The sequence below is a fragment of the Lepidochelys olivacea genome (genome assembly GCF_965140295.1).
Source record: "Lepidochelys olivacea isolate rLepOli2 genome assembly, chromosome: 8".
Lineage (NCBI taxonomy): Eukaryota > Metazoa > Chordata > Testudines > Cheloniidae > Lepidochelys > Lepidochelys olivacea.
In genome coordinates, this window is record NC_140418.1 from 100833928 (window position 1) to 100906016 (window position 72089).

General features: G+C 41.3%; 1 protein-coding gene across 4 annotated transcripts; it reads left to right on the top strand.

The window, feature by feature from the left end:
- Positions 1–2707: 2707 nt before the first annotated feature.
- On the top strand, positions 2708–57522 carry SPATA6 (spermatogenesis associated 6; the record flags this gene model as incomplete). Of its 4 annotated transcripts, XM_084638071.1 has the most annotated exons (14): positions 2795–2914; positions 4042–4238; positions 7625–7762; positions 9540–9588; positions 11074–11115; positions 12390–12514; positions 16863–16943; positions 22025–22303; positions 24200–24287; positions 27190–27230; positions 30001–30182; positions 45368–45467; positions 52614–52702; positions 56707–57521. In XM_084638071.1, the coding sequence occupies 13 exons, from the start codon at positions 4236–4238 to the stop codon at positions 56984–56986; spliced, it is 1497 nt and encodes a 498-aa protein (XP_084494197.1). In that variant the 3' UTR covers positions 56987–57521. The 4 variants fall into 4 exon arrangements, with proteins under 4 accessions (XP_084494194.1, XP_084494195.1, XP_084494197.1 ...); XM_084638068.1 differs by lacking the exon at positions 4042–4238 and having other exon boundaries at positions 2708–2914; positions 56707–57522; XM_084638069.1 differs by lacking the exon at positions 4042–4238 and having other exon boundaries at positions 2708–2914; positions 56739–57519.
- Between the last annotated feature and the right edge of the window lie 14567 nt (positions 57523–72089).

The following is a 72089-nucleotide window of genomic DNA, read 5'->3' on the forward strand; positions in this document are numbered from 1 at the left end:
GACCAGGTTGCCTTTTAATTTTCATATTACCTTGTATTCTTGCCCTCTATACAATGAGAGTCCTAAACTTTTGTTTCTTTTCATAGGGAAATCTTTCCATACCTAGCAATTTTTTTGTTGCCCTCCTTCAGGACTGCACATAGGGGAGACATTGTCATTGAACTTTACACAATTATTGTTAGGACAATTACTCTCAGTGATGAACTCTCAAGAGAAAAAAGAGGCCTAATTCTTAGTTAAGGCTCTTTTGTGCTGCTCTGTCAATATAGAGGCTTTAAAGGTAGAGACAAATGAAATGGAAATAATTGGATCAAGGCACAATTGCTCTCTGATCTAAACTATCTACTCTGCCTCTCTCTAGTCCAGGGTACTTCCAAGACTTTGATCACCACAATATCATCTGCTGCTTTATGTATACGCAAAAAGAAAAGGAGTACCTGTGGCACCTTAGAGACTAACCAATTTATTTGAGCATGAGCTTTCGTGAGCTACAGCTCACTTCATCATGCTCAAATAAATTGGTTAGTCTCTAAGGTGCCACAGGTACTCCTTTTCTTTTTGCGAATGCAGACTAGCACAGCTGTTACTCTGAAACCTGCTTTATGTATGTGATTTCTTCCCTTCCCCACACTTCTGGATCCCTGACCCCCCCCCCCCTTACCCCCCCACACTCCATCAGCAGGACTAAGTGAATAGTCTAGAAAATGTCCTGCCACAACAGATCTAAAGCCTGATCCTGTTCCCACTGAAGAAAATAGGGTCATGATTCTCCTCATGTTTGTCTGGTACTGGTGTAACTCCAATTCTTTTAGTGGTTACTCCGATTCTCACTGGTAGAAGTGAAAGCAGAAGCAGAAGGAGGCATTCTTCCATTTACTTCCCTGTTACCAGGATTTTCACTTTCTCTGTACATTGCCCAAATAGGGGGAGCAGCAGCAGAAGGTGCTTTGGGTTCTTGATCATTTAGATGGAGTTGAGTGTGAAAAATTAATATTATGCAAGGCAGCCACCCAGACATCTTTATTCACCTCCATACAACTGAGTGGAAATAATGCTAAGAGAAGATTTATGTCTGCAGAAGCAAAGGAATTCAGAGTTGAAGGGGCACTTCCACACTAGGGGAAAGCTTATGTCCTTTTAAACCTTGAATCCTTGAAACTAGCATGTGTTTCTTGTACTTCTGGTCACCAGTGTGGCTAATCAGTAAATGTTTGTGCTGATATAGGGGTTTCCTTCCCTAAAAGCCCATCTATTAGAGCTGCTTGGGTCTATAGTACAGTCATTGGACCAGACCATGACTGAAAGATCCAAATGGCTCTCATCCCTCCAACTAAATGGGATGAGGACTCAGATCCCCGTAGGGTATGGCAGTGGGGACTTTACAGGCTGAGACAGGGTTGGAGCAGTGTGCGGGTGCAGGATGGGAATTGCAGCAGCGAGGTGCAGGGTGGTGAGGGGCTGTGTGTGGACTGGAGGTGGGAAGGGGTGTGTGTGGGTAGTGAAGTGCTGCAGGATGGGGATCACAGCTGTGGGGTGCAGGATTGGGAGGGGCGGTTGGTGGGCAGGGAGGTGCAGGCGGGTTGGGGCGCTGTGTGGGTACACGGCGGGGATTGCAGCAGTGAGGTGCAGGGCCGGGGTGAGGGGCTGTGCAGGACCGGAGGGGCAGAGTGCGAGGGGCTCGCAGCACTGGAGCGATGGGTGGGTGGAGGGAGCAGGGAGGGGATGTTAAGAATCAAAAAGCAAACGGGATGTTAGGAATCATTAAAAAAGGGATAGAGAATATCTTATTGCCCTTATATAAATCCGTGGTATGCTCACATCTTGAATACCGCTTACAGATATGGTCCCCTCATCTCAAAAAAGATATACTGGCATTAGAAAAGGTTCAGAAAAGGGCAACTAAAATGATTAGGGGTTTGGAACGGGTCCCATATGAGGAGAGATTAAAGAGGCTAGGGCTTTTCAGCTTGGAAAAGAGGAGACTAAGGGGGGATATGATGGAGGTCTATAAAATCATGAGTGGTGTGGAGAAAGTGAATAAGGAAAAGTTATTTACTTGTTCCCATAATATAAGAACTAGGGAGCCACCAAATGAAATTAATGGGCAGCAGGTTTAAAACAAATAAAAGGAAGTTTTTCTTCACTCAGCGCACAGTCAACCTGTGGAACTCCTTGCCGGAGGAGGTTGTGAAGGCTAGGACTATAACAAGGTTTAAAAGAGAACTGGATAAATTCGTGAAGGTTAAGTCCAATAATGGCTATTAGCCAGGATGGGTCAGGAACGGTGGCCCTCGCCTCTGTTTGGCAGAGGGTGGAGATGGATGGCAGGCGAGCCACCACTGATCACCACCTGTTACGTTCACTCCCTCCGGGGCACCTGGCACGGGCCACTGTCCGCGGCCAGGATACTGGGCTGGCAGGACCTTTGCTCTGACCCACTGTGGCCACTCGTATGTTCTTATCCCGCCAGCGGCACCTGCAGCCAGGGCTGGGTGCGGGACTGGGTGGCTGGTGCCGGGGGGATGCAGGGAGCGCAGCGTGGCCCCGCCCCCGCTCCACAGAGCTCCGCCCCCTCCTGCTCTGTTCTCTTTGCCCCTCCAGTGAGCGCAGCCGGACTCAGCCTTCCGCGCATGCACACAGCAGCCGAGGGCGTCGCTCGGGATAACCCGGCTCATGGCGCTAACGTCATTCCATTAGCCCCGCCCACATGGTAGCGTCCGGAAACGTTCCGGTTGCCACGACGACGGCGTTGTTCCCTGCGGGCGGGGCCGAGCGAGCGCCGCATCCTGTGCGGGCCCGGAGCTGCCCTTCCCCCTCCGGCCAGGGCCCCGGGCAGCCCCCCGCCCGGCCCGGCCCGGCCCCCCCGATGCCGCGGAAGGCGCTGGTCTGCGCCCTGGAGCTGGAGCTCCGCTCGGTGAGTGGCCGGGCCGGGCGCCCCCAGCGGGACCCCGCGCTGCCGCCGCCGCCTCCCCCCGGGCTGTGACAGGGCGTGGCGGGCTCCTGGCTTCTCTGTCCCGCTCCCGCCAGCGCTCGGGGAGGAGATCGCTGCCCGGCGGGGAAACTGAGGCACGGGAAGGCCGCGGCCGCACCCGCCGGGAGATGGAGTCCGGCGCCCGCAGCGCTCTGCCCCCCCCCCCGCCCTGCGGGCAGCCCCTGGGCCGCCGGGTTAAAAGGCCTCGGGTCCCTCTTCTGCCCCGCGGCCAGGGGCTGCGGGGCTGTTACTCTCGGCCTCCTCCGCTGGCCGCGCTCGCCTTGCCCGGCCCCTGCGGGCTGAGCGCAGGGCCCCGGGGTCAGAGCCTTCCTAGGGGGTGAAACCCGCGGGGACAGGGGGGCGGCTGGAGAGCTGGGCACGGGGGGGGTTTAATTAATTTAGTCTGCTGGTAGTTCTCGTGGCTACAGATGGCACGGGGGAGACCAGCGTTTCTCAAATTGCAGGTCCTGGCCCAAAAGGGCATTGCGGGGGGGGGGGGGATCACAAGGTTATTTTAGGGGCTCATGGGATTGCCACCCCTCCTTCTGCGCTGACTTCAAAGCTGGGTGGCTGGAGGTCGGCCTCTGAAGGCAGCGCCCTGCCAGCAGCAGCGGGGAAGTGAGGGGAGCAATACCACAACCGCCCCCCTACAAACACACCCTTCCCCCAACTCCTTTTTGGGTCAGGACCCCTACAGTTTCAACACCATGACAGTTCAGATTTAAATAGCTGAGGTCGTGACATTTATGATTTTTTTAAAAATCCTATGACTGTGAGTTTGGTAGTGCCTTCCTCATGGCAATCATGCAAGAGAAGCGATCAGTTCTTCCTGGCAGAAGTTCCTACCCTGCAGTTTCTCCTTGGGACTAAAATGTTTTAGGTAAAAGAGGAGGAGTGGAGACTGCTATATTTTACCCTAGACTTGCCTGGAGACAAATGTCGGTAGCAGTGTAAATGGTGATGTTTTCACTTTCATCAGCTGCAAATAGTGTCATCTGATTCAATTGTGTGCAGTGCAGGACATGCAAGGGCTGAATACGATTGGAATTGAAACCCATCTATTTTTCCAGGTGACTACTGTGAATTGAAATGTCATGGAAGAGTCACGTGACCTCACCTGTGACCGCTCAAAGTAGCATACCTATATTCTGATTTATTCAACATAACGGTCTCTTCCCACGATCCCCCACCATAATTTTTAGACCTTCGGAGACACCTTGCATGCCAGCTGGCAAAATGAGGTTGGGATTATGGTTGACTTTGCATGGTCAGTGCTCGCTTTGATCTATTGGTTATATTGGCCCACTGGTTCCTGAATGCACTTTGCACAAAGAAAAATCCTGGATGCCATCTAAAATATGAAAATGCATTGTCCTCACATTGCCAGCGAGAGGCTATGATGGAAATGGAGCTGGTGTTTTTGGTTTCTGATTTGTTCCTACTGCTGGTAATTGCACGTTTGCTCTAAAACAGCCACATGACCATGTATTTGTTATGAGATGAAGGATATGGAGGGTACCAGCTTTCCTACAGTTGTTCAGGGATGGCAGCTTGGTAGGTTTCCATATTAGCCTCTATCTATGGCTGTCTGATGAAATATGACCTTCTTCCCCTCTTCTCCCCAAAAAGCCCTTTTTGGCTGCTGGAAAGAAGAACTAGTATTTTCTCTTGGTTCCCCCTTGCACCCCAGGTTTTGGGTGCTGAATGGGGTGTGGGGACGGGTAGCCCCTACTCCCTTGCCTCTGGCTGCTGCAATTAGGGATATTTGCTACCCTTCCCACCCTCAAGATTCCAGGTTGCAATCAAAGGAGGCTTTTCAGTTATGTCCACCAGCGTCCGTTCTGAATGCGCCTTCCTAGAGAATAGCTCAAGTGCTTGTCTTTGATGCTGCCTGTACCTCTCACCTGCTTCTTCATTTCACTGCCAGCTAGAGACTTCTTACCTGCAGCAACATGCTGAATGACTAAAACTGTGTGTCTGCAGGCTAAGGAAGTTAGTGTTGCACCTGTTTACATTCCATTTACATTTGAAGGTTACCTTTGCAACCATATTGGCTAACGCCTTATTGTAAGTGAAAACTCTGTAGGAGTTAATGGGCATTGTTTGTCCTTGATACTGAGAGTGTCTTATTTGTTAGCAGAGAGTAGACAAGTGGATTTTTGAAGCTCCGTGTCTGGAGTTAGTTAAATACACACGCATCACAGGCCTAAAACTGCATGTAAAATCAGACCGTGGGACTCCCCTTGAAAGGAGATCATGGTTCATTATAATATGCTGTCCCCTTATGTGAAATGAGTTTGGTGGGTCTCATTCCTTATTGGATACTTATTACATCACAAGACCACGATGACCACACATTTTTGGGAAGCTTGGATCAGAAGACACAAATTGAATGAGTATGGATGCTGATCCAGTTTGTTACTGTATCTTTACTGTAAGTCCCTTCAGGTCTGTTCTGAGATCAGTTTGGGGATACCACTGTCGCTCCCCTAACTGTACTTGTCTTAGGGATAATATTAACATATTTTTACATAGCACGTAACAAAGCATAGAGCAAAACTGTCCATTGTACTTATCAAATAGGGGCTTCAGCTTAGTTGCCAAAGTCTGTGCAGCTCCATGTGACATTTATGGAAATTATTTAGTGAGTTAAAATTGTATATTTGTAATTCACTGGTATATACCCATAAATTGGCTTTAAAAATTGTAGATTTATGCTTTTGCAGCTCTGCTAAATGAAGCCCTCAGTTTGTCTACAGGGCAGCAGAAGTGCAAACTTCCAGCATACCTGAACCCTGATCTGGGAAGAAGTTCATTTTTCTGGCAAGGCAAAATGGGAAACTGGATGAAACTTGGGTCTGTCGGATTGGAGACTTGCCTTCAGTGACCTCCTTCAAGCTTTCATTTTTCTTATCTGTAAAATGGGGGAATGCTAGCTGCATCCTCTAAGGTAAAGATATGAGGCCTTGGTTATTAAGGGCTGTGAAGTGCACAGAAATATTAACAGCATTCAGTTGAAGAGCTGAGACAAACACATTGTCTCAGTTTGTAGCTCAAAGAATCTTCCCCTAGGTGACAAGGTGCTGCATGGGGAAGTCTCTCTCGCATTCATACTTATGTATGCATGAGTTTCATGCAAAGTGTAATACTTGGCAGGTGTGCTTCAATCTTTAGGACTGTTAACCTGGTGCCTTTCATCAGAGATAATAGCTCTTGGAGGGGGAAACCTTTTGCTTAGTTAATATATGTTTTAACAGACTTTCTTGTTTAGACCACAGGTCCCCATTAAATTCCACAAATCCAGTGCTTAATTTGTGCCAGGGCTGAGTCCTGGCACCTTTAGGGTTGGCCCTTCATAGCCCCAGCACATCTGAGCTTGCTGCATCAGTTATGAATGTAAAATTTTCTTTTTTTTTTTGCTTGAGCCCCGGCACCTTTTTCATTACAAATTGAGCACTGCGCAAATCCATCGGATTTAGGCTCCATAACTTCTTTCATTCAAGGATTATTTTTCTGTGATATATGAAGAATCTTTAGGTCCAGCAGGTATTCCTCATGTTCATCTGAGAGAAGAACTGTAGCAAACGTACCTCACTTAATTCCTGTCACTCTGCTCCCTTTCTCCTCTAGCTGGCAATTGAAAATCTGAGCACTGCTTCTCCTGCAACCTTGTGTTGCAAGAGGCAACCTCACATTTATAATACTGTGATAATATGAGAGCAGCATAAACTGAAGTGAAAGGTGACTGGGAATTCTCTAGCTGGATCACACAGCAGAACCATCAGAATGGGAGAAAATAACATGTAGTTGTGGGGAAGAGATTTGTGTGTGTTCTTAATGTGAGAGAATAGCTGAGAATTGTGTGATGTACATCACAGCTTGAAAAAATGTATGAGATGCTCACTAGCCAGAGGACTAAACCTATGAGTTAGAAATAGATGTGAAAGACAATGCAGTGGCCACCCACCAGCAGTGTCCAGAGTATCACTGTAGTAAAAAAAAGTCCAGTCTCCCTTTGGTACTCCTCTGCAGTACCCAAACTTTGCAACATCAGGAATTGCATTGGCAACTTTCTGGGAACCCAAGAGCTACACCTGATTCCCACATACATTTACATAAACTTTAAAAAAAAAATCCAACCCTAAAACAAATCTACCTTTCTTAGGCAGATTGAATTTGTTCACAAGCAATAAAACCTACCAGTGCATCAGCTGAATCCTCATTGCCGGGAGGCTACGTTTCAGGACGTGGACAGCTTTTGGCTCTTGGGGCATGTTTTGGATATCTCATGAGTCATTGTTTGCTCTGTATAACCCTTAGTGATTAAATGATGTGGATCGTGAACACCAGCAGCTATTATAAAGTGTGACCTTAAGACTGGGGAGTCTGGCTGAAGTTAATGGAGCTGTGACTGCTTACACTAGGGGAGAACTTAGTCCTAAATATTTTAAAACTATAAGTATTTGCCTTACTGTAAGTAAGTATAGCTAGAATTACTTTAGAAAAGGAGGGTTTGCCACTGAGCTATGTTACCATATGGGTCCCCAGCAAACAACTATTTTCATCTTAGTTAATTCTGTTTTTTCTCCCAAATATAACCAATAATTCTAATGCTGAAGCTCAGTTTGTATAATAAATATGTTGTTCTTCCAGATAACTTGCCCTGGAGTGTTGCTGAAAGACAAAAGTGAGCTCTATCTCAGCGCCTGTGTATTTGGACAGTACAAAAGGACTCAATGTGTCCCTGCAGCATTTCCACTCTTCTTAGAAGAGAAACTAGTATTTGAAAAGGTACGATCATAACATCGGACATGAACATGTAAAAAACAAAGAACCAGAATCCCCAAACACAAATGATCACACCGAAAATGGTATTGTTTTACTACTAATTTCTGCAGCTCTTCAACACAAAAGACATTTGTTTTTTCATTATATAGTAATTCAAAAATAAATTTGTGAGCATATGACCAAAGTATATCATGAGGATTTTTAGGTTTTTGTTCTTTCTTCTTTTATGAAATGACCTTTTTTCCCAGTAGCTCCTCTTAGTTCCTGCCAAGTGTTATGCTCCTTAAATATAGGTCAAAATGGAAAATACAAGTAGGGAATAGGGAGAAGAATGAAAATGAAAAATCACAAAGTAAGATTATAAAAACAGTCTGTAGCAAAAAGGTGGAATATGAGCTTGGGCTTTCTGGTGACAGCTCTCTGCTCTTTCCTGGTTTGATGTCGCAAGAGCCCCCTTGATGGCACTATAGCCTTGTATTTTACCGTTGCCTATCACCTCTTCCGTGTCCCTACTAGTTTCATTGTGAGTGCCATAGGAATAATGAAATTCTGTACCTTACAAACATGATTCTGTTTTTTGACTACTCATGAATAACAATACTTTGCACGTCTCTAATGCTTTTCATCCAAGTATCCCAAAGCACTTTCAAAGACTGACTAATTAAGCCTCAACAACACCTTTGTGAGATAGGTAAGACATGAAGAGGGATAATTTCACCCACCACTGAAAGGCAGGGTGGAAATGGAACATAGCAGCTATTTAACAGGGCACAACCAGACTACAAAGCAACTTAGGACCGGAAGTGCTGATTACTGTATTCAACTGAAACTGAGGGAGAAATCTAGGTGCATTTATAGAGTGCAATTTCTTAAGTCGGAATTTAGTCAGAGCACTGGGAAGAACATCCATGCTCTTACAAAGTGTCATTTAATAGCTTGAGGTGTTCAGGCTCTCTACTTTTACATCCTCAAAAGTTTGGTACCTCCAGCAACAGGATGCCTCGCAACATCATGCTGAGGCAGTGGCTCAGTATTGAATCAGAGAGAAGATTACTACACCACTGTCCCCTAGAAATTATAATAACAAACTAGTCAGTATTTCTTCAGGACTTGCAAAAATGTTGTAGAGAGCTGCCCTTTCTGGCTTTACAGCAGTCATTAGTGAATGAACGGTATTCCCAGGTGCTGACATGATCAGTAATAGTTATGCACAAACAAGAACATAATGGAAATGTGCCATGTTATTTTCAGGTCAGTCACAAGTGCCAGAAGAATTATCAACATTATACAAATGGAAATAAGAAAAAACAAAAGGGAGAATAATTCTATTTTCAAATATCTAAAAAGATTGTGGGATCGCTCAGTGTAGAAAACCCAATAATTAAAAAAGGTGCCGACATTGTCCCTTTAATCTTTTTCAGTTACAGATGAAAGATGAATTTTTCTAACAAGATCAGCTATTTGTCTTTTATATTGCTGAAATTTGCATGTTCATGTGATTGGCTCTTTATCTATGGTAGCTCACATAATTTAGATAGAGAGGAAGAATCTTGAAATGGTTAGAAATCAGATGACCAAAAGTGCTGTCTTTCTAAGAAATATATTCTGTCTCGGTGCCAGGTTATAATTTCAGTTTTCTGTTGTTCCCCCCTCACTCCCTCCTTGGGGAATAGTACTGTTTGCAATAATCGGAATCAAAGGGAAACTTTAGTTTTCTTTAAGCACATCTGTATTTCTGATCAAATGTGTCCATTACATTTTTTTAAATCTTTTGTTTTAGGTATTTACTGATGTAGTTGATCCTGGAGAACTTGTTGAGCTACTTGAATGTAGGTTTTGCTTTTTATATACATTATATTGTATGCACCTAGGTCTAGATCCTCAGAAAGAGAGCATAGGCTCAGCTTTGTAGTGCCTAATATGTAGGCATTCTGCTGCCCATGAATTTGGCGCTTAGACTCTGTATACAATGCAGTGGGGAGTTAAGTCCCTTCAAAATAGTCATGGGGCAAAAGAAAAAGAGAGAGACTCTGTCTCCTAGTGGTTAGTGCTCTTTCCTGGGAGACTCTGGTCCAGTACCTGCTTCAAGGAATATTTAAGTATTTCATACAAAGTAAAACAGCTTTAACAGAAGAGTTTAATTCCTGCGTGAGCTGGGTTCCGAGCTGCTCAGCGACTTAAACAGTTTTGCTCATGCCCACAGTCACGAATTTAGATGCTTTTCTTTACCAGTGAAAACTTAGGGGTCTGGGTAATTTAGGTTCCTATAGGATTATGTGGCCACTGAGCAGGGGTTTAGAGGCACTAAAGTTTGAAACCTAAGTGCCTAAAGTGGCGTTTAGCACCTGAATCCCTTTGTGGATTTAGCCCTTGGTGGCTAATATCATATTAATAATATGGAATCTAAAGATATTTTTGAGAGTTGAGGGGTTAGATTGGGAACAGGAAAACATTCTTACTATCTCTTTGAAACATTCGTGCCTGAAGAATGATCAGTATTCCATCTGCTAGAAATATGTGTGACCATTAAATGAAATAGTCATTGCTCAAAGAGCGATCCTTCAAATGTGAGCCTAGGAATGTTTTAGAGGATGTGATGGCTTCTTTTGATAGTAATAACTTACCAGGAATACAGATAAATAGGCACTTCCAGAAATCTCTAAATTATACATTTCTTCTAGTGTATTCAATAGAGTGAAATTTAAAACAGTTAAAAACATACCTTGTTCATATACAAAGACTTAATGAACTCAACAAACTGACCACATATAGCAAGCTATTTTCAAATACTTTGAACTTCAGTGAGGGTTTTACTTTGTCAAATGACTGTGATTTTTTTTTAAACAGAGTGACTCCACAATGAACAATGCTGCCATACATTGAGCATGATGAATCCTATTAAAATAGTATTGTGCCTGAACTAAAACTCCAAATTTAGGTCCCCTCAAACATTGTGAGAATTACAGTCCAAAACAGGATCCAAACTTCATGGCTTCTCTGTAGTCTCTTCAAAGGATTGACTCCATCTGCTGCCGAACTTGACAGTGTCCGTTACAAGCTTGAGCCAATAATTTATTATTTGTATTATGGTAGTGCCTGAGGACGCCATTGTGTTAGCCTAGATTTGTAGTATTCATATAAAGTGTTCATAATCTGCTCTTATTATTGGTACATCATAATTGAACTTATTACATTAGCGCATACATTGTTGAGAGGGTTAAATCAGGGAAGGGGTGCTCTTTTACTTTGCATATTAAAATTACTTCTGATCATAGTTTATTTTTTGACTTTTGAAAACTTTTTTTCCTTTCTAGTTGACACAGCAGTGCTTGAACTAATACAGCTTGTTCCTCCAGGTATTGTATCAATCTCTTCATAAATCAGGCAGTTTAATCGGTGAATTTCCATGAGGACACACAATCATTTTTCTCAACATACAAACCATGTAGAAAGCTCTTCAACAAATAGTCCCCTGAATATAAAATGTTAATAGATCAAGAGGATCTCATTTTTGAAAGAGAATAAAGCTAATATTGAAATGTTCTATTCTCAGGCTTACGAAAGTGATAATACTTTAAAAATTGAAAATAAACTGAACTCACACAATGCATACTTATTAAAGGCCTCAAAATTCACTTGTGGTCTGCCTGTGAGGTTTCAAAGTGTATAATCTTGTTCTCAAAATGACACTTTTCTTTTAATGGTGACCGCTGGGGAAAACCCTTATCCACGCTATAAATATTTCTGGTCTCTGGGGAGAGGTGAAGATAATAAATAACGATTTGTCATATTTCTGTTATAGGTTTGTGTGATTATAAAAAAATCTATCTTAATGAAATTCAAATATTCCCATGGATAATATAAATCTGCATTTTATTGGAAATAAAATAGAGTTTGAAGGAGGACTTGATTGAGAACTGTGGAATTAAAAGCATCCATATTTACAGGTCCTTAATAACACCACAGCAAGCAAGAAAATACCTGTTTCTCTCAGTGGCTTCCTGGGATATTTACACAAAGAAAGAAACTGAGTGTGGATTTTGTTGTTGTGGGAGTGTAGGAGATTTTAGAAGGAGAGAGAGCTTATAGTGGACGCTTGGCAAAGTGACTGTGGTAGAACAACTTGAAAGTTTTATATAATCGATCTTGGTTTTTTTCCTTAAAGAAAATAAAACAAGATTTGAGGATCTTGAAATACTCTTTTTGATTGTACCTAAATTCCTTTCTGACAGCTGACTAAATCTCTGATTAACAACCATAATTGTTCTGTAATACAGAATAACAGATGTGAACTTTGCTACTGTTAGAAAACCATTGGCTGTACATAGGAGAGGAAGAAGGGAAGAAATGTCGTAGGAAAACCTTTTACATGTCTCTTAGTGCAACAAAGGCAGTCTGCTTTACATAAATTTGATAGTTTTCAATAAAAGGTGCTTAAGGGCCCAATCCTGTGCATTCTTACTATCGGGCATAGTCCCACTTTAGTCAGTCGTCTTATGGTCTAGTGTAGTAAGAATTTACTCTTAATTTTTAAAGGTAAAACATTGTACTCATTTCGGCATAGTCTCGTGCATGTGTGTCTACACTGTACAACTGTTTCCCAATACATTAGTACATATTTCCTTTTTAGTGGGAGAAATTCTAGCCACTTATGAAGAAAATACAAGAGATTTCCTGTTCCCTGACCCTAAGCTTACTCGTGGACACCATGGTTCAGATCGCGAAGTTTTAATGAAGAGGTCTTCTAGTTTTACAGTAAGTGCATATCTGTGTATTGTACTTATGATACAGTATGTTTCACAGGAACAGCTTCGTGAACTATCTCAAGCCAAAAGTGATTACTTTTGACAGATAATTCAATACCTGAAATGGCAAGTACTAATCCAAGGCTGAACTTTGTGAAGATAGAATATGTCTGCTGGAAATGTTATTTTAACTTGATGTGCGAACTGTACTTGTATAATGTGAACAAGTTAGTATCTAGATTGATTTGATATATAGTACCATGGCCTTTATATCTTCTTTTCACCCATCCACTGGGTGTGAAGCTAGATTTACTGCCAACAGGAACCATCAAATTGTACAGCAGTTGAACTATGTAACAGGACAATCTTATTTTTGTAACACTCTCCCACACTTACTCTTTTGGTTGCATTTTGTCTCCAGTTACATCGGAAACCCTCTGGGTCAAGGTCTGTTGATCCATCTGTTTGTACCACACTGTGTGCAGTGCTTCTCCAGCACTCACTGGAGCTTGAGGGAATCTCACATAATAAGAATGAATAATCATCATCATCTGTATTTAAACTTGATTCAGACACCGATAGCTTTGATTTTCCCTTCTAGAACTTGTTTGTCAAACTCTCGTTAGCCTCTGTTCATACTGACTGGCCAAGCCATTTTAGAAACTAGCCACATTTAGGCTTTCAAAAAAGCCATAATTGCTGAGGAGTGATTGGAAAAATGAATAGAATGAATTAGCATTGGTCTTTTGTAGCTGCAGGCTCAAATGTACACTAAATGAAAATAAGTTTGATCTCAGCCTGCACCTTCGTAGGTGTTTAAAGCTGACAATTCTCAGATGGGAACGGGATAGTCCTGAAAGCAACTTTAAAGAAAAAAACACAGTTCCCAAAGGTATTTCCTTAATTTGATATAATTGTATCATTAAAGTGACAGTACACTGAGATTGGGATGATTTGGGACTCAATTACTACTAGATTCCTTAAATTGATGATTAAAGGTCAAAAATGGCTTGCAGCTGGTACACTGTGCCTCAGAAGGGCAACCTGAAAAATCACCCTGTCAGTTACAAGCAGAGGTGCTAATTTGATGGTTAGAGGTAGCATACTTCATTTGAATGACCTGAGTAGCAGAGATGGGCTTATGATGATATGTTTTATTTGAATGAACTTTGTTTAAATGAAAGCTTTGAGTGAGTTGGAATCCAAATACGTTGTGTTTAAGTGATTTCTCCTGTACCACAAAATTGTAACATCATGTGATGCAATTGGAAGCCTGCTTATAACCAATCCAGATCTGGACCAGGAGTGTTTTTATGTCAAAATTCAATACACAGGTGCACCTTCTTTTGGAAGATTCCACAATAACTGCTTTATACAAACCATTTTTTTAGCATCCTATCTGCATGTTATCAAATATATTTAGCCTGATGATAGATACAGTATGATTTATTTTTATGTTATATTAGGTTAACTTCTAATATTAGTAGGAAGGTTTTTCCCCAAATGAAAATGTAGTCCTATTACACATTACAGTTTGGGACTTAAGGTATATATTTGACAGTTGAGGAGTATTAAATATGAAGCTTATTATAATTTTTTTAAATTAAATTTAGAATTCTTTAAATCTGTTGAAAAACTAGTTCATGTCTCCCAAAGTTCTTTATGGTAAATCAAATACATTTGCATTTGAATTCATTCTGAAAGGCTGTCTACCTCTTTGAGATACAAGTGTCCAGATAGTTGGCTTTTTGCAATAATCACTGTAGTAAACCATGGTAGTTCAGCGGTGCTTTAGGGCCTTTCATTCTTGTTGAGGTGTTGAGCAGAGCCAGCTGGGGCATCGGCAAGTGCATAATGAAGCTGTAGCAGCCCTAAAATGACTGGAATGATGGAATGGAAAAAGGTACTCCAGTCTCTCTCATCCCCAGGAAAGTATGTGGAGCAGTTTAGATGGTGAAATCTGTTCCTGCAGAAGCATGTGTGTCTCCTCCCTCCCTCCCAGAAACATGGAATGGCTTAGAAGGGGTAGTGGGTAATGACAGTAGCCCCAGAATAATATAGACAATTTGTGGGGGAGAGAGGGATGTGGAATGGAGGATTTGCAACTCCTTTCTCTAGATCAGTGGTACTCCACGGTGGTCCGTGGATCTGTGCCGGTCCGCGAGCCATGTACATTTTATTGCAAATGGTAAAATGTTAATCATGATCTTGAGAACCAAAACCACTCATCTTATTTCAGCACTGGTCAGTTGAGTTCTTCCCACAAGAAAAGTTATAACAAGCTGCCATAATAAGTATATTTGACTGACAGCTGTGCTACAGTAGTGCTTTGATGCCCAGTAACTTTTTCTTGTGTTAAAACTAAAGGTAGCAAAAGCAAGGTTACTGTTCTGGACTTCAGCTAGGCAGTGACAAGCAGTGTCTGATTAGCACTGCTAATCTGCCAGTTGGAAAGAATTCCAAGATTAGAATATCAGAACTCCTCCAGAAAGCTGGCATTTGGCTGATAATGTCTCTGGCTAAATGTCTTACAAGGCTCACAACACACAATAAGAATATAAGGCATCCTGGAGTTCTCTCAGAACAATTTTATTTCTTTTTTCCTGCTCTGGTGTTGTCCTACTGATGCTTTTGCTGACTCTTCAACATTTCTGTGCAGATCTCACCTCTAAGAACATGATTAACCTGCTCTGATTGTGACAGCTTATATAATGTACTGTCTTCTCTCTCTGTGCAATATTTGCAGCATCACTTAAACAGACCTTTTTTCCCCTCCAGTATCTTTCATTAGAGTCCCAATTAGGGAGCTGTTCGTTTTTGTTTTTTTTTTTAAAACACAGACTCTCAAGAAACTGGTTTCAGAGTAACAGCCGTGTTAGTCTGTATTCGCAAAAAGAAAAGGAGTACTTGTGGCACCTTAGAGACTAACCAATTTTGAAATTGGTTAGTCTCTAAGGTGCCACAAGTACTCCTTTTCTTCTCAAGAAACTGTTTCTCTGTTGAACAAACTTCTAAAGTTTCTGTAATAATTCCTGGTCTCTTTAAGAACAGTAGGCACTCTACTGAGGCTTTTCATAGCAGATGTATTAATTCTAATTTTCTCCTTTTTAGACAGTTGATAATTCATGTAGATAATAAAAATGAGTGCTGATTAAAGAAGGTCAGCTTTAAGATGTGTTTATACCCTGTGGTTTGACTTTTTTACAAAAAATTAACCACTAGATTGAATTTGTCACCATCCGGGGCCCTGATGATTGTCAAGGCTAAAGGTAACGAAAATCATGGTTGGCATTTTTGTCTCTTACACTTCTGATTTTAGTATTCTAGCATGGGGCCAGATCATGCCACCTCATGGGGCGTGGGGAAATCAATGGTGTAGGCGTGGGGAAAGGAGGGGCAGAGAAGGGTCTCCCTCATGGAGTTCCCCCCAGGTGACGGAAGCAGGGTTCACAATGGAAGAAGGCTACCCTGAAATCTCTGATCTTGGAGATCTACTGGAGACATGAGAGCCACTAGTGCGGAGGTCCTTTGCCTCCACACTGAATCCAAAGCCCCTCTGTCTTCTCTACCACTTGTGACAGTGCCCAGGACCCCCAGGCTGTATCAACTGTCCTGCAGAATGTCCCAGCCCTCACCCCTCCTGTCTACCCCTATCCCCTTTTCCATGTTCAGATCCCTAGACCCTAGTGTCCTCTGTGGGTCTAGGGATCTGCACATGGATAGATGTGTGGTGCTTGGAGGGGGTGGGGGATGAGGTTCCCTAGGGATAGCCGACCCCTATCTCTCTTCTGCACATCTGAGAAAGATGCATGTGTAGATGGGTCCCTCTGTTCCTTGATCTGCAGAACATGGTAGGCCCTTAATGCTGTATACTTTTTTCCTAACATTCTACACAATCAGTGAATACCAAAAGTTTACATATAAGTAAATAGAAAAGCATTAGTTTAGCATAAGCTACAGAAACCACAAGCAATAAAGTGTTTATAAACAAGTTTGCAAAGTCAGTAGGAATGAAACTTGCAAAGCTTTACTTGAATTTTTATTGATGCTGTAACATGACTTGAAAAATCTTTAAAACTGCTTTTGACAAAGAAATGTATTGAAATAAAAGTCAGACCTTAATTGTTGTACAAAAGCAATGTAATCATCTGTAATTGAATTGTCAGAAATGCAAATGTTATCTTCTTGACATTTACCATTGCTGTTCTGTCTTTTCTAATTATCTTTATTAAAGGCTGAAATTAACAAAGGAAATGGTTTAAAATTAGGAATGGTTTGTTACGTTAGGTGACATTTATTTCTTTGATACCCTTTATCTTTAGTTGGAGCTTGATGTTCAATTATTGTCTCTCTTCTAGGGAATTGCACCAAAATTGAGATTTTCTACCAGCTCCCTTATTACAGAAAGCCTGTTAAGTTCAGGAAGGATTCATGTACAGGTTAGCATAATTTAACTGTTTGTGATTTAATTTCTAGATTTAAACTGACAGCTGTGCTGTCAAATGTTTGCATGTGCTACTCCCTACAAACTTTTTTCTTCCTTTTGTTTGGGTAAAGCAGTTGTCAGAGGTGCTTGACAACTTGATTAAATTTTTAATCAAGCAGGAGTAAAGAGAAGGCTAGGTGCTTGACAGTAGGTGCTGAGAGTTCCTCGAATACAAAACAATTAACAACTGCCATATCCTGTGATCAGCAGAGGTGCGTGTCCCTGGTGTGTGTGGAGTTGGGAAGATGCCTTCTCATCATTATCTAACAGTAGCTGGGTGAACCTGGAGATGACAAATTATTAAAACCAAACCAATACATAAAGTATAACTGTAATTATCTTGAGAAATTATTTTTGTAATGGATATGAAGACTTCATTTTAAAAGGCAACCATCAACTTGTCAATCAAATATCCACCTGGAAATTATGAAACAATGATTAGTAACACTTTAGATGAACTAACTGAAGGAAACTCTTTTTCTGCCATTTGTTTACTTTGTGTTTGACAGCATTTTGTGTATAGTCAGTTTTACCGTTTTGAGCCTCTGTTGGGCTTCCTGTCCTATACACTTATATGATGACATCACTTTTCCATATTGTTCAAAATGGTGTTTATTAGTAATAGCAACAGCAAAACTGAAAAGGAACAGGCGGCAGGCAGGAATGTGCACAGACAGAGACTGGGTAGCCTGTGAATGTTTGGGGGGTGGTGGTGATGTTGGGTCTATCCTTAAGCAGGGGAGCAAATAAAAAAAGCCTTATCAACATTTTTAAAGGAGGATTTTTTTGTAAAAAGGCACATTCTATTGGAAAACTGAATGTTTCTAAACTGATAAACATTAAAAAAAAAAAGTTGACATTGTCACTTTAAAGAGATGCAATCATATTGGTGTTTTTCTAAAGTGTACATAGCATGTACTTGAGATTTTTAATGTACTAAAAGGTACCTGAGTAACAGCCGTGTTAGTCTGTATTCGCAAAAAGAAAAGGAGGACTTGTGGCACCTTAGAGACTAACCAATTTATTAGAGCATAAGCTTTCGTGAGCTACAGCTCACTTCCTCAGATGCATATCGTGGAAACTGCAGCAGGCTTTATATATACACAGAGAATATGAAACAATACCTATTCCCACCCCACTGTCCTGCTGGTAATAGCTTATCTAAAGTGATTTCCAGCACAAATCCAAGTTTTCTCACCCTCCACCCCCCCACACAAATTCACTCTCCTGCTGGTGATAGCCCATCCAAAGTGACAACTCTTTACACAATGTGCATGACAATCAAGCTGGGCTATTTCCTGCATAAATCCAGGTTCTTACATCCTCCCCACCCCCATACACACACAAACTCACTCTCCTGCTGGTAATAGCTCATCCAAACTGACCACTCTTCAAGTTAAAATCCAAGTTAAACCAGAACATCTGGGGGGGGGGGGTAGGAAAAAACAAGAGGAAACAGGCTACCTTGCATAATGACTTAGCCACTCCAAGTCTCTATTTAAGCCTAAATTAATAGTATCCAATTTGCAAATGAATTCCAATTCAGCAGTTTCTCGCTGGAGTCTGGATTTGAAGTTTTTTTGTTTTAAGATAGCGACCTTCATGTCTGTGATCGCGTGACCAGAGAGATTGAAGTGTTCTCCGACTGGTTTATGAATGTTATAATTCTTGACATCTGATTTGTGTCCATTTATTCTTTTACGTAGAGACTGTCCAGTTTGACCAATGTACATGGCAGAGGGGCATTGCTGGCACATGATGGCATATATCACATTGGTGGATGTGCAGGTGAACGAGCCTCTGATAGTGTGGCTGATGTTATTAGGCCCTGTGATGGTGTCCCCTGAATAGATATGTGGGCACAGTTGGCAACGGGCTTTGTTGCAAGGATAAGTTCCTGGGTTAGTGGTTCTGTTGTGTGGTATGTGGTTGTTGGTGAGTATTTGCTTCAGGTTGCGGGGCTGTCTGTAGGCAAGGACTGGCCTGTCTCCCAAGATTTGTGAGAGTGTTGGGTCATCCTTTAGGATAGGTTGTAGATCCTTAATAATGCGTTGGAGGGGTTTTAGTTGGGGGCTGAAGGTGACGGCTAGTGGCGTTCTGTTATTTTCTTTGTTAGGCCTGTCCTGTAGTAGGTAACTTCTGGGAACTCTTCTGGCTCTATCAATCTGTTTCTTTACTTCTGCAGGTGGGTATTGTAGTTGTAAGAATGCTTGACAGAGATCTTGTAGGTGTTTGTCTCTGTCTGAGGGGTTGGAGCAAATGCGGTTGTATCGCATATTGATCCATCGTCTACAGCCAAGCTCTGCGATACAACCGCATTTGCTCCAACCCCTCAGACAGAGACAAACACCTACAAGATCTCTATCAAGCATTCTTACAACTACAGTACCCACCTGCGGAAGTGAAGAAACAGATTGATAGAGCCAGAAGAGTTCCCAGAAGTCACCTACTACAGGACAGGCCTAACAAAGAAAATAACAGAACGCCACTAGCCGTCACCTTCAGCCCCCAACTAAAACCCCTCCAACGCATTATTAAGGATCTACAACCTATCCTAAAGGATGACCCAACACTCTCACAAATCTTGGGAGACAGGCCAGTCCTTGCCTACAGACAGCCCCGCAACCTGAAGCAAATACTCACCAACAACCACATACCACACAACAGAACCACTAACCCAGGAACTTATCCTTGCAACAAAGCCCGTTGCCAACTGTGCCCACATATCTATTCAGGGGACACCATCACAGGGCCTAATAACATCAGCCACACTATCAGAGGCTCGTTCACCTGCACATCCACCAATGTGATATATGCCATCATGTGCCAGCAATGCCCCTCTGCCATGTACATTGGTCAAACTGGACAGTCTCTATGTAAAAGAATAAATGGACACAAATCAGATGTCAAGAATTATAACATTCATAAACCAGTCGGAGAACACTTCAATCTCTCTGGTCACGCGATCACAGACATAAAGGTCGCAATCTCAAAACAAAAAAACTTCAAATCCAGACTCCAGCGAGAAACTGCTGAATTGGAATTCATTTGCAAATTGGATACTATTAATTTAGGCTTAAATAGAGACTTGGAGTGGCTAAGTCATTATGCAAGGTAGCCTGTTTCCTCTTGTTTTTTCCTACCCCCCCCCCCCGATGTTCAAGTTAAAATCCAAGTTAAACCAGAAGAGTGGTCAGTTTGGATGAGCTATTACCAGCAGGAGAGTGAGTTTGTGTGTGTATGGGGGTGGGGAGGATGTAAGAACCTGGATTTATGCAGGAAATAGCCCAGCTTGATTGTCATGCACATTGTGTAAAGAGTTGTCACTTTGGATGGGCTATCACCAGCAGGAGAGTGAATTTGTGTGGGGGGGTGGAGGGTGAGAAAACTTGGATTTGTGCTGGAAATCACTTTAGATAAGCTATTACCAGCAGGACAGTGGGGTGGGAATAGGTATTGTTTCATATTCTCTGTGTGTATATATAAAGCCTGCTGCAGTTTCCACGATATGCATCTGAGGAAGTGAGCTGTAGCTCACGAAAGCTTATGCTCTAATAAATTGGTTAGTCTCTAAGGTGCCACAAGTCCTCCTTTTCTTTTTTTTAAAAGGTACCTGAGATTCTTAACATACCACTCTGAAACCAGTCTTAAACATGTAACTCACCGTGTGTGCAGATGGAAAGGCAAGCAATAAACAGTGAATACCGCTCAGTTAGTCTGTAGTCCATTTCTGTTTCAGTTCTCATGCACTGATGTAGTGCGGTTGCATTGTATATGCACCAGAATGATGTCTGTCATCTCTTTTTATTTTAAAAGGAAAAGTAATTCCCAAACGAAAGTCATAAAAAATATACAAAATTAAATACCAATAAAAATTAGGTTTAATAAAATGGGAATTTGGAACCAAACTTTACCTGAAATTCCAGTTCATTATACTGTGACATCAAAGCCAAAATGTTCAACTGAGAAAGCGTTCAAAGCATAGCCTTTTTTCTAGCGTGTCACCAACTATAAAGCTTGTAGAGGCAGCTGAAAGATGATTTTGTGCTGAAATTACAAAAGAGTGATAATGTATTTCAAATTAAACTTCAGTACTGAAAGTATTACTCTTGACAGTTGATTTTTAAACTAGTCAGTGAAGAAGTTAATAGTTAGGGCTGGCACTTTTCTTAATAACTGTTAGTTTGGTGTTGCTGGTTACAAAAGAATTGTGGTTTGTTAATATACCATGCGTGTGCACAATGTGGTATTTTTAAAGCTTGTGTCAACTCTGAGCTAGACCCCTATGCTGGCATTTTAAATGGTCTCCAAACTTTGCCTCCAAACCCTGTATTTGTGGATGCAAAAAATGCCATTTTTACAGGCAAATGTTTAGGTTTTGTATTTGCATTATATTATTGGCATAACTTAAGAGGAACATTGGAAAGTGGGTCCTTAAGGTTATATTATTATAGCTTTTTGGTAATAACCTTGTCTTTAAAAAAAATACCCCAGTAAATTTGGTCAGCTTCTAAAATGCACATAATTTAACCATAAACAAGAGTTCAGTCTGTTGCCATCCACTCTTTAAAATAATTTAACCTTACACTCGGAACAGTAAACACTTTAAAAGATTTTACAAAAAAAGATGTTAGCCAGTTGAGCAAATATTTTCAAATCTGTAAACTTTTAATCATATATGCTAGGCAGAGTTGTCATTAAATGAACTAAAGTGACATAATTCAACTTAATTTTATATAGTGTCTTTAGCACCAACTGTGTGAGCAAGCTAATTGGATAAGTATCAGGCACTTAACCTTAAAGTCTGACATTTAACAATGTGCATTTTATTCTCCTCCTGGTTTTAAACGCATTATTTTTTTCTAAATTGCTGCGTGATTATAGTTTTCTTAGGGTAACTTGCACTGACGTACGTCTATTTCTGTCGGAGGTATTGGTTCCCCTTTTGCAGATGATTTTTTTTTTTTTTTTATCATCACTAGCAATCTTTGCTCGGCATGCTGTCAAACCAGATAATTTCTCTTTTCGCTTTAGGATAATTTGGATTGGGTGCATCATTCAACAGCAAATGGAAGATTACAAACAAGGTCACCAAAGAAAAACACCCCTTCACCTGAGAAAAACAGGCACTGTTTAGCAACAAAGAACTATGAGCAGCCCACAATAGCTTCTAAATCACGATCTCCATCTCCATACACAAAAAGACGAATGTGTGAGCTATCAGAAGAAGCCAGACAACGGCTGGCCCATTTAAACCTGGGGCCTTTTGAATTCAGAAGAGAAACTGATAAACCTCCATTTGTAATTAGACGTGTATGTATTCTCTGCAAAGTGTTTCCAATTTAAGCTCAGCTCAAACATTATTCTTTTGCTAAATATTACTCCCCAAATCCTAGTTTAAATGAAAAACCTTTTTTTCTCCTGAACAGCCTGCTACATAGTGATTTAAATGTAAAATTAACAAGAATAAAAGTCCTTTTGTCAGCACTGGTAACTGACAAGGCTCAAACTCTTTCATGAATACCATATTTGAATTCTGAGTGTCCATTCTTTTTCTTCTAGCACACTGGACAGCATAACAGGTGCATAATTCAAGTTGGAAGTAATTGGTATCAGTATTAAAAGTGGCTGAATAGGATTTGAAAAGAGTGCAGTGACTTTATGAAGAGTCAGAATTCCTCCTTTGTACCTTTCTTTACATTATCACCTTGTCTTTGAAATTGTCCCTTTTCTAAAATATAAACTTAATCCTTCAAGTTCCTGAGCATTCTGACCCCAACCTAGCAAAGACTTATGCACATGCTTAACTTTAAGTATGTGAGTCATCCTGCTGAAGTCAACAGGACTACTCTTGCTTAAAGCTAAGCATGTTCTTAAGTACTTTGCTGGATTGGGGCCAGAGTGCTTTGCATCTTGGAGGATCATATTGTTCAATATGTACTTTAATGTTAGTTTTCTTTTTTCTTAATATTTCCCATGATCACTATAAACATCTACCTTCAGAATCCAACCTTGAAAGATTGCAGAGAGAAGGAGAAATGGGGCTCTTTTGTTTCTGTGCTATGATATCAGGCCTTGCGTGCAATTTCAGCGATCTTATCTGCCACGTTACCTGATTATCTTAGTTACTTCTCTGATTATTCCTTTTTTTAGCTGATTACTAATTAATTCATTAGCATATGTTATTAAACTCTGGAATTCACTAACAAGTTTTCTTTTACTCCTAGATACCCTTTAGAAATTCAGATGAGCCTTAAGCAACCATTAATCTTCATCCTACTGCTTATCGTACTCCCATGGATATTATTTTTTCTTTTAACTCAGATTAGTCAATTCTTCTGTTTCTGATCTATAGGTGATGTTCACAGTGTAATTACAGCACCTTTACATGACAATTGCTGACTGATTACTTTGACTACTTTTGTGCCTCTTCTACAAGAAGAAAATGTGTATCTGCTGTATTCTTTTAATGTACCATATCCAGTCTTTCATTGCCTTTCTGATCTTCAGGGTGTCTTTAACGCTGAGGTCTTCTTGGACTGGGAGTACTATGTGTTACATTAAGATCAAAATTTGAACTTGCTAAAACATTATCCTTTAATTAGGAAGAAGAGCAGTGCTTTAAATATCTTGGTGAGATCTGAACTATTTCTGGTAAATATTAGATAACTATTCCGTAGCTTTTCCTTTTTTCCTGTTATGTAACTGGTGCCGTAGTAGACTATGTATAACAAAGCTGTAAGCAGGGCTTTGGAGCTGGGCTCCGGCTCTGCTCTAGCTCCAGGCAAAAACCTGCAGCTCCACTGCTCCGCACTCCAGCTCCGGGCTCCACTCCAAAGCCCTGGCTGTAAGAAGGTTCTAGTGGATCTGCATTAATATATAAGACAATAAGTTACATCTTGTTCTGCTGCTTGTCACCCTCTCGCCTCCTTTCTGGTTTGATTTATAATTTCTAATCTAAGGGTTTTTGTAACTGTTCTTACATTATCGTCTGTGTATACGTAATAATACTATATTTACACAGACAAAATACTGAGAATAGCTTCCTTAACATTATCATCAAAAATCTTAGATTTATAAATTGAACCAGAAAGAAGCAGAGGTGGACTTACAGGAGAAGGAAAGGTAATTTAATTTATTTGTGTGTTTGTGGTCATATAAAAAGTTTATCTCCACACACTAAATGTTTTAACAATGTTTTGGCTCCAGGTTGAACATCCGAGCCCCACTGTTGATGTTCATACTTGGCGTCCCACCAGAGACAGTGGACGAGAAGCTTGGTCCAGGGTATCTTATGGTACGTATTGACTTGTGTATCTCGTTTTAGATACTCCCGTTCCATACAACTGGTTAGGCTTTTTAACCCCTTCGTGTAGAAAGACTGTCCTTTCTTCCGAGGATTTAGGCAGGATGCTGGGATGAATGAACCTACTGTTTTAAAAAAAAAAACAAACAGACAAAAAATGTTGCTTAGGATATTTAATTAGTCCAATGATTGGGTCCTTAGTTCTGTGTCATCTGAAAACAGAGTGTCTCCAAACACAGGTTGGTGCACTGGTAAAGTCAGCCTGTGCTGGCAAGGAGCCAGTGCAGAGACACCTGGTGAGAGAGACTGACTAACCGTGGCCTATTTGGACGAACAAAGATGACACTGGAGAGGGCACTCCAAGCACTAAGCCTGAGGATCCCTGACAACCCAAACAAAAAACCCTATTATTCACTTTGAAATATAACTATTTTAAGACTCTGTACCTAAGATATCTGCAACCTTTCTCTTTCCTGCCAGCCAAAGTAAAATACCCTTTCACTTACCCATGTGTCTGATTGGTTATTGGGGCCCACCAGGGCTAGCCCCTACAAGGCCTAGCTTCTGAAGCCCCTAAAATGCTTGCCTCTGAATTTCAGTACACTTGGCATGCTACTGTTAGCCTACAGGGTTCGTGTACTGAGTTGGGACAATAATTACGTATCTTTATATGAACTGAAAAATACAGGTCTTCCTACAGTGGTTATGCTTTGCCATTTTATTTAGCTTCTGATCTCTTATTTCCCATATGCACGACATGGATTATTTGCTTTGTTACTTCCAGTAATCCATGGATTAAAGTTAGAATCCTTTAGTGGAGAGCTAAATTGAAAACAATCCTTCTCCATATAGTATATTTCCACAGACTTGGAGATTCCCTGTCTGTCTCAGGTAAAATTAGGGAAGGCGGTACTTTAAAACATGGTTTTTCTTCAGTATTCCTCATGTATGATAGTATGAAGTCTAGTGAACTTTGTCAGTATTTATGTGTACTTCTATTCACATTTTATTGTGACTCCTCACTAGTAATACCTTCGCTGCAATTCACCATGAATTAAAGGTACTTTGCAGTTTGCCCATAGTGGAAGGACTGGAGGCTCCAGATGTAGACATTGGGATGCAAAGCCTTTCACCTCAGGGTCATAAACTTGAATCTTTTGCAGTTTGGTAATATCAGAGCCACATTACCACCTGATAGGCATTAAGCACGTATATGAAATGAGTTAGAGGTCTTGGGCCAGTCACTAGGGGTCTGAAATCTACCTCAGAAAAGAGTTGTCACTTCTAACAGTCACAAGATTCATTGGTAGAGAGCCACCCCCCTGCCTATGTTCTGGGGTGTAATGGTTATAAGGATCAGACTTCTGAAAAATACAGGTGTTCTAATCCTAGAAATGACAGCTCAGTACTCTTTCATCCTTCTGGAGGTAGCTTACTGAGTCCATGCAGTTTACTGCATGTATATATTGATCTTTTGGATGAGACTAAAAATATGGAGGTCCTGTCTGCTTTCTGTGGAGAGGATTTACAAATTTGGTTACTTGGTTGCACCCCCAAATTAGATACTAAATTTCATCATTTTGTGCCTGTAAAATCAGAGGCAGTTATTGAAAATTTGACTCTACAGATACTATGGTGCTTTTCATTAAAGAAGGGTTTGCCCCAGTGCTTTAGAGGGAAGCTTTCATCCTGATAGTTCCAAATATATGGCCCCTCTTAGATATAAGCACATTTTATCGAAACTTGGGAGGCATTGATATTGGTGGGATTTCTGTACATGTATCTGTAGATAGAATTGTAGCCCCTGTCTGGTTGCCATGCACTCTGGATATCTACAGTTGCACAGAAGAACTAAGCATTAGATACTATTAGGTGAGCTCACTCTCACCTTGAAGATACTATCCACCAAACTGATTTGAGGCATAGCAGCACAGAGTGAGAATAGTTGAGACATTTCCAGTCCTGTGGATATACAGTGGGCTTCTCTTTTAGGATGGAAATTTGACTTCCTTTACAAAGTGGCTTACTATAGTGTAGTAGATAATATGGTCCATATTCTGGTATAGTTTTACTTTACATTGGTTTAAGCAATGAATAACCATATAAGTCACTTCGGTCCACTCACAAAATTGTACTCATCCTCTGTGATGAGTTCCCGTTCACTTAGACCATGTCTACCCTACCATTTATGTTGGCAAAACTTATGTCACTCGGGGGGGGGGTGAAAAACCACCCCTTTGAGCGACATAAATTTCTCCGGCATAAATGGTAGTGTGCACAGCACTATGTCAGCGGGAGAGCTTCTCCCGCTGGCATAGCTACCACCACTCTCTACCGTAGCTACCACTGCAGGTGGTTTAGTTATGTCTACAGGAGAGCTCTCTCCCGTTGGCAGAGAGCAGCTACGTGAGAAATTTTACAGCAGTGCAGCTGCATCTGTACAGCTGTGCCACTGTAAGGTCTCTAGTGTAGACATAACCTTAGTGCTGCAGCCAAACTAAAGTTATTGTTGTCAGATGAAGAAACTGAAACCCTAACGCACTAATGGCCATGACGTTATTGTGAATTACACAATGTATCGTGTCAGAGGCGTAGTCGTGTTAGTCTGTATCCACAAAAACAATGAGGAGTCCGCTGGCACCTTAAAGACTAACAGATCTATTTGGGCATAAGCTTTCGTGGGTAAAAAACCCACTTCTTCAGATGAATGTAAATTGCATCTGAAGAATGTAAATGTATAACAGTAAATTGCTTTGGCTGCTGTTTTGAAAGGTGAGTTGTAAGTGATTTTTGGGAAAGACTTTTTTTTAAAATGCCCTAAACTGCATGTGGATTCTAGACTTATAGTCTCAAAACTTGTTTAAAAATTCTGTTGGGGTACATTTTTTTCCAGATCTTTCTCTTCTTGGCAGCTATAGACCCAAGCATACTAAAGTAAGTAATGCAAATAAAATTGCATGTAAATTTTCCTATGTTTTGGAGTATGTGGAATAGAAAAGCATGTGGGATTTTTGTTGAAGGTGCCTGAGTGAAATCAAGTATACAACTTCTTCATCTTGTTGTTTGATGCTGTATATGCACCGTTACCTGAATATAGATATTGTTTTATTGTACTATAAAGCGTTCTCAAAACATTCTGCGGACACAAACTGTTAACACTATGGACATAAACTCATAGTGAATAATCCTATTCTGCAGTTACAGAACCTAATTTTTATTTACAGTAAAGTAACTTTCACTTTATGATGCCAGGGTGAGTAAAGGCACCTTAAAGTGGGTGTGAAATTACATTTACAGCCACTTCAAGAGGATCTCTTGTATCACCAGAGCATTGGTGTAAATGACAGCTGGATCCACAGTGTTTTATTTTTGTTTTGTTTTTTTAAATTGCTGCTCATTACTTCAAATGTTTGGCTCTTGTGATTATTCTCAAGTTTTGTCTTTCCTTCCTCAGCTAGCTGCTTTTCATATGTTCTTGGTTGGGATGGAGAGCCTTGTTTATCTCACCAACCTGATAGACGTGTGAAATGAGATGTCACTTCTTTGTTTATCCTTTTTTTCCTAATTTTTGTCTTTCCTGAAATACACTGGAAATTTTACTAGCAGACTGTAGACCGTTATTTATTGTGTGTGTGCCCTATTAGATTTCCTAACGGCTGGCAAGAGAGATGATGCAAGGAGGGACAAGGAAAGTGAATTAAAAGGATAAACCTTTGGTTCAGGCCAAACATTCTTGTCAGCTTCTTAACTTTCACTGTGTAGGATTGCAGTTTTATGTGGCATGTAAGTCTAATATATTGTGCTGCCTCTGGATTGCTCCATAGTGATAAGTGATAAACTGTACTGAGAACTTCTAAATATGCTTTTATGATGGATGTTTTAATTCAAATCCATTTTTCTCAAATGGGGAAGAAGATATTAGCGGCAGTCATTGTTTGGAGCACATAGATAACAAAGATACAGATTAAATTCATCACTCTCCTGATGCCCTTAAGCATTCCTGGTTTCAACAAAAAAATAAAGGCAAAAAGGAATATACCTTTTCTGTTGCCAAAAATAATAGTATAGCTCTGAACTAGATGTTGTTAATATTGTGTAGAGTGAGAGGGCCTGAGAATTACTATTGGTGTAAAGTGGCTGTTAAGGGGAAATCAATGTTAAATTTAATAAAGCAGATTATATTTGGGCATGCTGTTTGTCTGTGTGTTTAATCTGAAGATTACATTTGAATGGGATTCTAATTCTATAGCCAACATCAACTACATCTTTTAAAATTGTTAGGTGAATTAGCTCATGGGGCCAAAATGTTTGGACTTTCCTGGCTTTTATTTGTTAATTTAGGTCTTTTGTGTGGCATGACTAGGGTATTCAACTTTGGTTAAAGTTCACCTAAAAATAGTGTATTGTGCGATGGGTACAGATACAGTCCTGCCTTTCAGAGGGTTTCCTGGCTAGCAAGGAGAATTCCATGGAATATTATTGAGTTCCTCTATGTGTGTGGTGTAAAATAACAAAACAAATTCCTTTCTCCCACAGGGCACAAGAATCTTTAAAGGGCCAATGGGGTAAAGCTTTCGTCAAGGTTACGTTTGAATAACGCTCTGATGAATCTCTTTGTAGGAATATATGGGAACAGATCGAATCTTGATCTAAAAATGCTATTTCTACATAAGTGGGCATGGCAAACCAGATGAGACATGGCCTGGTCCCCTAAGCTTACAAGCTAAGCTGGAAAACATGTATCCTTATCCCACCCCACATCTTTGTCAGGGAGCTGTTCTGGCAGCTCTACAGTGTCCAAGGATCTCCCTTATGTGGCTGCAGCAGTATCTAGAGATCAAGAATTTGGCCCTAGCTGATGGGGCCAGCAGGAAGTGAGATGCTGGATCAAGATGGTGGAATACTAAAGGTTCATCACAGTGGGACACCTTTCTGTGAAATTTAAGGAATATAGCAACCCTTCTAAGCCCTTTGCACTGCTTGCACATTTTTCATTAGCAGCAAACTCCATCACTCAAGCGTGCAAGGTGTAGCTTTCCTTAGCACTTTACAAGCTTACAGAGAAAACCCATGCAAAATGAACTGTACGGGTGTAGTATTCAGTTTTTAAAGGGTCATAACTTGGGCAAATAGAGAACACTTTCAGTGGAAATCTTCAAGGTCTCTTTTCACTAGAAACCTGCAAGGCACTTTCTTCAGTGAGGGCTGTTTCAGATTTTTACCTCTAACTTTTTTCAGCTCTGTAGCGGCTCCAAAAAAATTGCAAAAATTTCTTTATAATTGGGAAAAATGTTGTCTCCCTCCCCCTCCCCATTATCCCCACTATCTTGTTTGATAATCCAATATGGCTGAAGAGCTTTTGCTGAGACTAAAAAGTCCCTGTTCAGAAACCAATCCTAGAAAATTTTCATCCGGAAAGGTGAAATCTTCAAAAAGATATCAGTGACTGAAAACAGGGGTTAGCCTGGAATGCAATCTTAATTATGGGGGGTGCTGCTGCTCCCACTCCAATGTTATATGCAAACCTCTGTAAATCATCACGTTATGTGTATCACTTAATGCAGACAAGTTGAATTTTTAACTTTGTTTGACACACAGAGCAGGTGGAAAGTGTACATCTCTGCTCCGTTAGCTGGTGCACAGGCATAGCCAGGGCACATTTTACATATTGTTTGAAGTTTTCCTGCTGTTTTCTCTCTGACAGATGATCAAGTCTCATTATGGGAAAGACTTAGATGGCTCTTCCGACAGCTGCGATGAGCACCCGATCTCGGGTACTGTTAGTAGGCATTTTCATTCTACTAGTTCATTAATACGTTCAGCACCCTCCTCATTGCAGAAACATTCCTCAAGTCCTGTACTAAACCGTTCTTCGCTTAGAGAAAGGTAAAGGCTTGTTTTCATTTGTTGTCTGTGAAACTTTGGGATGATTGGCAATTGTGAATCACAGTAATGTTTGCATAACTGTAGGTTGTAAGGGTAACACAGGCTAAAATGACTGTGGATTTCCTGTTACTTTATGTAGTCATTTGAACTGTCATCAAAGGACCACATGTACAAAAGTTAGGGTGTCCATCTTCTCTCAACTGCATTTGTACAGCCCAACTGACATGGGTCCCAAAATCATGGCAATAAAATTCTCTTCTCCAATTGCATGTTTTGAATATTTGGTATAACTTAGTCCGGGTTTTGGCTCTGAATGTCTATTATATATCTCAAGCAACAATTGGTCAGTATCTTGGAAAATGCTAATATTCCAAACACTGATTTCAATGTCAGGAACTTAAATGTGGTGATTACATTAGTAAAATATTCTGAAGGTGTTTTGAACTTCTGATTGTTTTTCAACCCCAGTATTTGTTAATTTATATCTAATCCAATTAAAGGTTCTTTTCATAAATAGAAACTTTACTTTAGGGTTTTCTTTAAAAATATGTAGAAATATAGTTTTAGTGGGGCATATGTGGGCTGGCTTTTAAATCCTAGTGAGAGTTTAAGGTGGTGTCCCCTTACCATCGCCCTCTGCCTGACACTATTCCAGCATTCTGACGACTATAACTGAGAGTTTCATGTGTATTGTGTATTGATGTTTCTCTTTTTTTCTCCTTGTTTGTGTATTTGATAACTGTGTGTGTGTAGTTAAGGTCACTATGCTACCCGAATAGATTTACCCCCTTTTCTTTTGTGTGGATCTTTCACAGGCAGTAGACAGGAGAGAACAACACTTTGAAAACAACCTTTTAACTATTTTTTGCATGGTACTCATCTTTGCCTGTCCAGCTCAAAATCAGGTCAACATTCTTGCTGTTTCACGTCACAGGTCTCTCCCCAGCAGATTCAGAATTTTGTCCAATGACGTCATGTTCCCTTCCTATCAGTAGGGGGACACCAATGTTGTTAATAAATACCCACAGTTTCCTTACTTGAGGTCCAAGACTTTTTAAAAAGAATGTAAATGTTTAAAAGAAATCTTTTGGCAGAAGCAAAATCATAAAATAAGAAAGCAAAGAGGCAGGAGCAATGAAAACGTAGTCTGAATCTGACCTTAATATTAGTACTGCTCAGCTTACTAAGGTTTTAACCGAATATATGCCGAAAGTTACATTTGAAGCTGGCAAACATGTAGCCAGGGTCAGCTTTTGGAAATGTATTAAAATATTTTTGTTCAAATCACCTAACTGTGCAGAATATCAGTATTGCTGAAAGCATAACAAAATACATGTATATCTAGATGAGTATAAGAGCCCAATCTTGTGGTGATTTGATAAATACTGCCTCCAATCTATTTTGAACCTAGCGTACAGAGAGCACTGAGCTTCTAGGCTACATAATGCTAGTCAGCACACAGCAACAAGAAAACTTGACCTCTTTGCTAAATAGGTGTGAAGTGAGTGTCCATGACATTATTTCCTCAGAGCCCCACTGGTGGTGTTACTTGCATAACTATGCACTCCCAGAACCTTTTTGAGCAATGTATGGAAGGGGGGGAGAAGGTTTGCATAATTCCCATGAATCCTGCATCACATAGCCCAAGGGTATAAATATTGTGCCCTTTCTAATAGTCCCTCGGCGCCTGCCTGCCTGCTAGCCAGTGGTTGTAAAACTTCTCCCTTTTTCTTTAGTGTTTGATAAATAAATCAAATAGTAAATAGTTAGATTGTTAGGCTAAGGCTGAAAAGTTTGCTTTGTTGTTTTAAATTTTTGTCTGTTTTAATTTCCTCAAATTCTACGTCACTTTGTGTCATTGTCTTAGAGACCAGTCTAAGACAATGGGTTTAAGAGGTGGTCTTTCCCCACACCTGCTTTATATAGATGTGTAACGTGCCCTTTATACCTTGGGGAAGTGCATTCCGCTAAGCAGGGATTGACCATTATTTTTTGTCAAGGTCCAAATTTTTTGGTCAAGGTACAGTGAAGGTCCAGACTCCAGAGCAAATAATAAAAAAATAAAAATAAGTAAACAAATAGATTTTTGGGGTCCATTCAGAAGTACCTGGCAGTCCGGATTTGGCCCGTGGTCTGCCTATTGACTCTCAAAAAGGGCCCAAAAGCGTTGTAAGACTTTGGTCCAGAACTTGCTTTTGGAAGAGGCTCCAGTAGCATGCAAGTCCTGGTGATTTTCTGCTACGAAAGTACCCCCCAAGCACAAGTAATTTGGCAGCTAAATCTTGCTAGATGACAACGCCTGATGCAAAATCTCAAGCTGAAATCATCCTCTTGTTTGAGATTCCTTTACAAGCATTGAAATGGGTTCCACCAGCTAAAAAGATTGAAATTCTTTGGTTGGCTCTGAAAAGAGAATGCACAGTCATGATACTTGGTCATTTCTGGTGTGCTGAGAGGCAAATCGGGCTTTGAGAATCATGCATCCAGTTTGAAGTAATCCTTTCCATTCTGCACCTGGCAGGTGTAAAAACTCCCTAGCTGCTGATTTCAGTCTGAAAGGTGTGGAACATCATGAGTGGTCACTCCTGCCCTCAGGTGCTTGTGTGATTTCTGCCAGATGGGATCGTTGGAACACGGATTTATCCGCTAAAAGTCAGAACAACAAACCACAATCAGGTTTGCTTGAGAACAGTCAGGGATCCACGTTTAGGACTCCTTTCTTTGCATTGGCAAGAGAGTCTCCTTTTACTCCTTTCTTCTGTTTTCTCTCATTCCCAGAGTACTGGGAAAGTTTTGGCAGCATAGTGTTGGGTGATCTTAGTTAATCCAACATGAGTCCAGTTGACCATGTGTGTCCTGGCTCTACTGAAGTCTATGGAAGTTTTGCCTTTGACTTCAGTGGAGTCATGATTTCATCCCAGGTTCTTGACTTCTAGTTTTGTCCCAAGGTTGTTTGTTCATTCTCTCCCTGAGTCAAGATCTCCTGTCCCAGCAGAGTAATGCATCCAGACTTCAAGGTTCTTTGTCTCATGTTATAGAGATTGGCTTTCTAGGGCAAGATGTCTTAAAATGGAGTCCAGAAAACCATCCACTAGAAAACAGAATGCTGGTAAATAGAACTGTTTTTAAAAGTTTGATCACTGTAAAGGCTGTGACCCAGTTTCTGTCCAGTTCCAATTGGTTTAGACTTTCTTCTGTCTCTGTTATCAAAGCTGTTCTTAGGTAAGCACCTGCAGTTTCCATCTGCTATTACTGCTTATGCTGACCCTGAACCTGGCCCTGTGAAAAGGTGCTCTGGCTTTGTCTGTTCCCCAGTGAAACAATTCTGTAAAAGTCATACAAACTTATACATGCCTGTTCAGGAACCTATTCAACTTTGGGACTTGAACTTGGTATTAAATAAACTCATGGGAGGGTGTTTGAGCTTTTAGGGTCCTGCTCTCTGCATTGCTTCTCAGTGAAGATTATCATATTTTGTCACCGTTAACTTGGCCAGGAGGGTTTGAGTGGCAGGCCTTGATGATCTGTCACCTTATACTGTATTCCACAAAGATCAGTGGCTACTTCACCCCAATCTAGACCAATTTATATCTGACTTTTCATCTCAATTACTGATATCTCTGCCCGTCTCTTTCACAACGCCCCATAATTATGCTGAGGAGGTGAAGTTGAACACCCTGGATGTCAAGAGCACTGGCTTCTACTTAAACAGGACTAAGCCATTTCAGAAGTTAGACAATTTATGGCCTCTGGAGAGGAATTTGAGGGTCAACCACTTGAGCTCAAAGACTGTCAAAATGGATAAGAAAATGCATCCAGTTATGATATATACCAGGTGTGCCTGAATTCTTAAGGGTTTGATCAACAAGGGCATTGCAAAATTGATGGTATCTACATGCAATGTACCCTTATGTGAAATTTGTAGGGCTGCTACCTAGAGGTGAGTTCACACCTACGAATCACTATTTTCTCGACACTACATCCAGAGCAAATGGTGGTATTAAAGGACATTGTTTAAGACCAACCTCCTTAGAAGGTGATTGGCTAGCCTTCATGCTTTAAATTAAATGAGTTTACTTATCAGCAAGCACTTGTTCTCTGTGTGCCTCCATAGAGCTACCTCTTTTCTGCTTCAGAGCCCAGCTCTATACAGGGCTTCGGGGGGGTGAAAAGGAACTGAGTGACCATTAGAAGGGATGATGCGTTTCCTATCTACAGAATTTAGCACTCAGAGGAACTGAGTGCACCCACCAGCTACTGCTCAAAACAACTATTTACTGCCATAGTATGACTCTTGTCTACGCTTAAAAAACAAAGTGGTGGTTGTAGCTATTCCTTCACAGTTAAAGCAGCAAAATCCCACGGGATGGGAGCAGTTATATCAGTATAAAGGTGCTTATACCAGTATAGCTTCTTGTGATTTGGAAACTGAAATAAGCTATAAACTATAAACCGTATAGCTATATCTACAGGAGGGCTTTTACTGTCCTCATCATGTCGGCAAAAAAAAATCACACCTCTTACTGACATAATTATGCCAGTAAAACCAACTCTTACAGCATCTCTCTGTGTTGGCAATATATGCGGAGAACAAGTTGTTTTTTGTAAATAGCCACTTCCTAGCCTTTAACTGGAAATAAAGTTACTTCTTCTGGTTACCATGAGTACTGCAGAGATACAAAGTATCCAAGTTCTATCCATTTTGGAATTAAGTGTTCCTGTATTTGGCTTTTCTGGATGATCTCTCATGTTACATGGGTAGTTTCTGAAAGATTCTTTTAGCTGTTTGTCTGGTTATATTTATCTAAGTAGTTATTTCTTTTTTCTTTTCTTTTTCTGTCTTGCAGTAGAGCTCTCCAATTGTGAACCTGCTACTACAGTTCTTTATTGATTTCTGTCCTGTGATAGTTTGTCCTTGTATGTAGTTTCTTCTCAGCATGAAGTGTCTGCTTTGAAGTTGATAAATTCTTCATGGAGGCCACATACACACATTTACACACACTGTTGGAAGGTTTGCTGATGGGGAAGGGGTTATACCTGATGCAAACGTTTTGCAGTAAGCTTTTGCATTAACTCTGCTATCCAAGACGGTGTAGGATTTCTTACTGATAGGTGATATTAGCATTTCTTGCTATGTTCAAATGAATGATTGGACTGTCTGACTTTGAAAATACCTATTTATTATAAAGTTGAGAGTTGTAAGCTGGTATTTAAATAGTATACACACATCTATTTGAATTTTTGATAGTCTGTTCCATCCTAGTGGATGTCTGAGAATTATATTAATCTGTATTATAACATCCAGACTTGATTCTTTTTTTGCACTAAGGTAAATGTTGTCTGTTTACATGACTTCAAAAAAAATCCTCATCTCATAAAAGAAAATAAATGTCTTTAGTTACATTCCAAGGGAAAATAGTTTTGTACCTTAGATCGTACTTGACATAACGTCTTTGAAATGAATGATAACTTCTCTGATCTGGCTTTTTCTAGGTCACTGAACTATACTTCCAAAGTGTTTATACAATCTATTGGAATCAATAAACAATTTAAACTGATGTAACTGCAGAATGTTTGCAAGTCCCAAGAAAAATTGGAAGTATGACAAAATACAGCTATAGAAGTTTATCAGGGCAAACGGCCATTGAAATGAAATGACTTTTTTCCTCCAACATTGCAATAGAATACTGACATCTTAATCACATAAATAAGTAGCTAGTGGTTTTTAAAATGCATAATTAGTGGTTTTGGGCAACTGAAATTCCTTTATTTATAATTTAAGAAGCTGTGCTCTGAAAGCCATTTATAAAATATCTCCAATAGGAGTTATCACATCATTAGATGGTTTCAATTTAGATTATGGGTGTTACATTTTCTAGCATCATTTTATTTTCGGATGAGTTTTGATTTGGTGTAAATATTAACACTGACTTAAAATGTGGATTAGGCTTTATAGTTATTACGAAAATTAGACAGTTAAGATACTGGCAAAACTAATTAAAAAGGAGCTGATACTGTTTTTAATCATACTTAAGGTTTTGATTTTTGTAATTTAAGTTCAGGGCCTATGTGATCAACAAACATTTCTTATACCACAGTGCACACTAGTGGATTGTTCAGTAATGCTACTGAAGAAATGCATATAGCTTTTGCATTAAATACTTAATTTTCTGCTGTGGTACATGGATACATCTCATATGAGTGAATAAAATAGCAACTATGGTTTTTATATTTTTTCAAGATAGAGCATCTGACTCCTAATGACAGGTTTCAGAGTAGCAGCCGTGTTAGTCTGTATCCGCAAAAAGAAAAGGAGGACTTGTGGCACCTTAGAGACTAACCAATTTATCTGAGCATAAGCTTTCGTGAGCTACAGCTCACTTGACTCCTAATGGATATTTATAAACATGAGATCGGTAACCGTGCTTTGAAATCCTCCGAACAAACAGTAGCCGCTTTATTTCCTGTTTCAAAAAAGCAAATACTGTAAACTACAGCCACCTGTCTGACCTCTCTTTCCAGTATTAAACAACACAAGCAAATCTGACAAATTGAAATTGCTGTATACATGAGACAAAGTGCCCCACTCTCATGGACTAAGTTTCATTTGTGGAAATAGGAACTGGCATACTTGAATTGCTTACAAATATACTGGTTTCAGAGTAGCAGCCGTGTTAGTCTGTATTCGCAAAAAGAAAAGGAGGACTTGTGGCACCTTAGAGACTAACCAATTTATTTGAGCATGAGCTTTCGTGAGCTACAGCTCACTTCATCGGATGCATACCGTGTGCTCACGAAAGCTCATGCTCAAATAAATTGGTTAGTCTCTAAGGTGCCACAAGTCCTCCTGTTCTTTTTGCAAATATACTGTTTTACATGCACAAGTTCAGCAGCAATTTCTCTAGTGCTAGGGTTTGGAACTAGTGACAGGAAGTTGGAAGATCACATTACTAACCCTGCTCTTCCTTTTTTTCTTTTCTTTTTTTTTTGGGGGGGGGGGGGGAGGTTATTTCTCTCTTACCTGCTCTATTTCATTCTGTGTCTGAGCATTTCAGCAGAGCTGCAGGTTTCTAGCAATTTATTGGATAAGAATATAATGTATTCCTTGTAATGTTCAGCCTTAGTTCAGTTATATGATGAAAATGCAGAATCCAGCCTTCTAACTCATAATTTCTTTTATATCAGATCAATTAAGAAAAGTCAGCAAATCACTCTGCCTTTTCATAAGATTTCTTAAAATCTGTTACTCTGACAAGATTTTGTTTTGTTTTGTTTTTTTAGGTTCTACCTCGAGAAGAAAAGAATAATTTGAACTGCTCATATACACTGCTAGGTTCTAAATTAACTGTAACCATTCCAGAAAAAAAACATTGTCTGACTTAATGAAAAAATCTGCACAGTGATGGTCAAAGAGCAAACAAAATCTTAAACTATATAAGGAATCTGAAAATATGCCGATATATAAATCAGTGTTAACCCTCACCTGGATGACTGTCAGTTCTACGCATCCTCTCTCCAAAGGGAGATAGTAGAAACAGGAGGGGTTCAAAAACGGATGACAAATGATTAGATGCATGGAAATATTCTGTAGGAGGATAGGTTGAAAAGATTGGGACTGTTTACAGGGAAGACAAGGAGGCATACTAAATAATGAATAATTTAGAACAGGTAAAATGGATACAGAAAAATGGAGGAAAGAACAGGAATCTCGAAGTAGAACACTTACGGAATAACCTGCCCATATTTGGAGTTGCTCAGTTAGAAGTTGGTTACTCTCTGAAGCATGAGAATTTAGATCACATTGAAACCTTTGGGTTATCATTGTCATCTTTCTTGCGACTTCCCTTTTGGGGGTCGATGACTTCTATAGTCTTCTTCCAAAACTCATGATCATACACGAGGCTGTTGCGCAGATTGGCCTTTCTGAGGTCTATTGATATCGGGTCAATGTGCCGTGTCTTTGGTCTTCCCCTAGGTCATCTTCTGTCCACAATCATGGAAAAGCCATCCTACTGATATAGCTGTCTGATCTCCGCTTGATATGCCCATACCAATGTAGATTAGCCTCCCTCAACTTGTCTTCACTTGGAGAAACCCACATAAAGCCCCTTACAACCTCATTTTGTTTCCTATCATAGAATGTCCAACCATTTGACCATCTCAGCGTCTTAGTTTCTGCGATGGAGAGCATACTGATTTCCTTTCTGGTGGCTGGCCAAGTCTCTGTTCCATATGTTAAGATAGATAGATAGAATTACAGTTTTAAATACTCTGCCTTTTAACATTATTAAGGTCAGCTCCTACCATCTGCACCACAAAGCTTTAGAGTAATGCCAGGCATCACTCGGGGCGAATCATCCTAAGAATGACCATACTGGGTCAGACCAATGGTCCATCTAGCCCACTGTCCTGTCTTCCATCAGTGGCCAATGCCAGGTGCTTCAGAGGGAATGAGCAGAGCTCTCAATCATTGAGTGTTCCATCCCGTTTTCCACTCCCAGCATCTGGGAGTCAGAGGCTAGGGACACCCAGAGCATGGGGTTGCCTCCCTGACCATCTTGGCTAATAGCCATTGATGGACTTATCCTCCAGGAACTTATCTAATTATTTTTTGAACCCTGTTATAGTTTTAGCCTTCACAACAACCCCGGGCAACGAGCGCCACAGCTTGAGTCTGCGTTGTGTGAAGAATTACTTCCTTTAGTTGGTTTTAAACCTGCTGCCTATTAATTTCATGGGGTGACCCCTGGTTTTTGTGTTATCATGAACCATTGATACTAAATATTTAATCACTTTCACTCTTCTAAGCTCTCTGCGTATGATATCCTTTCTGGTGAGTCCTCTTCCCTCAGGTATCCTAGCCTTGATCTTACCAACATTCACTTGAAGTGCACGTCTCAAAACTATGTTGCCAGAGTTCAAAGTCGGGTTGCAAAGTCTCTCAATCTTTCACATATATCACTACGTCATCAGCAAACAGCAGGTTCCAAGGCACCTCCCTTCGTATATTCTCACTTAGCACAACCTTGACAACCACAAACATAAAGGGCCTCAAAACTGACCTGTGACACAGGCCAACATTTACTGGAAAATCTCTACTATGGCCCCGTTAAGTTTGACTATGATAATCACTCTATCATACATATCCTAGGATATCCATAGGATACAGAGGGCCCTCGACAAATTAGAGGATTGGACCAAAAGAAATCTGATGAGGTTCAACAAGGACAAGTGCAGAGCCCTGCACTTAGGACAGAAGAATCCAGTGCACCGCTACAGACTAGGGACCAAATGGCTAGGCAGCAGTTCTGCAGAAAAGGACCTAGGGGTTACAGTGAACGAGAAGCTGGATATGAATCAACAGTGTACCGTTGTTGCCAAGAAGGCCAATGGCATTTTGGGATGTATAAGTAGGGGCATTGCCAGCAGATCAAGGGACGTGATCGTTCCCCTCTGTTTGACATTGGTGAGGCCTCATCTGGAGTACTGTGTCCAGTTTTGGGCCCCACACTACAAGAAGGATGTGGAAAAATTGGAAAGTGTCCAGCGGAGGGCAACAAAAATTATTAGGGGACTGGAACACATGAGTTATGAGGAGAGGCTGTGGGAACTGGGATTGTTTAGTTTGCGGAAGATTTGATAGGGGGAAGAGGGGGGATTTGATAGCTGCTTTCAACTACCTGAAAGGGGGTTCCAAAAAGGATGCATCTAGACTGTTCTCAGTGGTAGCAGATGACAGAACGAGGAGTAATGGTCTCAAGTTGCAGTGGGGGAGGTTTAGGTTGGGAACACTTTAGGAAACACTTTTTCACTAGGAGGGTGGTTAAACACTGGAATGCGTATTCTAGGGAGCTGGTGGAATCTCCTTCCTTAGAAGTTTTTAAGGTCAGGCTTGACAAAGCCCTGGCTGGGATGATTTAGTTGGGGATTGGTCCTGATTTGAGCAGGGGGTTGGACTCAATGACCTCCTGAGGTCCCTTCCAACCCTGATATTCTATGATTCTATAATCCTGGAGAAGACGGGGTATCCTTCTGGAACACCCTTCTGTTACACACTATACCATGTTTCATGGTCTCTGTATGTATATAATGTCTTCTGCAGTTTCCACGGTATGCATCTGATGAAGTGAGCTGTAGCTCACGAAAGCTCATGCTCAAATAAATTGGTTAGTCTCGAAGGTGCCACAAGTACTCCTTTTCTTTTTGCAAAGACAGACTAACACGGCTGTTACTCTGAACACTATACCAAACTATTTCTTACGGTACACAATTGTACGCCAAGACCATACTCAATTGCCATCTTTTTTCTCTGAACTTTTCCATGGGGATTCATAGTGCACGTATGGCATCAATTGTGCTCCTTGGCATGAATCCAGCCTGATCCTTCCAAATTTCAACCATTCCACACGGACACTTTTCAATAATCTTCTTCCATACTTTCACAGCAGGTGATATCAGCTTAATTGGTTGATAATTAGCACACATTATAATATCTCTTTCTTGTTTAAAAATAGGCACCACAATGCTTTCACGCCATTTATCCAACATTTTCCCTTTCTTAAGAATATAATTAAACAAACTTATAAGATACTTAAAGCTTTCCATTCCCAGTGATTTAATTTCACCCACTAGTACTTCATCTGGCCCAAGTACTTTCCCCTTTTTAATTTTCTTAAGTGCCTCTGCAGCCTCTTCCTTCTGTATGCAATCTATCAGGCCCCAGTTCAGCTTACATGTTCTTAATTCCTCCTTTGGGTTCTCCTCATTCATCACTCTTTCAAAGTTATCACTCCAAACTTTGTTGATTAATTCTCCATTTATTTGCAATATTCCATATTCATTTATAGCATAAGCAAACTTGTTCATGTTCTCTCTTGCCCTGGCAAGTCTTTTGATGGTCTTCTCTCCCTCATGTCCTCTTCGTTAGTTATATAGCACATCACAGGCCACACTTTTAGCCCTCACAACACTTGTTTTGGCTGCTTTTTTTGCCTCCATGTATGCCATCTTATCTCTCCTCAAGCCACTGACCTGCTGTTTTTTTTATGAAGGTTACCATTTTTCACCCCCAACAGATTCTTTAACTTGAGGAGCCCACCACCCAAGTCTCCCTTCTTATCCTTTTTGTTGTTGGTTTAATCATTCCTAGGACTTCATGTGCCATTTCTAACAGTTTACTTTAATTTGAATCAGTTGTCCTCCACCCATCCCTGTGTGTAGTCAGGAAGTCTACACATTACTCTTTGTTTGAAGGTTTTCTCATTCCCATCTTTAAGTTGCCATCACTTAAGCCTCGCTGGTGCCCAGGGGCTCAGATGTTTCTGAGGTCTCTGCATTCTGAAGTTCATAAGGAGAAGTCTGTGCTGTCCCACAGTGCGCTCTCTGGGTATTCCCTTACAACTGATTATTTGTGATCTGTCTAAGAAATCCGTTTGGGACTTGTCCTCCACTGGCACAAGTTATGAGATGGCTTCCCTTCTTCTGCAAGTGCAGTCACCAATCCCAATGCCAGACAAGTCTGTAGAACCATCTTCCCCCTCAAAATTTTCTGGTTCCAGTGCCTTATGACCTGCTTCATATCCAGCCTTATCAGTTCCACTGCGTACATTTTAGATCTGTTCCGATAAATGTCTTCTCATTGGATGGTATGTTTCTCGTAAGGCACAGCAACTCATTGAAAAACTTCTCTTTTGATCCTCTCCTAACTGTGGTGCACATCAACTTATTATATGGATAGTGAAATCTTGCCAACACAATTTAACATCCATTAGTCGGTCCAACCTTCTGGTAATCTCTCTCATATGCCTGTGCATAGTTTCATTTGGAATAGCTTCCAACATTATTTCAGGCAGTTGAACTCCCTGAGTAATAGATTTTGTAATCCTCCACCAGTTGGCTCTGCAACTTTCCCTATGATCTCTTGTATAAGTGCCATATTTACTCTTCGCCTCATTTTAAGACCTCGCATAGTTCCAGACTTCCTCCAGTGAATGTTCTACATTGCAACTTCCATATGTCCGCTTACTCACTTGCTTCTTTAACTTTAGCGGACTTTTCCCAGTTACAGTAGTCAAACAAGGCTGCTGTACCTTGCTTGCAGGGAACATCTTAGCTCTCTGAGGTACTTGACATAGACGTCAGTTCACATGAGCATGTCTGCTGGATGAGCGTTATAGGTCAGCCATCCAAACATGCGACCTTTGGTTTGAAATTGGAGTTTCCCTTTTCCTAGGTGAGCTGCCTACCAAGGGTGACAAGCTCCATCTGTCCTGACAATACCTTTGGTTTTTTTTAATAAACCTCTTTAATCATCATCAGTTTAGCGTTCCTTCTTCGCAAACTCCTGGTCAGCAAAAAAACATCCTTTTTTCCCTTTTATCTAGCAACTGTGCCCAACAATCAATAATTATTATAGACGGGGCTCGTAGCCCTGCCTATTATTAAGGTTGCCCAACATTTCCCATAAGACCCTATTTTCAGTAGCTTATAACTTTACCAGACTATTTGGGCTGAAATTTTCCATGCTGGGTGTCTGCCTCAGGCAGATCTTGGTTTTGAAAATTTCAGCCAGAATGATTCCCTCAGCTCTGAGAAAGAGGCTAGTGAAAGGTACATTTTGTCCATGTTTAAGAATTTGAGTGCCCTTTTCTTTAAACAGCTCTAGCATCTCCATGCTTTTGAGCAGGGACTTGAAATTTGTCGGGGGATGGCTCTGCGTTGTCCACATGAAAATCGCCCCGTATTTGGCCAAATTGTAAACCACTGAAAAATTGCAGTTCACACATGCTCAGTAGAGACTTCTTAAACTGGGACTTGCTGGACAAACAGACTGGAGCTAGGAACCAGTGGGCGGATACTGGGAAAAGTAAAGGGGGAGAGGTATGGGGGAGACAGATGGGATGAGGACCCTGAGAGTAAAGAGTGGGAGCTACTGTGGGGGGAGCAAAGACAGAGATCAGATGTGGAGCTGGAAAGGGGGAAGTGGAACTGGCTGGGCATCATGACAGGGCTTGTGGGAAGAGATCTGTGAAACCTACTGGCAAAGGTCCCATACCACTCTACTGCTGGTCCACGCTGAGGTTGACAATCTGCTATTGCTATCAGTTACTCCGTTAGCTTAAGTAGCAGAGGACTATGTGGTGGATCTAAAGGTTCCTTCCTTGCTAATATGATGCAACATGGTAGAGATCCTATTTTTTCAGTTGGCTATTTTAAAAATTGAGGGAATTACACACAGAAAAACTGTGTTAAAAACATTTTTAAGGTTGCAAAGTCAAACACTCAAAATTTATGAAATGCCAGAATTAAAATTCCCTGTGCAACCTTAATTTATCTCCCTTGTGCATATGCATAGTCATAGTCTTTAATTGCATGATCATATGCTGTTAGTGACTTCCTCAGCATCACAAAGGAACACTGTGGCAGCAGGAGGAATAGAAACCCATCCTCCAGGCAGCATTCAACTGCCTTAACCATAAGACCATCCTTTCTCTTCCTGCAGTCCTCAGCCTCATTCACTACATGCCTTCCAAATTCTGCAACAAATGAGACAGGGGTCATACAGACAACAGCCTCCTTTACTACACAGTCCTGTTTTATCTTCAGAAGAAATCCACTGCACCGATTGAGGCAGAGGTCTTGTGGGGAAAAAACAGTACTTGATCATGTAATGAGACTGCATCGTAATGCATAGACGTAAGGGGGCTGAATTAAATTTGCACAGGGAACCTTAATTCTGGCATCTCCTAACTTCGGAGTGCTGGACTTCGCAACCTGAATAATAATATTCTAACATAGTAAAGAGTTGGGGGGGAGGGGGAGAGAGAGACAGACAGACCACAAATGTGTAGGTCAGCAATGAAGAACATGTAAAAAGAGGCGATCCCCAAATCTTTTTTTTCTCCATGAACTCTTTTAGATTAACTCCTATTCTGAAAAGTTAAATGCATGAGGAAAGGTAAAACTGAAATCTTTTTAAAATGACTTTTTCAAGTAAAATGAAATAAACAGGGTGCATGTCATGAAAGAATAAAATCCATCCGTTTGTTTTGCATGAACAGATGGAGGTTCTTGTTTGATATGAGCGTCTTTTAAAAAATTTAAGACTTAGAACTTTGCTATGTCTTGTAAGATGGAAACTGAACTTGCAGTTTCATAAAACTGTTTTGTGACTTTCAGGAATTTTTTAGTGGTTTGGGGCTTGTTCTCCTGTTTCATTTTGGTGGAGGGAATTTCATGAATCTAATTCTTCTTGTAAGAAGAGAAAATGGGACTTCATTGCTGGGGATGAAATAATTGTTTAGCTTTTCTATACCATAGCAGTAGTACAGATATGACACAAACTGTACAGTTACAAATCCATGCATATAAAATATGGACAATGCTTGCACATAATTGAAATTGTGGCTATATTTTCCCAATGCACCTCTTTGAAAGGTTTTTTTAGCTCAGTGATACTCAGACTGAGGCTCAGGAGCTGCAAGCGGCTCTTTAATATGTCTCTTTGCAGCGCATGAAATGAAAACACTGTGTGATTTAATTATTAACCCATCAGGATGCTTTTGCTATGTTAACTAATTGTAGTTGATAATTTTTATATATAATATAAATAATATAATATAATAATATAATAATATAAATAATTTATATATATATATGTATGTATGTAAGCTAAGTATTTCCGCTGTTGTCAGGGCCGGCAGCAGCGTTCCAAGCAGGTGCTTGGGGCGGCAGTGTTTCCGCGGTAGTGGCAATTGGGTGGCAGCTTCTCTGTTCTGCCGGCCACGGCGGCAATTCGGCGAGAGTTTCTCTCTTCTGCTGTCTGTGGCGGCAATTTGGTGGCAACAGTTTTTTTCACTGTTTGGGGCGGCAAAAATGATCGAGATGGCCCTGCCTGTTGTACTGCTTAAATATGAATATATAGTAAATTAAACAATGAATTCACACTACTATGGCTCTTTTGGGTAATGCCGGTTGCTAATTTAGCTCGTGAACACCACTGAGGTCCGAGGATCACTGCTTTAGCTCTATCCCAGAGGAGAAAGAGAGGATTGAACTTTAACTTTCTATACATTCCAAATAGAAAGTAATAATTTGTGTTTCTTAATTTAAAAAGCTTCACAGCAAAAAGTGTCGGCCCTCTTTAAACTAAGAATATTTCTTCTATTTTCCCCCCTCTCTTATAGGTTTAACACTGGTTGGTCTACACCAGTAAATGGAGAAGAGATCCATAAACGAGTGAAAAATATTTTAAGGACACACAGTGCTAGGCAAAGGCTGACATTTGTAAGTTTTATGTTTTCAAGCTAAACACATTAATTTGTCACAAAATATTTAAGGGGAAAAATTGTCCTTCCTACAGATTTTGTGTAATAAAAGGTTTCTTTTCTGTGAAAGTCATGGACAGTGTGGCAGGCACTATGTAGCCTTTATGGACAGGGCTTGTGGGTAACTCCCTCACAGAGTGTCAAGGGATAGTGACATTATGTTCATCTTTACATTTCTCTCTCCTGCTCCAATTTAAAATAAACTTAATAGAAATGTGTTATGTGGATTGAGAGAGCTTAATTCCCAAATACCTGAATGTCACCCAGTCAGGGATACTGTATTCAGCTGTTTTGTACAGGTATCTTTAATCCTCAGAGGCATGTTATTTTTTCTTCATTACCTGACCTTCTATGAATGGTGGAGGAAGAGCGTGTTCTGTACGTAAGTAAGGAGTTTATGCCCTAGATCAGCGTATTCCATTCTTCTCTCAGTGAGAACTTTAAGGGCATTTGTAGTCAGATAAGTGAACCCATATCCTAGTGTGTCTGAGTCCTAGAAATACAGGCCAAGATTTTTTTAAAAGTTAAGCTTCTCCATCCATAAAAGCCATTCTGCTCTGGAAAATGATTTTGTAAAATTGGCATAATGAGATTCCGTTTTTATGTCTCGGTGACTCTAGGTCAAATCAATTTACAAGTAAAAAGGTTTTATTATAACTGCCTAACTCAACCTGGAATCTGAAAGTCTATGTGTTCATTCTGGCTCATGCTCCCCCAACAATAATTCTGTAGTTGAAATGCAATTAACAGTGCTGCTGATCTGTAAGCTAGGCTGGAATCCAAGTCACTCTCCTATAGCTGTGTCGGCGAGTCAGAGGTAATGAGAGTAAAAACACTAGTAAAATTCAAATTGGAGCAGATCTACACAGTAGTGATAATACTTAAGAGTTTTCATCCATGGAATTTAAAGGGTTTACAAAAGAGAGCTAGCGTTAGTGATGGGGAACCTGAGGTGCAGAACAGTGAAGTGACTTGCCAAGGTCACCCAATAGGTCAGTGGCACAGCTGGGAATAGAAACTGGTCTCCTGACTTGCAGTGCTACCCTATCCAAAGACAAGAAGGGATCGTCTCTTTTTTTTTTTATAACACTCTTCAGAGTACAACTGCGCTTAAAAAAATCAAATCTATGTAGCCAGAAATCTCTTTAGTCTGAACCTATTTCCTGAAGTTTCAAGTTGCTGAACTTAATCTGTCCTTTGTGCTTTGTTGACATACTAAACAGTATGACAGTCTGTTAAATGCTTTTGTGATGTTCCATTTAGGGCATGGCTACACTTGCAGATGTAGAACTCTATGAGTTAAACCAGCCCTCGGGGACCGCAGTAGGGAAAGCGCTGCAGTGTGTCCACACTGTCCAATTCAAGTGCACTGGTGTGGCCACATTAGCAGCTCGTGCAATGGCCACAGAGGGTAGTGCATTGTGGTAGCTATCCCAGCATGCAAGTGGCTGCAATGTGCTTTTCAAATTGGGGGGAGGGGGGAGTGTGACAGGGAGTATGTTGTATGTTGGGGGAGAGTGAGTGGGTTTTTGGGGGGGCTGATAGCATGTCAGCATGCTGTCTTGTAAGTTCAGACAGCAGCAGACCCCCTTTTCCCCTGCCTCTCAAGCAACATTCCACACTAATGGTTGCTTTGTCCTGGAGCAGATAAGCAGCCGGCTGTCAGAAACGGAGCTTTGAAAGGGCATATCCGCATTCCTACAGCTGATTCCAAACAATGACAAGAGTGGCCACTTCCAGGGATTATGGGAAGTTTCTGGAGGCCAATCGCAGAGCAGTAGCGCAACACCTCATTCACACTGAAGCTGGGGCGTTTCAGCCAAGACGCAGCGAGCATTCTGCTTCTCAGGGAGGTGGATTACCAGGAGCGCTCCAGCTGCAGAGTCCAGGCACTCTTAAGTGCCTTGCCAGTGTGGATGGGTCATGAGTTAGGGCACCCAGGGCTGCTTTAATGCACTCTAACTTGCAAGTGTAGCCAAGCCTACAGTCTGATAATTCCCCTCTTGAAGCTCTACCATTGTATTGGGGTGAATAGTGTTGAGAAATTTCCCTTCGCAAGATCTCTTATCTCCAAAGCACAGACTTCTCTTGTCACTCCACCTGTGCGTGCAACATAGCTGAGGGTGAGCAAAACATTTTATATGCCATAACAGCTTACTGCAGCACTGAGTGTCTTAAGCCATTCTTTATTGAGAACTTCATGAATACAAACTCCTACATCTTCAGCTCTCTGGCACAAATAGCAATTACGCCTGCACTCAGGTTTCACTGCGACAGATTAATGGAGTATGGAAAGTCCATTTTGGTCAAAGGTTGATTTGAGATGTTGGTGCTATCACGTTTTTTGTCACTGGACATGAAGGAAGGAAGGAGGCTTGGTCTCATCTTTATCCTCAACATTCTCTTAATATTAAAACATTCTCGTTTTTCTCCCATCATGAAAATCTTACTGATTCCCAGCTACTGTATCATACTTTCCCTCCCCTCTTGATCATATGGGCAATTCCTTCCTACCAACTCTCTCTTTGACACCTTGTAGATTAGCTTTCTGTAGAGTCAAGTGGCAAAACTGCTCTTACTAAAGAAACCCATATGACAATATCTTGGCAGGATCTAATGGCTTGAGCTCTCTCTCTTCACATTTGAAAGGACTGATAACGCCTCCTTGTCCCCAGTCTTCCAATTCAATGTACTGTGTCTTGGTTTTTCTCCTTCCTTTTTAACTAGCTCTATAGTACTTTTTTTTATCTTCTCCTTCTCTCCCTCTCTGTCAGAGTTCCTGGGACTCCATTCTTGACTCTGTCCTCCCACTCTCTCTGGGTCATCTCATCCATAACTATCTTTACAGTAGTAGTTACCCATAAATCTACTTCTCTGCTTCTTGTTGTTACTTCCAATTCTACATCTTGCTGCTACCTCAGATTCACGATAGTGAACCCAGGCTTGGCTATTCCCCTACCCCCATTTATCTCTGCTTTTTCCTGAATTGGTTCATACCATCACCATTTTTCCTGTATTACAGGCTCTCATGCCTAGGGTCATTTCTGATTAGTCTTTGATTCTTCCGTCCTGTCCAAGCCATTGCCCAAACTTGTCATTTCCTTTTTTCACAACTCTTTCAAAATTAATCTCTTCTTTTCACACCCGCTGCCAAGGTGATAATCCATGCTCTAGTAATTTCCTTCCTAGGCTACTGTAACCTCTTCCTCATTGGCCTTCTCCTCTTCTCTTCTTCCCATTTTAGTGCATCCAAAATATATCTGCTAAGATCCACATGTTGTCAGAGCTCTCCAATAGCTCCACTCTGCTTTTATACTTTCCCTCATCTACACCCCTAACCCAGCCTCCTCACTATGTTCTGCCATACTTCCTGTTTAACTCTCCCGTGTCTCTTTTGCCCACTCTTAAATTTCATGTCTCCTTTCATGCTCCCCCACTTCACACTCCAAGTTCCATGCAGCCTCTCTGGGTATGCTCCACTGCTACCTGGCCTGTGCCTGCGGGGCTTGGGATAATGGGATAATGATTAATTAATAATCATTAATTTGTGTTGCACTATCCTCTGAACCACCAGTCGAGGATCAGGGTCCCATAATTCAGGGTGCTGTATAACATCTGGTAGAAAGACACTTCTTGTCCTAGAGAGCTCAAAATCTAGGTTGTGATAGGAGGCAACAGGTAGGTGAGGCAGATGAGGAGGGGAGGACAAGGTAATAATACAGCAAACAAATTAGCATACAGGAAACAGAGGTCTTGGCTCAGGTCTCCACTCCTGTCCAAATTTGTTATACTTACGGAAGAGTCTCTAATTCCTGTTATTCCAGAGAGCATGGGCCTAATGTCTCTAACCTTTACAAATAACCACAGACCTTGAGATCAAGTGCAACATCAGCCAACTGGGTTTTGCTAGTTTTTATATCTGTAGTGCCTTCTGAAAATACTGTGACCAAAACTCTGGAGACTATTCCAAAGGGGGCCACTACTGCTCCAATTATAATGTGTGGAAAACTAGAACTGGGCAAAATATTTCATCTGAAACTCTTTCACCAAAAAATGCAGATTTGGGTTGACCAAAATGTTTTGTGGATTTGTTGATTTTGGCAAATGGTTTCAGGTTCAGAACAAGAAAAAAACAGGAAATGTTGAAATGAACTATTTTGCCTTAATTTAAATGAAATATTTTGATTTTTTTGGGCTGGCTTCACCAGGAGATGTAGGTATCATTCACAAAATGGAAGCGAAGGTGATGGCAGTGCCCCACTTATGCGGAGTAGCTCAGTGGTTAGAGCACCCACCTAGGGAGACTCTGGTTCAAATCCCCCACTCTGGAACAAGGACTCAGGTCTCCCGCCTCCCAGGTGAAAGTCCTAATCACCAGGCTATCAAGTATTCTGGGTGGCGCTCGCCATCATCTCCGGTTGAAGCTGTTCCACATAGTATATCCACTGGGCCAGAGAAAGTGAGAACAACTCTATACTATAATCCTAGTGGTTATGGCGCTGACCTGGACTTCAGTCCCTGCTCCTATGAATATTTATTTGATTTATTTTTGTTTTTTGGACCTGCTAGCAAACCAAAAACTCTGTTATTCAGACAGCTCTATGGACAGCATCTTCCTGTTTACATTTGATGCATCTTCTTATGCCTTCCAAAATTTAATTTGCTTCTGGCAAACATTTCCGGGTTTATCACTGCAGCTGATTCCTTCTGCTTGGTGCTTTGTAGTGTGTGACTGCTGAGGGCAGAGTCAGATTTCCTGTTTACACATGCACCCTCATTACCTTCTATTTCTCTATGATAAATAGCGTTAGCCTTTCCACTGTCCTAGGCCATTCAGTTTGCTCTCCATTTTATTTCTTTTTTTCCTTATATTCACTGTCCTGTTTCCCAGTTTTGTGTTCTCAACCAGTTTGATTATATTAACGGCATATGTGAAAAGTAATTTGTTCACTAATCCTTGCAACAGTTGGCTTCTGCTGAAAACATCCTTTAGCTTCAACTCTGTATAGTCCTTTATTCTATATCTGCACAGTAAGTGTGGGTAAGTAAGGGAAGGGTGTGACACTACACCCCCATATTCTTCATAGAGATATTGTTATGATATGATTATGGCATAACAATGATGTATTTTATACAAGATAGATTATGTGATGTATCATTGAAAAGGTTATGATTTACTGAATAAGATTATCCTATCTGTATACATTTTTGTTTCTGAAGTTAGGAATATTGTCTATGCATCTATTACAAATGTGTTTACACCTGGAGAATGCCCATTAGGCAGAATGCAATCAGTCTAGATGTCTGGTTGGGAAGGGCCATTAGGGGGAGCAATAGGTTTTAGAAGATGCTAATCTCCCGCCAGGGGAGCCTTGCTGAGGATGCTGCAAACAGCCTCTGAGTCATGGTTGCGGTGGCCCTACAGGGACATGTGACCCAGTCACCTGATATTGGACTCCATGATAATACTAGTGTTTTTCCGCTGACCGGGGCACGGGAATCAAACTGGGACACAAAGGGTTCCCACCATATGTAAAACTATTTAAGGCAGGGGAGTGACATCATCGTGGTTGGTTCTTCGCTGGCTCCCTGCCCAAGATGACTGCTGTAAGAACACCTAAGAAACAAAAAGACTGAGCTGGGGGAGAAGGGCTGAACCCAGGCTAAAGGGTTATCTAGCCTGAGAAAGGAATAGCTGGAATTTTAAGCTGCAAATCAAGTGCAGCTTGCCTTCAAGATTCTCTGCAATTTGCCTAAAACAACATTTAGGGTGAGAATTTGCTACACATCTCCAATTTCTTTAATAAATTAAACTTAGATTGTGTGTTTGTTTTGTTTACTAGGTAATCTGCTTTGATCCGTTTGCTTTCCCTTATAATCACTTACAATCTATCTTTTGTAGTTAATAAACTTGTTTTGTTTTGTCTAAGACCAGTGTGTGGAAAACATAACTGTGGGGCAGAAAGCTGTGTATATTCCTCTCCATATTGAGGGAGGGGGTGAATTTTGTGAGCTTATGCTATACAAATCTCTGTGCAGTGCAAGACGGTATAATTTTGGGTTTACCTGCTGGAGGGGGGTGTGCACATGAGTACTGGTCAATTCCTTCGCTGAGCTTTCCCATGCAGAGCTGATCTCAGCATCTATGTGAAGCTGCAGCTGGGTGTGTCCCTACCTGTAAGTATGCTGGTAAAGTTGAGTCTGACGCCTGAGGAAGGGCTTGGCAGGCTGCACAACAATACAGCGGAGAGGAAACCCAGACTGGTGGGTCAGACGGGCCAGTGGTACTCCAGTTTCAAGTGGCACCCTGGCGGGGGGGAACCCATCGCAAAGGGATTCCTACCTTCTAGTCTTGGTTGTTCTACTGACTTTCAGTGGGTAATATGCTACTTACCTTTCGCACAGGGGACCAATTCTTTAATGTTTGTTAAGCACTCAGACGATGAAGAATCCTAAGTAGTTTTTAAGACTATCTCTGCAGAGTCAGTAAATATATCATAGTTACCTTAAAGTCTGGTAAACTAAGTACATACCCTTCTCAGCCCCACATACCTGATTTAGTTGGGGATTAGGTCCTGCTTTAAGCAGGGGGTTGGACTAGATGACCTCCTGAAGTCCTTTCCAACCCTGATATTCTATGATTCTCCCTGGAATGAACATTTTTTGTCCTCTAGAATGCCACTAACTGTTTAAAATGCATTACCTGTCTGACAGTGACCTATTATAATGAGCTAATGAATCTTTATGATTCCATTTTCCCCTTATGCAAGATACAAATGCAGTGCTGCTACCAGCATGCGTCCTAGCACTCAACCCTGTGTGTGTATAGTAGGCATGAGTGACTGCCATCGTCTGCTCAGGCCCTTGGATGGACAGATCCCAGAAATTCTTTCCACTTTATTACCTGAAAATTATTAGCTGAGTTCCAGTGATTTTAATTAAAACTGATCATAAGTAGGATTTGGTTCATTACACCTTTTCCTTTCTCTCCCTCAAGAAATGTAAGCAGTTTAATAGTCATTTACTAAATGGAAGGAAACTATTTTTAAATGAAACTATTGTAATCAGAACCCGGGCTAATGAGAATTTGATTTCTGTTTTTTAGGATGAGAGTAACTCATCGAAAGGAGACTCAAGTAAGACCAGAGAAGTTTCATGTAAAGACTCATTATGTGGCAGTGAACTACAGAGCAGGTATGAAGTTTGGTTATGTGGTCCTATCTGGTAATTGGTATAGAAACAACATGTACACCACATGGCTAACATCTAGCTGCAAAATGGATACTTAAAGAATTCATTTTCTATTTTAAATTATGCTGTAAAATGGCCAGATGGTTCTCTGAGTTAGGCTTACTAAGATTTTTTTTTACTTAAAAGCAAAAATACACTTAATTATCATTGTGTCTTCCATGCTGCTCTGACTGACACTGTGTCAGTGTAACCTTCATTAATCCCTATTTTCAGGATTCAGAGTAGCAGCCGTGTTAGTCTGTATTCGCAAAAAGAAAAGGAGGACTTGTGGCACCTTAGAGACTAACCAATTTATTTGAGCATAAGCTTTCGTGAGCTACAGCTCACTTCATCGGATGCATCTGATGAATTTGGATTTTATCATCTCAGCCAGAGAGCAAATTTTCTATTTTTAAAAAGTATTTCGTTATCTTTTAAATTACAAAAATGTGAAAATTGATGCTTAGTAGCTAGACAGCTTTTCCCAGGCATGTAACTGAGAGAGGATTTTTATTTTTAAATTTAAGATCAAGTGTTGTACTCTATGCTTCATCTGTGATAGGGTGGACTAAACATAGTACTAGACAGTTTAGTGTATGTATTTCAGATGAGACTTCAAACACTGAAGTCCTGTCTGATTTATATAGGCCTAGTATCTTCGGGCACTCTTCATCTGAAGAGATACTTGCTCCAGCGTTCTTAATCATAGTGCATTGGTTCAGTGCCATCCTGTACCCTAGAGATGCTTGAAACTCGGGGTGGGGCTGGGAGGAGGGCTTGAGAAAAGGTCCGTTGGTGGTAGTTTGTGAAACACGTCGGGATTTCTGAAGATGAAAGGCACTATATACATCTAAAACATTATTAGGTCTATGTACCTTTGCTTTTTGTTTTTAAAAAAGCCCTCCAGAATTGCAGTGCTAAATCTAGGTGGATTTGACCTAAAATAGCTATGTTTTGACACTTAAATGTGATGCAAACTTTCACAATGATTGCCAAGTCATCATTGTATATGCAGACAGGAAGAACATTCATACTGTGCAGTGTAGTGAATGTGTAACTTTTAGTGGTTTGCTATTAGCATCGTTTAAAAAACCCTACATTTTAATTTCTGCAGTTAGGGTGTAACTAAGGGTTACGATAACAATCATTCTCTCTTCTGTCAAAGAGCACTTACTTTTCTCTTTATCAAGTTTTAAAGCAATTACTAGGTAAGTTGTTGGTAACACTTCTATACTTACTGCCACCGCTTTATCATAAGTGTATCCCTTATGATCCCTTACCCTGCCAGTTGAAGCAAACAAAGTATCTGTATGTCTATGTACACGCGTCTCTATATTGAGACAGCTTTGGGACTTTGATGTTGAAACGTCAAGCCTTGGGGGAAAAAAAAAAACAACAAATCCCAGTACTACAGTATTAAGAAATGACGGGATATGAAATGGGGCACTCAAGTTGGGAAAGTACTGCATCTTGGAGTTAGACACTGGCAACACTAATTCCACTCCACAGAAGGCAAAGAGACATAAGAACTCAAGGATAATCTGACAGCTCAGGGTTTGCACAGTTTTTGTCAACAGGATACAAGGACAGAGACAAAGTTCAGAGGAGGACATGGTACTGCCGACCAAATGTTTGCAGTAAAGTAGATGATTGAAAACCACTGGGAGTATGGAAAAGGTCCATCTTGTGTGAAATATTTAGTGTATGACTCACTCTGAAAAGAACTTCTGGGACTCCTAAAGGAGATGTATGAGGGAATAAAAGCACATGATAGGTATTTCAGAGTGGGCAGTTGTGTGCAGAAATCCTGCTGTTAATGATTTGTGTGTGTAATTCCCAGATCACTTCGCTCAGATGGTCAGGATGGTTTCCAGTTAAGACAAGAGACTGGCTTTTCTGTAACATGGCTGTCTTTGTCCATACCAATGCTGCATATCTCATGAGCAAGCAGTGACTAATGGAAATACACCAAAAATAGAGAGCCCTTAAGCTTTAAGGCTTTGTCATGACCTTGATATGGAATTTGCTGACTTTACTCTCATTCTTGATGAGTCAGCCATGTTTGCCACTGTGATGGTTTTTGAATGGAAGCACATGAGGAACTTTAGTTTTTCTGGCCCAAATTACGTTTTAGTAGAAGAAAGTGAAAATACAGACTCTAGGAAGCACTTTGTCTAAATAAGAAAGTAGAACTGTTCGTTGAGTTGTATATATGAAGGAGGATGCATTGTCCTAGTAGGATATTTATTTGCTGGACTGAGGTCTGTGGCTTCTCTTCTGGAGGACAGGTAGTAGCATGGGCTGTGCAAAAGAAAATACTAATCTGGTATCTTGACCTAGCCCCAATTCCTGGAGGCCTCCAATTCTACAGAACTGCCCAAATTCAATGTGGGACTATGAGGATCTCTTGCTGATTTGACATTCCCTGTGTGTTGGTTTCTTATGTGTCAAAGTTGTAAAGTGCAGTTCTACCTGGCTGGTAAGGAAAGCTATGTTTAATTTACTGCAAATAGTCAATTGATTTAAAATGCCAGGGCCTGTTTTTGGCGAGGGGGTTAAATGTCAAGATGGCCTTTATGCATTTTCAGCCTTGTGTCCACAATTGTGGGCACAGGTGATGCCATTTTTACCCAACTCCCTGTTTATATAGCATGTAGACTGACTTCCAAATTACATTGTTTGTGCCCCAGCATGTAATTGTAAGTGGAAGATTATACCTTCTGTTTATCATGTGCTATAAGGGAGGCCAGGGTTTAGAGATCTGGCCCTAAATCTCTATCCTTCCCCACCCAATTCCCGTTGTTTTAAGTGCACCTTTCAGTGGAAATCTCATTACAAGATGCTGTAGCTAGCTAAAAATACACTCATGAATAATTTCACATATGTTGGTTAACTCATTTATCCCCTTGTTTAATACATATTAACTTCAAGACAGAATATTAAGACCTGGAAATTCTGTCACCCTGCTGGAGTGGTGTGACTTGACTTGATCAACATATTCATAAGCAACACAATTTTGAAATTTACCTGTAAAATCAAATCTTACTTCTATTTTCTAGACAAAAATGGACACCAGTAAACTTCACGTAGACAGTAGGGTTGTGATCTGAACCTTTAGAGAAGGGGGTAAACATTTCAAAAACACCAAGTCATTTAGGTGTGTTTGGAAACTTTACCCCAGAACTGATTTTTACCTTTTTAATTTTTGATGATTTTTACCTTTTTAATTTTTGATGATCTAATTTCAAATATAATAACATAAAATCTGACTGGCTGGTTTTATTATAATGCAACCATTTATTTCAAAGCTTCTAACAGAAAGCAAACAATCCATGGAGCTTAGATATATGAATGCATTAAAATTTGTCAGTGCTTGGTAATGAAGACTTTCAGAGGATAAATTCTACTCGATGGTTCTAGGAAAATGAATTATGGAAGCTACTGGTATATGAAAATCTTTTCTTACAAATATTAAAACACTGACAATAATGGGAAGAAACAAGTAACATTCCATTGCCATTATATCATAATGTATTTGGTAAAATATATTTTTAACCTGAGATGGTGAGGACAGAACACATTATAGCTGCAACTGCAGTCATTTAATTTACCTTGAGTAGATTGTCTTCATATTGAAATAGCTGCTCATGGTTACATTTTGACCTTCAAAGGACACAAATCCTATGTAGCTGCTGCATACAAGGCTCAATGCCTAGTCATACTGCCAATCAAAATACAGTAAAGCAACCACATTCTGTTCCAAAACAAATTCTGCCTCTATTTCGGAGGTATTTATAAAGGGTACTTGGTTACATGAACGAAGACTTCTGTATTTCAGTAACATGGGCTTCTGTTTCTTAGAATAATTGGGGTATAATTATATTTCTACTTGTAAAATGTCACTGTTGCTCAGCACTGTATCTGGGTTCACATTGCATTTACAGACTCGTGTTTCCTCTTCCCCTCAGATTGATCATTTTGGCTTTGCTTATGTTAACAGTTCATCAGTTCAGCAGAACACCACCGTTCACTTGGATAATGGTGAATATTGGTCCAACCGTGCAGCTGCGTATAAAGGAAAACCCCACAGAGCTATCTTTGAAGACAGCCTGGAGAAAATATACAGAAACATGTACAAAAAAGCTTCTGGCACCATTTCAAAAAGAAAAATACACTCCTGATAGCAATACAACCAGAAATGTACAGTGCACAAGGTTACTATTTTTAATGAGAAATATTTTTGTGTAACAAATATTTGTACTCTTATTTTTTAACATGTACTCTTCACTGGGACGAACTCTTATGGGCTAGTGGGGCTTTGAGGCTGGGACCCCAAAAGCAAAATGTTAAAATAAAAAGAAAATCCGAAACAATTGAAGGTAAGCAGGCGCATTGTTCCCTTAAGAAGCTAGGATGGTGCTCTTTCACCCACCCCCTCGTCGTCTGTTTCAGTTCTGAAGCAGGTGCTGAGTAAGCTGGATGTTCCTATCAGTCATCAGTGCAGGCTTTGATTGTAGCCAACTCTATTTCAGTTATTAGCAATTTAATTTAAGTGGTTGAAAGCGACACCTGCCCCGGTGTTTAAAGAGCTAGTGAGATGATCATAGTACAATACTATCTGTTTAGAGGGATTTTTTTAGAAGGATAATGTCTGCTCATTCCAGGTCTGGAAATGGAGAAGGGAAAAATTCTGAGAATAACCCTGTAGCTGTGTTGAAAGTATTTCCCAGCACTTTCAGCCATGAACTTTCTATTAATGTCAAGCTCTTCTGAAAATAACTATCTCTATATTGCAAAAAGAAAAGGAGTACTTGTGGCACCTTAGAGACTAACCAATTTATTTGAGCATAAGCTTTCGTGAGCTACAGCTTACTTCATCGGATGCATACCGTGGAAACTGCAGAAGACATTATATACACAGAGACCATGAAACAATACCTCCTCCCACCCCACTCTCCTGCTAGTAATAGCTTATCTAAAGTGATCACTCTCCTTAAAATGTGTATGATGATCAAGTTGGGCCATTTCCAGCACAAATCCAGGTTTTCTCACCCTCCGCCCCCCCCCCACACACAAACTCACTCTCCTGCTGGTAATAGCCCATCCAAAGTGACCCCTCTCCTTACAATGTGTATGATAATCAAGGTGGGCCATTTCCAGCATAAATCCAAGTTTAACCAGAACGTCGGGGAGGGGGGGTAGGAAAAAACAAGGGGAAATAGGCTACCACCACTTTCTACAAGCCATTACCCTCTGATCCCACTGAGAGTTACCAAAAGAAACTACAGCATTTGCTCAAGAAACTTCCTGAAAAAGCACAAGATCAAATCCGCACAGACACACCCCTGGAACCCTGACCTGGGATATTCTATCTACTACCCAAGATCCATAAACCTGGAAATCCTGGGCGCCCCATCATCTCAGGCATTGGCACCCTGACAGCAGGATTGTCTGGCTATGTAGACTCCCTCCTCAGGCCCTACGCTACCAGCACTCCCAGCTACCTTCGAGACACCACCGACTTCCTGAGGAAACTACAATCAATTGGTGATCTTCCTGATAACACCATCCTGGCCACTATGTAGAAGCCCTCTACACCAATATGCCACACAAAGATGGACTACAAGCCATCAAGAACACTGTCCCTGATAATGTCACGGCTAACCTGGTGGCTGAACTTCGTGACTTTGTCCTTACCCATAACTATTTTACATTTGGGGACAATGTATACCTTCAGATCAGCGGCACTGCTATGGGTACCCTCATGGCCCCAAAGTATGCCAACATTTTTATGGCTGATTTAGAACAACGCTTCCTCAGCTCTCATCCCCTAACGCCCCTACTCTACTTGCACTATATTGATGACATCTTCATCATCTGGACCCATGGAAAAGAAGCCCTTGAGGAATTCCACCATGATTTCAACAATTTCCATCCCACCATCAACCTCAGCCTGGACCAGTCCACACAAGAGATCCACTTCCTGGACACTACAGTGCTCATAAACAATGGTCACATAAACACCACCCTATACCGGAAACCTACTGACCACCATTCCTACCTACATGCCTCCAGCTTTCACCCTGACCACACCACACGATCCATCGTCTACAGCCAAGCTCTGTGATACAACCGCATTTGCTCCAACCCCTCAGACAGAGACAAACACCTACAAGATCTCTATCAAGCATTCTTACAACTACAGTACCCACCTGCGGAAGTGAAGAAACAGATTGATAGAGCCAGAAGAGTTCCCAGAAGTCACCTACTGCAGGACAGGCCTAACAAAGAAAATAACAGAACGCCACTAGCCGTCACCTTCAGCCCCCAACTAAAACCCCTCCAACGCATTATTAAGGATCTACAACCTATCCTGAAGGATGACCCAACACTCTCACAAATCTTGGGAGTCAGGCCAGTCCTTGCCTACAGACAGCCCCCCAACCTGAAGCAAATACTCACCAACAACCACATACCACACAACAGAACCACTAACCCAGGAACCTATCCTTGCAACAAAGCCCGTTGCCAACTGTGCCCACTTATCTATACAGGGGACACCATCATAGGGCCTAATAACATCAGCCACACTATCAGAGGCTCGTTCACCTGCACATCCACCAATGTGATATATGCCATCATGTGCCAGCAATGCCCCTCTGCCATGTACATTGGTCAAACTGGACAGTCTCTACCTAAAAGAATAAATGGACACAAATCAGATGTCAAGAATTATAACATTCATAAACCAGTCGGAGAACACTTCAATCTCTCTGGTCACGCAATCACAGACATGAAGGTCGCTATCTTACAATAAAAAAAACTTCAAATCCAGACTCCAGCGAGAAACTGCTGAATTGGAATTCATTTGCAAATTGGATACTATTAATTTAGGCTTAAATAGAGACTGGGAGTGGCTAAGTCATTATGCAAGGTAGCCTATTTCCCCTTGTTTTTTCCTACCCCCCCCCCCCCGACGTTCTGGTTAAACTTGGATTTATGCTGGAAATGGCCCACCTTGATTATCATACACATTGTAAGGAGAGGGGTCAGTTTGGATGAGCTATTACCAGCAGCAGAGTGAGTTTGTGTGTGGGGGAGTGGAGGGTGAGAAAACCTGGATTTGTGCTGGAAATGGCCCAACTTGATTATCATAGACATTGTAAGGAGAGTGATCACTTTAGATAAGCTATTACCAGCAGGAGAGTGGGGTGGGAGGAGGTATTGTTTTATGGTCTCTGTGTATATAATGTCTTCTGCAGTTTCCACAGTATGCATCCGATGAAGTGAGCTGTAGCTCACGAAAGCTTATGCTCAAATAAATTGGTTAGTCTCTAAGGTGCCACAAGTACTCCTGTTCTTTTTGCAAATACAGACTAACACGGCTGTTACTCTGAAACCTATCTCTATATTGTAAGAAAACATCTCTTCTTCATGCATCCCAATGTAACAATGTCTAAAAGTTTCCAGGATCACTTTCAGAGCTCGTCGGCGAGAGCCAGATGCTCCATGCATGCATTATGAAGTCCCTGCATCACAATCCCACCAAATTTGGAGCCTGTCCTTACTATCCTGCTGGGGATGTATTGGCAGAAATTGCATCTTTTCATTAAAGGCCACCAAATGTTCGGCAGTAGTTAGATGCTTTCCCAGGAGAGGGAACCTTTTCAGCCTCACATTGAACAGCTCTCACATTAACAGACCAGGGCAAGCTGCCCATCTGAGTGATTTAAAAGGGCAGGCATGTCCATCTCCTGCTCTTTTCTCCCATTTCAAAAGGAAATATGTATCCTGGTGCATTCGCTACAGAAGCAGGTAGCTGGGACAGATTCAGTTACACTAGTGCCATCTTTTATATCTTGCTTTTGGACAAAGGATAAAACTAGCTGTACAGATGGCAGAAATCTAGGACTATAACCTGCCAACATACAGGGATAGAGTAAATGTTGGCCTACTCCTATCTGGGCTTTCTTACTAAGATAACCTAATTGATTTAAGGAAGCAGCCGGTGAACGAGTAAGTCAGGTGGAGAGCACATTGAAAGGCTGTGCATTGCAGCTTTAGGAAAGGGGGCTTTTGGAGGAAGTGTACTGAATACAGACATTTCTGCTCCCGGTAACACCTAAGCCAGTCACTGGATTAACAGCTCCACGTTCCTGGCCTTGATCATACTTGGCCCTTGCAGTGCTTTAGCTTTTCAAACTGCAAAACAAAGATTAACCAGTTATTTAATTCTCACAGCCTCCTATAATGTAGAGAAGCATTATTAAGTCTCTTTTTAGAGATGGAAATGTACAGCACAGACTTATCCAAAGTCAGGGGCTCACCGGCACAGCAGGGTTTAGAATGTGCAAGTTTCTGGATCCATTAAACTGGGCTGCTTTTCTTTGGCTCCAGTCCTTATTGGTCTGTACTACAGTAGTTTCTTAATCGATAAAATTGGCCAATGAAAAGATGGCAGGAAGAAACTATGAAGACCACTTATGCATCACGAAAAGCCAAGGCAGGATTTGATTGGTTCTCTGCCAGCACGTGACCTAGAGTTACCCAACCGACATCTACATTGCAAGTGGAGGTTGAAATGATTTCCTGAGTGTGAATGAGCACTCAGCCATGAGTCCTGTCTTCCTGCCCATGCAGTCAACCCCTCTTTGTTCAGGACTCCCTCCTGGCCTGACCCCCGATGTCATAGCTGAGTGCAAACTGTAAGCATGCATGTACATTACTATTGTTCATGTAACCAGAGCAACGCTGGTGTATACCCTAGGCATGCTAGACCTGCAGGATATGAAGTGTGTACTGTGTATGCACACACTCTGTGTGCCTCACCTTGACTGCTTCCGGTTGTCTAAAAAGTTTTAGCAGCCGCAAGCATCCTTCATAGTCTCAGCAGGACAGGTGTAATTGTGGTGTATGGACTAAGAATATTTTGGATATCACCTACTGTTCTTTGTTTTGCACTTTGGCCCATTCTTTCTCCGTGGTATAGGAGTGCTACTCGCTGCCACCCATCTCTGATGGTTCAGCCAATTAGTTACTAATTTCAGCCCCATTAGTTCAATGCGTGGGAGGTGTTGAACATACAGAGGTGCCATCTCCTTGCATGTGAGACTGGAGACCCCAGCCCCACATGCGCAGCCAGAAAATCGAGGGATGGGGAAGACAGGGGAGAGAGATCCACCATGAGTTGGAGGATGGAAAGAAAGGGTGGGCTAAAGGGGCAGGAGTTTGGTGGGAAAGATGAGGCTGTAATTTAAGTTCCATTTTAGCCTAATTGAAAGGTGGCAATCCTGGTTCTTTAAATTTTGGGGGAACCTACAGGCTTAGTCTGGGCTTCCTTTAGGAAGAATTGGAGAGGAAAAGAAGCGTTCATATCTGAATTTTGCTGGATAGGAATATTCTCCCTTTGAAGTTTTGCTATATAACATCACTTGTGCAATAAATTGAATGGCTACCCTTTGGTCCTACTCCTATCACGTGTGTAGATGTTTTGCCTCTTAGAATCAGCTAGTATCATCAGTATCAGCTAACCACCTCTGTGATGGCAGGATTGTGCTTGTATTATGTACACCAGGGTATAGCTAAGGGTTTTTTTCCAAACCCTGTCTTGGAATCCATTTCTGTTGTTGGGGGAAACTTGTATATGAAATGGGATTTAAGAGTCAAGGTACACAGCTCTATCCATTTGAAATCTGCAAGCCGCTTTTAACACAAGTTAAAGAGGCCCCCCTCTCCTGCTTGTGTGCTTGGCTAACCTTCTATTAATACACCTCTAGCTCAAGTGCAGAGAAGACTGATTCTCCTCCGCTACTGCCGTGTGCGATAAGTATAGACTCAGGCAGTGAACCAACAGAGTAATAAACTGTGATTGTTTAGTGCACCTTGCCTTCTAATACAATTTAAATCCCTTCTACCAAAGGCAAATTTCTAGGTTCCTGAGCTGAGCTTTAAATAGCATTTTCTTGCTCAGTCCTTATCTTTTGCCATCCACAAAGTGGTGTGTTAGTGACAGCAGGATGGCATAATTCCACCACCACCATTTTACCTCCTAAAGGAAAACTGCCTACTCAAATCGAGAAATAATGGGATAGATTAAGAGAGAATTAGCGTTTATTGCATCAGTCTTTTTATTTCCTTTTTTCCTCCCCTGGGCTGTCATAGCTCATGAGTAGTCTAACCAGACATTATTTGCCTTTTTGGTATTGTATGTGACACAAAATGTAATCAGCTTAATATTTTAATCACTTTTTTGGGAGTCAAACTGAGGCTACTTTTGTCTCAGCTCCCACTGGGGCAGAAATTTAGTTTGTGCAAACACAAACTGTACAAACAGTGGGGCTCAATCGTAAGTCAGGCTCTTTGCTAAATAGCAGTCACTTTAAAAATCCCTCAGCATTGCCCTGCAGTGATTAAGGGGTGGAAGTGTCAAGCTCTTTAAGGATCAGCATTATCTAGCTTCCCAGGTAGCAGGATAGAAGCCTCGGCTTGGTCCCTTGAGAATGTCAGATGGAGCGGATGATGTGGAATCCCTTGGGTAATGAAGACACTGAGAATTTTTAGGCTCAAATTTTGAACTGCTTTAAACTCATTTGATGAGGAAAGTGCTCCAGGTTCTATGTACTGTGTGTGTTTTGGGTTTTTATACACTAGCTCTCCAAGATTTCTTCACCTGAAGTTTTCAGTGAGTCACCAGAAAACTAAGAAATCTCTTAGAAGAAGCAAGAAGCTGGTCTTCTTTGAGTTGTGTCCCTGTGGGTGCACATGCATCCTGTGGCTCTGATTGGAGATTTTTGGTAGCCGTGCCCATTCAGACGTAGCATGCACCCTACACATCTGCATGCCCCATTTGAGGCTACATAGAGTTGTGTGGGTGCAGCACCTGCAGTTCTTTCTCACCCACCTTCCCTTCACAAGCTCCTGGCCATATTGCAGACTTCTACTTCAGCAAAGGTGGCATGGCCAGTTAATGAAGCTCTCCTTGAGCCAGCCCAGACCGTCTGGAAAACTCCCGCAGTGGCACCCCCTACATGCAAGTGTGCCAATAAAAAATACTATGTCCCCAGCCAGGGATTTTGAGTTTTTGTTTTCACATCCAGCACCCAATTCTCTAGTCGTGGACACAGTGAACGCAAGGGGGTGTCATTTCTAAAGCTACCCTGTATAACAAGGACCAGAAGTGGCTGGAGCTTTTTGGTCATAAAAGCTACTCTTTGGCAACATTACAGTTTGAGATTGTGACTTACCAAGCACTGATGTTGAAATGTAACTACCTGAATTAAGAGATGTTTAATGCATTCATTGACCATTTACTGAGATCCGTATAGGTCAAGTAAAGCCTGCAAGGATATCTTTCTTGATGTGGGCTGCACAGCAGCCAGGTCTGTTTCCACTGCAGTAGTGATGTGCGGACTCCACAGGCACCTCAATTCATTCCCTAAATGACTAGGTCTACACTTAGGTTCCTGGAGATATACATGCCTGGAAATAAAAAGAAATTCAGCAGGTCTCAATTAGTGCAAAGATCCCATTCTGCTTAATTTTCCACCCTCCGTAGACCATCTGAATTGCCGGCTAAGAGGTCAAGATTTTCTAAAATGGAGCCAGTGACTAACTTGAATACTTCATCCCAGCCGATTTACATTTCCCAAACATCATTTTTGAGGGTTTGGTCGGGAGTTTGAACCACCTGATAGGGTTTCGCGGCTACACTATTCCACCCCTTTCCCTTAATTTGGACACCGTCTCTCGCTATACCATCAGGTTTCTGTCTCCCATGCATCAGACAAATGGGTATCAGTGACTGTTACTTCTGGTTATATGATCCAATTTAACTCCATCCTGCCCTTCCACCCCCCTTTTCCTTCTCCCTTCAAGGACCTTCTCAGCTTCTTACTTCCCAGGTATATAAAACACCATGGCAAACGACTTCAGCAGACATTTTATCCTAAATTGTGAGTGGGAGTTGGACTTGTGAGTCTCTATAAAATATTCGTAACTTGGGGGTTTCCAGAGATTGACTTTTGCACCACTGCAGCCAACACGGAGTGCAAAAAAGTCTGCTCCAGCAGAGGACTCAAGCCTTTATCTCTAGCAGCCACCTTTCTCATTACATGAACAAAGGGTCTTATTTATGCTTATCCGCTGATTCCACGGCTTTTAAAGGCTTTCAACAAGATCAAGCAGGACCAAGCCAGGGTCATTTTGGTTGCACCAACTTGGCCAAGGCAGGTTTGGCTTCCTAACCTCATCGAACTCACCTCTTGCCCTCAATTCTCAGCTATTGTCTCAGAATGCAGGTCAAACACTTCACTCCAATCTGAATGTACTGCAACGCCAGGCACAGTTCCTCAATGATTCTTGGGACTAGAGGTATCCTGTTCATCAGGAGTACAACCTGTACTGTTAAATAGCAGGAAAAAATCTACAAGATACTTACTTCCAAAAATGGAGAAGAGATCATCTTTGATGTAACCACTGTCATCACTCACCTATCCAGTTGTCTCTTTCCACAGTCTTGTATTTACCTGTTGGAACTGAAGATATCAGATCTATCTGAGAGTTCCATCAAGGTTCACTTAGAATTAATAACTTTCCACTCACCAGTAGAAGGTTCCTCAATTTTCACACTCCTAACCATAAGGAGGTTCCTGAAAGCTCTTATGAAACTTTTTCTGTAAATTAGAGATCTGTTCTGCTTTGGGATCAGTCTTGTCCTTAACTGTCTCATGAAACAGCCATTTGAGCCACTAACTACATGTTCTCTGTTACATTTGCCAATGAAGATGGCCTTTTTGGTGGCCATCACTTTTGCTCAAAGGGTTGGGGAGATTGGGGCTCTAATGGCAGGCCCTCCATTTACTGTGTTCTCCAAGGAGAAGGTATCATTACAACCCCATCCAAAACTTTTACCTAAGGTTTCTTCTGAGTTTCACATTAACCAGACTATTCACCTTCCAGTTTTCTTTCCTAAGCTTCATAAGACAATACCCAAAACCACCTTCCATACACCAGATGTTAAAAGGGCATTGACCTTTTACATGGACAAAACTGAACCAGGAACCATTCAGGAAGTCCCATAGACTTTTGCTACTATTGCTGACAGGGCTGGTGGATCCACCATCTCCATGCAGCGACTCTCTGGATGTATTATTACCTGTTACAGTTTGGCTGATTTTCAGTCTCCCCTAAAAGTGACTGCACATTCTACTCAATCACAGTCTATAACTGTAGCCCTACTTGAGGACATTCTAGTTGTGGAAATCTGCAGCGCTGCAGTGTGGACCTCAGTACTTGCTTTTCCCAACCATTATGCTTTGGCTCATGCTGCAAGATCAGACGCTACAGTGGACAACACAGCCCTTTCTTCAGTGCTGGACTCTCTTACTAACCTTCTGCTTCCTTAAGAGGTTATGGCTTGGAAGTCACCTGAAGTGGAGCACCCGTAAGACACTACTCGATGAAGGAGGAGAAGTTACTCACCATGTGCAGTAACTAGAGTTCTTTGAGATGTGTGTCCCTGTGGGAGCACTACTAACCGCCCTCCTGCTTCAGAGTTTCCTTTGTGGGACTTTGTAGTTCAGAAGGAACTGAGGGCGGTTTTCCCACTTAGCCCTATATAGCCTTGGTCACAGGACGCATGCATAGGATGAATGGGCACTTCTCCGATAAAGGCATAGGGTGCATGCGGACCTGAAATGGAGCACCTCAGGGACGCATCTCAAAGAACTCCAGATGCTGTACAAGGTGAGTAACCTCTCCTTGTGGTTAGGTTACAGAACTAGGAGCAAGAAGACTTGGGAAGTCTGTGGTGAATCACTGTGCCTCTTTGTGCCTTTGTTATCCTATCTATAAAATAGGGAGACTATAGCTCTCTAACACAGGGAAAAGTGCTTTGAGATCCTGAGACAGAATTTGTTACAGAAGCGATTTATTACAAAATAAATAACTTCACCAAGTCCCATTTCCTATTCAATCAAAAGGGCTTTACTGTAGATTTCCCAATTTCTTACTTTTTTTAATCATGTAACGGTCTAAATTAAACAAGCACTATTGTTGAGATGGGAGTCTGATGTTAAAACTGACAGAGTCCATTGAGAAAGAGAATATACAACTCTGACAGCTTGTGGCTCAGAGTCTAATCATTATAATAAAAATCCTAGCCAACCTCATTGGTTTAGGTCTTCATCCTGCATGTCTAATCCTGCATTGTTCCTACTGGAGTCTATTCTACTCTATACCAGTTCTTATACATCTTCTGTGTGTATATATATATATGCATACATATGCTGTGCTGTTCATTTATCTTAGCAGAGTCAAGGTCAAAACATGCCTTGCACTTAGAGTGGAAGGTGGTGAGTCATTCTATCACTGTATAATCTCCGTCCTCCTAAATCCTAAACTTGATGTTATTTTAGCAACATTTTTGAACTGTGCAAAGCAAAATTTTGCCAGTGGCCTCTCAGTATATAAATACGGTCATTTAATGGAGAGTCTTTTGGATCATGAGAAGTCTAACAACTGTCTTAATTATGACAGTGTGAGTTTATTTGCCCAGTTAAGAGAACGATAAAATTTATCAGAGATTATTATTGAGAAGATTTAGAAGTTGGAATTAGCTGTGGAGTGTGACAAGGACTTTGGAGCTTTTTTTTCCTCTAAAAGGTTTGAGGAGAAACCTTAAACTTTAGAAGTCAGTAACCAAGCTAGTCTACAGCAACAAAACCATTAGAAGCCAGCCTTTGGGGATGACTTGAACTAACTACCTCATTGATGGAGATGATGCAGTAAAGAGGAAAATCTTTTTAGATCAAGTCCTGTGTCCCATAACAAACGAATTGGTATTCTAGGAAAAGATCACTGTCTTCCAATAATTTCTATTTCTGTCATATAGTGGGGTCAAACACATAGACCATCATCAGTGGTCACCACTAGAACATCCAGTGGTATTTAAATATCTTGATCCCAATCTTTTAAAAAAGAAGAGGGGGCAGATTGTGGCTATGAAAGTGTTGACTCATGTCACCACTGATTGAAAAAAGAGACAAGGAAACCCTTGTTCTCTCCCCTTTCCTTTCGCCGCGCCCCATCACCTATCACCCTTGTAGTTTCATGTGCTTGCTTTGTGAGGAAAAACTATTCTGAAATCCAGGATAATTTTCTGGATGAAAACCTGTAGGAAATTTTAAACTTTACCTTTGGCATATCCCCTTCAGAGGTCATGCAAGCTTTCTGCTGTGGATTCCCATCCAGTCAGGGTGGTTGGTTTTGATCTAACAGAGCTGTGGGACCTAGCCATCTGAGACCACTTTCCCCATGATGCTCCATTATGACGGCTGCTATCAGCTGAGCTACTCTTGTTGATGGTCCCTGGCTTTGAAAGCTTTTAGGCCTAGAGGCCGACATGTTTTGGTGGAGAGTCTTTGATTGTAGAACTTTCTCTCTTTGTTCCTCAGAGTTTACCATCTTTCAGGGCATAGCGTGCGGTCCTGTTCTTTGGTCAGGCTTTTACTTAATTCTTTGGAATTGCTTGGGAGGTTTCTCTTAGGATGGGTTGGGGTGACACAAAAGAAGGAGATCTTTGTTCAGTCTGTTGGGGGCAGTTTAATGTGTTGCTTTCCATATGCATCAACGCACCCAGATGCCACGGATGAAGGGTTTATAAAATAGCCATTTAAATAAATCGTTTGAAAGTAACACAGGCAATATCCACTTCCCCGAACATCTGTAGATTGGACGCTTATGTTTATATCATTAAACCAACTGGAATTTTTGGACTTTGAGCTGAATGTGTTCTTTCAAAGGCGACAGCTCTGTGAACTGGTTCATGCAGCACTCCAGTAATAAACACTTGATAGAAGGTTGCTTTCCCTGCCTGCCTTATTTTCACCACAATCATGGAGTGTTTACATACATTTTAGCCTCTGTGCCATTTTTGAAGGCTTTATTTGTCTCATTTACATTTTTGGTTTGGATAATACTTAAATATGAAATCCATCTGTGAAGCATATTGTATATACATGTTGAAGGGTAAAACCAGTTTTTAATTAAAATTTTATACAGCGCTTGTATTTCACTTTGTCCTGTTTTATTATGAAACACTTCAATCTTCTTCCTAAAACACATATGTCTCGTACGTTTCAAGATGTTCCGTGTTGCTCATGCAGAACCAGTTTCTGAGCTCTGTCAGCAGAGCGCCATATGTTCTGGGGTTCATTTAGCATCTCTCTCTGGCATTTGTGTAGGCAGCATCTTGGATGTAGTGCAACTAAGCTATATTCCATTCTTCTCTTTTGTAAAACTTGTCAGGAGATAAAATAGCCGGGGAAAGAAAACACTGAATTATACTCTAGTAACTTGCATTATAAATAATTTATGGTAACCTGGCCAATCAAGATAAGATTTTTTGGTATGAGGATTTCATTTAATTGTTGCTTGTGCAGAGTATATAAAATGTACAAATGTTCCCGTGCAGCCCAGTGTTGCAGCAGAAATGAAATGCTGGAGATGAAGATACTTACTCGTACCCACAAAATGACACTTGTCATTGAATCACGATGTAAAAATACAAAAGCTGAGTTCTGCAGCACATGGGTAAAGGTATGAGGTTTTGCTTTGGTGTCTTCTGTCTTCATGAAAGCTACATTCCCCCGTTTAAATGTCCGCAACTGGAGAGCGGTCCTTCATCCCCATGGGCTCGATTGTCTCGTCCTATAAGAAAACCTTCATCTTCCACTTTATAAGCAATCCATTCCCACCATACAACCTTGGCTTACCACTCTTACAGGTTATGAATCCATAAATTACATCCACTGATGAGCTCTCTCGCTCTATTCCATTTAATTCTGGCCTTTAGAAATTGACCCAAGCATTTGTTTGCCAGGACTTCTCTGGTGACATTTTAGCTTCTGAATTAGCTTCTCATATTTGGCTCCTCTTATCAGATAAGAGGAGCCAAATATCAAGCCCCAACTCCCAAGATGCAGTGATGTTACAAAGCAGCAGCATTAGCTTTGAAAAAGTGCTTCCCCTCTGTTCAGATGGTTTAAAGGGGGGCGGCAGTGGAAGCCCACGCTGATTCTGATCTTGTTCACATTGGTACAAGTCAGGACTAATTCCATTGAAGCCCATGGCATTACACCTGTGTAGAGCTTGCACAAGTGCCACAAGAATCTCTTGCCATAGTCTTTCCTGAAGAATAAGCTTTTTAAAAAGTTGTTCACTTGGCATTCAGCTCTTCTATATGAGGGAATCTGTTTTATGGCGGTTGTAGGTTTTAGTGTCTAAGAACAAAGCAAAACTACCGAATTTCTGTTTTGATATGTGTCTAGCTGCGATTTGATTTTGAAATCTGAAAGTAAACTGAAACTACCTCCAGTTTATGTCTTGTTTAGTAATCTTTAAAGTTCTCAAAACCTTTTTCCCAGGGGACCAGACAAAATTATATTAGTAATCTTACTTATGGCTGTATGGCTACAGAGACAGTGGCTGTAGGTTAATGGAAAAAAATGACACTGTTACTTGCCCGTGCTTCCAGCGGAATTTTTTTCTTCAAACTGATGTGAACTCTTGCACTGAGACAAGTCTGAGTCTCTCCTATTAAATTGAATGTGCCTCTTGCAAATCACACGTGAACATTTTCAACAGTGCTGGGTTTTTTAAACTGATGCAATAAAAATTGCACCTTTCTCTTAAAAATAAGCTGTCTTTGTGCCTATTCCAGAATGTGGTCAGAAGAATCTGTCCCTAACATCGAGGGAGTGTCCACATTGCATGCTCTGTTGTGTTAGTCCTCATATTAGCCTATCAGGTGAGGCTGTTACTCGAGGTCCTTTCAAGCCAAAGCTCTTGGTAACTTTTACTCTCTGAGAGGTAGGGTCAGGAAATAAACCAGTGGAGACACGGCCGTCTGACCAATAGATGGCTGGCACAAACAGGACAACACAAGAGTACTTTCCCTTAAAGCTAAACTTTACTTAGTCTCAAGCACTTACACACGTCCACAACAGGTTAGTAAAACACCCCCAATCCTCGATAATTACCGAGTGGCACAGCAGCAACCCAGCTGCCGGTGGGGAACACAAAATGCATCCAGAGGGAGAGTCCCACCACCTCAAACTTTCCCCCTTATTTATACATTAGTAATAGAATGACATGTCCCTTAAAGAAAACTTGTTAAGCAAGCAGTTTCAATGGTCAAGCAAGAGTTACCTTCTGATTATTGATTAACCAGGTGTGGGTTTTTCCCAGAGTCTGCAGCCTTGAAACCCTGTTAGACACATTCCTGAGGGCACATTCTGTTCTTCTAAGGTGCATGTATCAGCAACTTCAACACAATTCTTATCAGGAAGGACATGGGGTCAAGCTGCCCTTTCTGTGGCACTCAGAACCTCCTCCCCTCCTGCCTTGGTCAAGCTGAGTTTGCTACATGGCCACTTTACGGCCTGCTGACTTGGCTGCTTTTAGCAATAAGCCATAGTGATTTCAGGCACTTTACTGGTTTGCCAAAATCTCCCCATACAAGGTAGCAGCCATGCTACACGGTAATAGCCGACTGCTGCAGGAGATAGATTCCTGAAATGTCTTGTGCCCATCGTGGTGCTCTGTTTGCTTACATGTGACACTGAGGCAGCTGGGGACACATCCCCTGGTTCGTAGCACTTCAGTAAACTGTGCCTGTCTGTGAATACTTTTGCAGTGTATTGTGAGAGACCTTGTCTGGCCCTGCTGGGGAATGTGGGTGGAAATGGCATGAACCGGGCAACGCCTCAGATAAGCTAGTTCTGGCTTGGCATGCTCCAGATTGGTATCCGCTGCCATCTTAATCCCTTGTTTTTCTCCTGGCACTGACGTCCTGTTTGATGGCACCTCGGCAGTTTGTGAAGTACCATACAGCCTGGTATTTTGGTTCTTGCTCCTGAAACCATGGGCTCTGCTTTCATTGCACCAGAGACCCACAAGTACCGTGGTGTCAGATCCTGGCCATCTGGCAGCATGCTTGAGCTGTCACATTGGGGCAGGGGCATTCTCCAAAGAAAGGAGATCTGTACCAGCGATGGATGAGTCTAGTTGATGCGTGGAAGCTGCATGGGGACACGGGCACTAAGAACTGAACAGGCCTTTATGCAGTGGTAGATGACTTCCCGTCAGGCAACAGGGAATAGTTAGTTAACGAGAAAATACCATAGGGTTGGGGGGCCTGTAGGAATCCTGGGAAGGCATTGGAGGACCGCCAGCCCCCAAAGGTTGTTGCAGCACTGTGTCCACACTATGGATACCTTGTTAACGGGTAACATGGTGAACTTATTCAAGATCTGCCCAAGTGTGTCAGTCAGCCACCCCTGAGGGGTTTTCT